Source organism: Pinus tabuliformis, chromosome 6 (genome assembly GCF_031772625.1).
Source record: "Pinus tabuliformis cultivar Carrire ecotype Pingquan chromosome 6, CPIR1, whole genome shotgun sequence".
NCBI lineage: Eukaryota > Viridiplantae > Streptophyta > Pinopsida > Pinales > Pinaceae > Pinus > Pinus tabuliformis.
Genome location: NC_142292.1, coordinates 2,045,674,407 through 2,045,746,495, shown reverse-complemented (window position 1 = coordinate 2,045,746,495; position 72,089 = coordinate 2,045,674,407).

Below are 72,089 nucleotides of genomic sequence, written 5' to 3'. Positions count from 1 at the left end.
GGTGATAGAGTGGAATCAGTTGAAAGAAAAGCATCATGGGAAGCTCCACAAAATAACCCTCCTAGAAATCCAAATTTTAGGAGGAACCCAAACACAAACAATGGCAGGGCCAATGCTGATCCGGAAATCAGACCTCCATTCCAAGAAAATTATGCTGAAACCTCCACTTCAGTCGGACCCAATGAAGATCCTGAGATTAATTTAATAGGGCTGGATGGTGAAAGTCAAGTTTTCTTAACACAAGAAGATCATGAGGATGAGGAAATCAAACTGTTCCAAACTAAATCAGGTGAATCCTTTGACTTTAAACAAGGCTATGACACTGCTGTTTATGAAGTCCATAAACAGTACAAGCTAAGAAGTAGAACTGTGAATGTCAACCAGCCTGAAAAGAAAAAGGATAATCAACAGCCTGAAAGAGTTATAGTCACACAACCTAGTGACAAACTAAATTCACTTACAGAAGAAGTAATTGTTGAGGAAATCACGGAGCCACTGTCCTCAAGACAGCAGTCCCTGGACACTTCATCATCTCATCCTAATTTAAATGTTACTCCTCAAGAAATGAGTAAAAAGGATAAATCTCAAAGTCAAGATAAAAATCTAGAAGGAGACTTAATGAACAAGGAAAAAACTGTCACCTATAACCCCAAGACCCAATCTGAGAAACCTTTTGATCTTGAAACAGAAATTGGTAAAATAAAAATAGCTATTCCTCTATTAGAATTAGCCAAGCATGACAGCTATAAATTGCAAGTCAAAAGGTCCCTTCAACTCACTAGCAACAAAGATGATGTCAATGTACTGGATGACACCCCAGAACTCCTGTTCGGCCCAGAAGTGGATGGAAAAACAGTAGTCACAGGGGTACTACCTTTTTATGTCAGTTTACATATTCATGACAAAATACTACATAATGCAATGTTTGACTCAGGTGCTTCTCACAATCTTATGCCAAAAGCAGTCATGGAGAGACTGAATTTAGACATAACAAGACCATACAAGGATCTGTTTTCCTTTGATTCCAGCCAAGTCAAGTGTCTAGGTCTCATAAAAGACTTATGTGTCTCTCTAGTTCAATACCCAAACAAGACAATCCTAATGGACGTGGTAGTTGCTGATATCCCACCTAAGTATGGAATGTTGTTATCAAGATCATGGGGAGCCAAACTCCAAGGTTCCCTACAATTAGACATGTCATATGCCACCATCTCTGTGTTCGGGCAACCAAAAAGACTGTATAGAGAAACACTAATGAAGTACATGGTCAGCAGTGAAGAAAAACCTCAAAATTTTCCTATATATGCTGTTCATTCAGACATAGACTCATACATTCTCTTCAATGATACAACCACTCCCTCAAAAAGTGAAGTTGAAACCAAGATATTAATACAGGAGGAAGATGCAAATGAGAGTAGTATCACTCATGAAACAACAGTCAATCAAACATTTGATAGTACTGCTGCCTTAATTGTCAAGAACATCCAATTAAATGATGACACTGTCCTAGAAGACAAGCTAGAGAAAAAACCACAATTGCTACTTACATTACCAGCCCATGAACAGATCATAAAACCTCCTCCCCAACAAGATATTCTATGGTTCCTTGAATTTGATGGCTCAGTCAACAAGTTAGGGGCAGGAGCTGGAGTTTGGGTACACAATAAAGAAAATAGTCATGCAGAAGGCCGAGCCTATAGATTGAATTTCAGATGTACTAATAACATGGCAGAATATGAAGCTCTTTTACTAGGACTCAAGTTGGCAAAATTCTTGCAAGCTGCCAGGGTTTCAATCATGGGTGATTCAGATTTAGTGATTCAACAAGTAAAGGGACATTTTGTCACCAATGACAAAAGACTAAGGACTTACAGGTCTGCTGTTACTGAGATACTAAATTTTTTCTCTGAATTCCAAATTACGAAAATCCCCAGAACCCAAAATCTACATGCTCATAGTTTAGCCACCTTTGCAAGTACCTGCAAGTTGCCCTTTGAGCCCCACCACTGTTTCACAGCTGAAGTAAAACACAGACCCTCTATTCCGAACAACATCAACGATTGGCAAGTATTTGAGGATGACAAGCAAATAAACCAGTTTTTAACTCTGCAGCAAGAATTTGCAGGATTAAATATTGACAATGAGACAGCAAGTCAATCACAAATACTTAAGTCAGCAAGTCAATTACAAATATATGATGGAGAAAGTCCATCACAAATACAGTTTCGACAAACTGCCCAGCCAATATCACCTAGAACTGCAAAACAAATGTTGAATCCAACTATTTTTAATACAGAAAACATCCAGCAAATTCAACAAATTGACTGGGAAGAGGGAGTATCCAATGCTGAAACTGAAGTCATTGAGCTAAAGGACAATTTTCTACCAACAGGCCTAACCCCACTAGAGGACATCTTTGACTCAAATGATATTCCCAGAAAACCAAAAATGCAGCCCCTGAACGCAGCCATTGAAGAATGTAACATAGGTACAATTGACAAACCCAAGATAATTAAATTATCTGCTTCCTTACCTCCTGACCAAAAGCCAAAGTATATTGACCTCTTCAAAGAGTTTCAGGATGTTTTTGCATGGAGCTATGAGGACCTAAAGTCCTATGACACCTCTGTAATCCAACACACCATCCCTCTCAAACCTGATCAAAAGCCCTTTAAACAAAAACTGAGGAGAATAAATCCTATGCTCCTCCCAGCGATGGAACAAGAGGTACAAAAAATGTTCAAGGCAGGCATCATAGCACCAATCAGATTCTCTGAATGGATCTCCAACTTAGTCCCTACAAGAAAAAAGACTGGTGAAATCAGGCTGTGTGTGGACCTAAGGAATTTGAACCAAGTATCCCTTAAAGACAACTACCCCTTACCCAAGATGGATCACATTCTTCAAAGGGTGGTAGGGGCCTCAAGGATCTCATTACTGGATGGATTTTCAGGTTTTAACCAGATCTTAGTTCACCCTGATGATCAAGACAAAACAGCATTTACAACCCCATGGGGAACTTTCAAATATGTAAAGATGCCTTTTGGCTTGAAAAATGCAGGGGCAACATTTCAAAGAGCAATGGACATTGCTTTCACAAAGGAGATCCATGACTTTTTAGTTATTTATCTAGATGACCTAACACCTTTTTCAAAATCAGACCAAGAACATATAAAACATCTAAGACAGATCTTCCTAAAATGCAGAAAGTATGGAATCTCCTTGAACCCTAAGAAATCCCTCTTTGGTCTAGAAGAAGGCAAGCTCTTAGGACACATCATCTCAAAAGATGGCATTAGAATTGACCCAGATAGGATACAAGCTATCCTGCAAATGCCTCACCCAAGGAATGTCAAAGAATTACAAGGATTCTTGGGAAAAATCAATTTCTTGAGAAGGTTTATCCCAAACCTAGCAGAGCTAACCCGATTATTAAATAACATGCTGAAAAAGGATTCAAAAGTGAAGTGGACTGTTGAAGCCAATCAAGCATTTGAAGGTATAAAATTGGCCCTTACCCAGACCCCAGTCTTGACCAATCCACAGTTCGACAGAGAATTTATCATTTTCTCTTTTGCTTCCCAACATACTATTGCTGCTGTTTTATTACAAAAGGATGACCAAGGAAATGAGAAGCCAATTGCTTTCTTTAGCAAAGCTCTCAGAGATGCACCTTTGAAGTATCAAATCATGGAAAAACAAGCTTATGCTTTAGTCAAAGCAATCAAAGACTTTAGGATTTATATCCTTTATTCCCATGTCAAAGCATATGTGCCAAGTCCTATTGTCAAAGACATTCTCACCCAAGAAAATTTAGAAGGCAGAAGAGGAAAATGGATTGCCAGCATTTTGGAATTTGACATTGAGATAAAACCTACAAAACTAATAAAAGGGCAAGGTCTAGCCAAATTAATGACAGAAACAAATTTTCAAGCCTTAGACATCAATCAGCTGGACAGTGAAACAGAGCTGGCGACTCCAAAGATCAATGTAGCCTTTGAACAATCCCCCTGGTACTCTGATATCTGTTATGTGTTACAAAACCTGTGTGCTCCCCCAGGACTGTCCAAAACTAAGTGTAGGTTCCTAAAAATGAAAACATCAAGATTTTGTGTGATGGATGGCAATTTACTTTGGAAAAACCATGAAGGTATATTGCTGCACTGTTTAATGGAAAATGAAACTAACCATGTCATGCAAGAGTTTCATGCAGGAGACTGTGGTGGACATTTGTACTGGAAGTCCACTGTGTACAAGATACTGAGGGCTGGTTACTACTGGCCCACCATGTTCTCTGATGTCAAGAAATTCACAACATCATGTCATAAATGCCAAATGTTTGAAGGAAAGAGACAACTGCTGCCACTTCCTTTAAGGCCTATTACAACAGAGAGACCTTTTCAGCAATGGGGTTTGGACTTCATTGGGGAAATTCATCCCTCATCTTCAGGCCAACATAGATGGATCTTAACAGCAACAGACTATTTCACCAAGTGGATTGAAGCTATTCCATGCAGGCAAGCAAATGATTCCACTATCATTCAGTTCTTGGAGAATAATATTTTGGCTAGATTTGGATGCCCGGACAAAATAATAACAGACAATGCTGCTGCATTCAAATCCAAGAAAATGGTGAACTTCTGCCACAAACTTCATATTACTTTGGGCCATTCTACAACATACTATCCCCAAGGAAATGGCCTTGCTGAATCATCAAACAAAAGCCTTGTAAACATCATAAAGAAAGTACTTGAAGAAAACAAAAAGAACTGGCACAAGAAACTAGTCAATGCCTTATGGGCAGATAGAGTAACAACCAAGAGATCAATTGGGACCAGCCCATATGAATTGGTTTATGGACTAGAGGCCAAATTCCCCTCATCACTAGGGGTACCTGTTATGAAACTTCTTCAAGAAAGCCAATCTGAACCAAATGATATGCAAAGAAGGATTAACCAAATCATATGTCTGCAGCAAACCAGAGATCAAGTTTTTAGCAGAGTTCAAGTGCTACAAGAGAAATTAAAAAAGGCCTTTGATAGAAGGACTAAGGCAGAAGATTTCAACATGGGAGACAAAGTCCTCAAGTGGGATGCAAGAAGAGAAGACAAAGGAAAGCATGGAAAATTTGATTCTTTATGGAGAGGACCATTTGCTGTCCAAGCAGTGCAAGGTAACAACACTTACTTTCTAAAAAGCCTTAATGAAACTGACTTGGATGAAGGTCCTGTCAATGGCAGGATGCTGAAGCACTATTTTGAATATCACCCATAAGTGCAGCTTGAGGTTCCCTTGTATATATGCAGATGTACATATTATTTTCTGTTTAGATTATAAAAGTGCAGTTTTTCAAGTTTATTGACTGTCAGCAAAGGTAGATAGAATCAGAGGACTACCAAGAAGAGAAGCACACAATTTAGCACTTCAAAACAGCAAACTTCAAGAATGATATGGGCAGCCAAAGAGCAAGGCAATCTGACCTGCTGTTCTTGGTCTTTCAAATGAAAGACCATCCCCATGTGGAGCCACTGTTAGCTACCTATACCAATAGGTTTCATATTTCATGATTGACTATGGAAGGTCCAAATATGCTCTGCTTTGATGATTCAAAGATCACATATTTCCTAGAAAGTCTGATCTGTGCTTATAGCTTGGTATGGACTCAAAGTTTTGATGGATGGTCCAAAAGTCTAATCTGGATCATTCCATGGTTTAAATTTGCAGTTGTAGAATAGAGAAAGGAGTCTGTCCAAACTGTTCAATCTTGGCAGACAAGTAGTTCAGGTAGAGAAGAAAAGGCTCCCAACAGCTTAATCTGGGACCTTGGAAGAGATAAGGGTAGAAGTAGATAGAAAAGACAAAGAAAAAGCCAAAGAAAAGAAAAAGGCAAGTAAGGGTTTGCAAGTCCAAGTGCACCCTCCAAGGAGAAATAAAAAATGCTAGGTAAGTAGCTGGGTAAGTAGTTGGGGTTGCAGAAAGGTTATCTTTACCATTGCACATATGTTAACTGTGTTTACCAGAGTAAAGTCAATTAATTGACAAGGTGTTCACCTCCATCAAGTTACAGCAAGGAGCATGACTAACCTCCCTCCTTCCCCCTTCCAGTTCATTACTAACATCCCCTCATCAGCTGAGATTCATGGAAGAAGATCATGGTTTCATGGCGGTTCTTGTTCATTCAAAAGCCACATTTCTTGTCTAAAAATCTTTTCATTTTGATCTACTCTCTAAACTAAGTAAGCTTCAAATAAGCTTAGTGGTTTCCCCTCCATTTACCCCTTCATCCATATTAACTCTAAAACTACTATGTAAATCCCCTACAATACCTTTTCCCCAACTAGTATCTAACACCATGGTGTATAAACCCCAAATTTTGTATAAATATCCCTCCCCTTGGTATTATAGCCAATAAGTTCTGTGTCAGGGATCAAATGGCATCTGGCCACTTCGATGAACCTAACCCTAAACCCCTCCCCTCTTCTGAAGTCATTTAGCCCCTTGGAAAGCTTCATCTGCCAAAAGAAGCCTCATAACTAACCTTGTTTTACCTATACCCCTTCATTTGCAAAGATAACCCCTAAATACCCACTTTGTTCTTATCCAAAGTATCGGGCCTGCATTGTTACGCATTGAAAACCTTTATAAATCCCCTTTACCCATAAACCCCTTTGCAAATTATCAAAGTCCAAAAACCCACCTTTGGCATTTATCCAAAGTATCAGCGCGCAATTTTGATTTGTTAAAATACATTGAAAACCTTATAAAAAACCCATATCCGAAGGTTTCCGCCCGTATGCATATCCCCCGAACACATCATTACCCCATCCACCGTCGGATCAGATCCAAGAGATCCGACGGTCCGTATCAATATCGGAGCAGCCCCCGCGGCGGACGTTTAGCGCCCGAGAACATGACGTTGCGTCACGTCAGGGCGCGGCCACGCGTCGCCCATTGAGGGCTCTCGGAGCAAACTCTGACAATTGCGGGGCCGTACCCTAACCGCCCCGAGAAACCGTGGCGGCTATCCTTAACCGTAACCGCTACGGCCCTAACCGCCAAGTTACTATCCCACGTCATGCCCACGTCACCTCCACCCTGCCATCGCATCAGTCCTTTGTCCGCCCCTCCGCCAACGTGGCTGCCACCGCACCATCCCCCATGGACCAACAGCATCTCGCCACGTCACCCGATGACGTCAGCTGACGTCATCCGACCTTGACCCCACCAATGACGTCATGCTGACGTCATCACAAAAAAGCGCCAAATTGCAAAAAGTCCATATTTAGCCAAAAAACGCAATTTTTTGTACTTTTCGCTCATTTTGCTACTGTTTCCCTTGCATGCTGTTTTTACGTTCTTAACTCCGCCAGCCTGCTAAATCGACCAAGGAGACCCCCAGAGTACCAATCCTGCACGCATACGCGACCTCTGCTCGCTGTTTACCAGGTATTTTTCATCTTCTATCCTCCGTACGCCTGAAGTTGTCTATAAAATTACTCAGAGGGCTTAAGGAACGACGAAACTCACAATTTCACCAGCAATTTCCCTCTGCAAACACCCCATTTACAATTATGAATTCCAAAATACCAGCTGAGCCTGGTTTGCCCGCATTGTCACAAATAAGCAGTATTCTGTTCGCGCATTCGCGAAAGACTCATTTACACTGAATTCACCTGCTAAGGAAGACAAAGTGAGACCAGACATTAGTCCTATTCCTAATTTAAACAGTATTTCAATTGCTGTTGCATCAATTCTCCCTTTGGTACCTGAAACTCAAACTGTCATTATAAAAATCACTTCTGTGCTGTGCTGCTCCCTTCAAGCAGTTCACTTACAGTTTACAAGCTTAAAGAAGACCATGGACACCCCCATTGCTCTGAACATCAAGCCTCTCAATGCCCCTCACCAGGAATTAGAATGGAAAGCCTTGGGAGATATGGATTATCAAATGATAGACTGGTTTCCATTGGGCTCCAAATATAATATTCAGATGCTGAATGAGTTGAAAGCCCAGCACCTTAGTGGAGCAGACATCTTGGGGATTTGGGACTCAAACTTGCCCATCTACAACCTCCCCCAGGTAAATCCTATGCCAGAGTTGGTCTACAGATGCCAGGAGTGCTATGACCCAAGCCAAAGAGCTGTCATCAGCCCTACAGGCTCAGTCCTGTTCCATATCACCCCAGAGAGTATAAATGAGATGCTGCACTTCCATACTGCAAAGCTATTGACCCCCCTCCACATGCAGAACTTGATAAAGAAGGGTAGCAAGTTGTCAAATGACCAACTCATCAAAATCAACCAGCTGTTTGTAAAACCAGGCTCTGAAGCCATCAGAACTCCTCCTATTGGATATCAGTACTTGAATGAATTGGGCAGGATGTTAGTGGATTTGATCAGCTACGTCCTAGGGTTCAAGGGACTGGAGGATGTGGATGAAATCATAATGGCAATGCTGTCTCTATTCTCTCCTGGTAAGCCCCCAGCTGTACATTATGATTATGCTACATACATTGCAGATAAGATCCATGACCAGTTTATGAATTTGAAGAGGGAAAGACTGTTCAGGTATACCTCATACATATACCACCTATTCTTGTTTTATCAACCAGCCAGCTTCTCTATTCCCTTGAAACAAGTCAATGCCCAGGGAAATCCAAGGTCAGTTGTGTTTTGGACCTCTGTCTTTCATTGTGCCTCTGTATCACCTTACACATACTCCGAGTTCATTGACTTATTCATTCATCCAGCCATGACAGTATTGCATGGTGTTCCTCCTCCAAGGCTAACTGATGAAATGAGGAGAATTCTCCACCTGAACAAAACCTACAACATTGGTAATTGGTACCTCTACCAAAACCACACAGTCATCAGAATATATGGCTGTGAGTTGAAGCCTTTTAGGTTGCCAAGGTATGTCCCCATGAGGCTTTTTGCCTTAGAATATTTCAGGCAGTTTGGGAATGCCGACTACCTCCACTTTCAAAGCAAGAACAAGAAGTCACAGTTAAAGGTAAGGAGCCAGCTGGGTCCTTTCCTATACAACAGAAAAGAGGAGGGGTGGAAAGAGGCAAACAGTATCCTAGAGGCCCTCAGACTGCAAACTAGCTTTGAATGGATACCCTATGACCCCAATCACTTTGTCTCCCTCAGGAGGATAAAATACAAATTGGGCAGCTATTCACACGTAAGGCAGCCTAAGATTGAACAGCATGCCAATGCATTAAGCTGGGAAGAAGGTACCCTAGAAGAGGAAATTACTAATGAAGAGCTGCTAGAGAGAGAGGCTAGAAATATTCAAAAGGAAGCTGACTTAGAAACTTGTGGACAGGTTCCCCTCTCATACAAAAAACAACTTGGAGCAGCTACTTCATCATCAACAACACAGCAGCAAGCTGCCGGGAACACGGCACAGACAGCCAGCAAAGACAAAGAAAAGCAGGTGGAACAGCCACCTCCTTTGACAGAAGAGCAAGTGGAAACATTGTTGCAGCAACAAGAAGAGATGGAGCAGCAGGGAGAAGGGCAGCAGCAAGAAGAGGAGCAACATAACAAACAACAGCCCTTGCAGCAAGAAAGAGTGATTGATGCTCCAAGTTCCACTGAGCAACAGGCTCAAAATATAGTGCCTCCTAGGCCAGAGACTACCTTTGATGCCTCGGTCCTCCAAACCCCACAGAAGGAGGACTTAACCAGAAAAAGGGATAGAGAGACTCCCCTGACTTCATCCATCAACCAGGGAGAGAAAAGACAAAGATTGAATGACTTTCCAGAGGATGATATAGCAATAAGACAAGCAATGGGCATGGGCCCACCCAGCAGAGAAGTTTCAGCCAGTTCCTTCCAGCATGAACAGGACAGAGCTATAGGAGGAGAGGTCAGCTCCTCCAGCCAGCAAAAAGAAGGACAAGTAAGCATCAAACAGCAATTTATAGACATCAAAAGGAGGAGTGATCCTATCAAAATACAGCTGTACAATCATCTGCTAAACTTGGCTCCTACCAATCAGCAAAGACTCATGTCTGCCTTCGATGTAAGTGAAGGCAAAATGATCATGAGTCACTTTATGCCCACAGCTCTGCATCCCCAATCTGCCTCAGATTACCTCAGGACCAACATGGAGGTCCTGGCCAAAGACATACACCCAATGGAAAAAATCGAACTGCACAAACAGACTGGTGAGATGGTGTATGCCTCCTTGGCAGATGAAACATTGGAAAATTACAAACTAAAAAGCAGCCTTGATAATACAGCCTCTCAGCTGGAATTGGAGAGAGCATCATCACAAGCTAAGGACAACAGAATCAGGTCCTTGGAAGATATAATTATAGAGATGGGACATGATCCCAAGGATGTTAAGGGTATCCAAGAAATATTGAAGTTAAGGGATGCAGACATGGCGGCCTTAAGGAAGAAAATCAAACTCCCAGCCACAATCCACCCTCAGACAGATGATATTGCCCAACAAAGACTTGAAAAAGATGCCACAGATCTAATGATATCTCTGTACAAGGAGCTGATCCGGACTCAAGACAAACTAGGAGAATCAGAAGCTGCAAAGGCAGCACTACAGACAGCATTGAAGCAAAGAGAAGAGGGTCAAACCTCCCAGCCTCCTCCTGAAATAATCAATCTTGAGGAAGCTCCTCCAACAACTGCCCCTCCTCCTCAGCAGACAGGACCTACAGCACCAACTACATCAACAACTGCACCAACAACAGAGCAGACTCATAGTCTGGATATGCAGAAGCTCCGAAATGAAATTCAAGTCCTGGAAGCTCAAATGTTGGAGCTCAATTCAGCCAAAGAATCTTTGGCTAAAGTAAATGAGAGATATGATAAGAGCAAGCAGAGTGAAGCTGTAAAGGAACGAGAAATAAAAGCTCTAAAGAAGAGGATAACTGAGCTTGAGAAGGAGCTCACACTAGAAAAGGTGACAGCAGAGCTAAAAGCAGTCCTCTGGAGCAATATTGGCCGGTCTATCACCAATCAGTGGCAGTATATTGAGACTATGGATGAACAATCAGTACTCATTGCAAAGGCAAACAGGGAAATACACAGAGCTAGAGCAAGCCTTGGCAACATGCCTGATGCTGCCACCAGAATGATCAATATTTTAAATAACAGGACAAGCTCTCAACTGGCCACCATGGGAATTGCTCACAGGACTGAGACAATCTCAATGGTTAAAAGGGTCCTGACACTACGAAACCTGGTTGGAACGCTGGAAAGGAGAACCCAGGATATGCAGACCGAAATCAACAAGTTCATGGACAGATTTCAGGCATTACAGAACAGAGGCCTCCCCAATATTTTAAGCAGTGTAGGAAGACTGCTTACCCTTGAAAACTACATCAAAAGGGTTGATGCCCATGCTGCAGGACAAATTGCAAGACAGCCCAGTACTTCAGCAGAATCAGGGCCGACATCAGGGAAAATTTTGTACAATAGGGTGGACAACCTATTTTTTATTATGAATGAGATCAATCATCTGTTTGATGTACCTCCAAATTTCTTTAAGTATACAGAAGCAGATGAAACCATAGAGGCAATTGTGAAGCACCAATTGCCCACACAGGAAGTCTGGAAGAATTTGACATAGATAATCTTATCAAGCCAGAACCTGTAATGTTAATTTTTGTCCAGTTTATAAGTAGTCATGCACAGGCAGAATTTTGGTAGATAAATATACAAAGGAAAGACAGAAGCTGAGCCAACTCAGCAGGGCTATTCGGTCACCACAGCAGCAATCGCAATCACAGGTGGCAAACCCGAAAAAATACAGCGCAGCAAGCATAAAGACGTGTTCTCCAGCATTTAATCAAAGCATTCTAACCGACTCAGTGGCCTCCAAAGGCCAGAATATCTTCTGACAAAGCATAAAGACACCTTTACTTTGTATTCAATGTTGTAATAACTTTCTGATTTTAAATATCTTAGAAGTTGGTGAGAGTATTAAATCTGAGATAACTTAGAACTCAGATATTTTTGTAAAGACCGAGAGTATATATTTGCTCCTCGCATAAGCTTGAGGGGTTGTTGTTGATTTCTCCAAAAGAAATTCTTATGCTGTAATCCTTTCAGAAGTTGAATAAAGAAAGTGATGGAATTTCTTGGATTTCTGAGCTGTTGAATGCGTTTCGGTGTCTGTTGATGACTGCTGGATTCCTGTGTATTTCACCATACAATAAGTCTCTGTACCTTCTCACTGTCAATTAGTTGTTTTGTTAAAATTCATATATGTTATCTGATTTTCTATACTAAGCAACAAGGAAAAAGAATAACTTTCAGGATTTATTCTCTGAATACCCTGAGTTCAATCTGAGTTGTTTATAAATGTTCTCTTCAGCTGTAGTCTAGATAAGTGTAATTCTTAATTGCTGCACTTTCAGAATACACCTTTCACCGTGGCCTTTGTTACAGGAATTCAAGTTTTGCTCCTGTGCAGTGTGCTCACTTTCACCTCATCAACTTAATAGAAAATTCTTAATTGCTTTCTGTTGGTTGACATACATCACCATTTAAGCCAATCTTGTTTGTCTAGAGTACACAATAGGCCCTGCAGTTTGAACACCACCAGTCCAGCATATCAAAACATTTCACAACTCCAGACTCCATTTCCCAATGGTATTTCACTATCTAAACACTATACCATAAGATTTGAAAGAAATCCTTCAACCCAAAACATAAAACAAAACCTGAGCATAATAGCTAGCCTAAAAACACCATCATAACAGAGACAAATCATCAAGAGAGAGCCCTCTCTGATCACAGTTTGGCTAGAAACAGTGATCCAAAGATTGGTTAGTGGTTACCCCGGCCGTATTCCCTTGGGAGTCATAGGGAACAACCTGGGTGTTAACAGACGGTGCCGCTGAGGAGCTGAGGAGGCGGCTGCTGATACAGAATGAACTCTACATAACGTCCAGCGACACTTGGCGAGACTGAGCTGCCGAGTACCGATGGCTGCCATAGAGAACCTTCCTGAGGATATGCAGTGTCATGTGGTTGGCATGCTACGTGACTGGGTTCGCACTTTTCGGCGTGTGGCCAATGCGATAGTTACCTACTTAGCCACTCATCCTGAGCTGGGGCATTAGATATGCTGGACATGATTATGGGCATTTGAGTCCCAATTTTATATATTTTTGGACAAACGTGTGTACACTCGAGATGCTTTGCTTTATATATATATATATACATATATATATGCAGTTCGACTTTTTGATGCTTGATTTTATTGTGATGAATGATTGATGTTCCAGTTTAATGCTTGATTAGTGATAGAATCAGCTAACCAATTACGAGATCTTGGAATGTGCAAATAATTAATATAAGTAAATGATCTTTGCAACAACCTCACCCTTAAATATTGGCGATATAAACATGGATCCCTTACCTGATAAATGTTATTTAATTGTGAAACTATCAATTGAGAATTAAGATAAACTACCAATGAGTCGATCCCATGAGAGATTGCCTCAGATAATAAATTAATAACGGCAGTATACTCAACCATATTGTTTGAAGCAGGACCGATGCATACGCCTCTTGATACCATCAATTGACCAGTTGGACAATAGAGTACCCAAGCTGCAGAAGTGAGATTCCTAGTGTGCCGACTAGCACCATCAGTGAACCCAAAATAGACCAAGTCATCCATCAACACCTGCCACAGCAGACCAAAAAGTGTTGATATCAAAAAACTCTCGATGAAATATGTACAAATATACAAAATGTACAAAGAAGCCATTGCTTGGCCTAAACTAAGCAAAGAACTTCTTGAGGTAGAGCCCGTCAGGGGGCTCTGCCAACTTTCTCTTAGGGATGTTTATAGGTACCATGATCGAACCAATCAATATACTTCCTTCGGCGAATAACTGTGTTGGAGTCAAAGGAGCCATACAAACATCGCTAGTCAGACTGAAGGACCTAGATTCGACTTCATGCACAGGGGAATGAAAGTGTGACCGACGATATAAATCTTCCAAAGGTCGATCTACAGCCATCATTGCTTCGAATATCGCTTCATCCGATGGAAAAACAATATCCGAGCAATCTGATGCAGAGGTGGAATCAAGGGTCCGAATATGAGCCACATTATCATCTAACTCGTTCTCTGAGGAAGGAGTAGGATGATCATCTGCAGAGTTATCGATAGATTCACATCTAGGTTCTACTACAGACATAAGAGATTCTATTCCACCCACCTTATTGTCATCTGATGTGGTCACAGATGAATCTAAGGTGCCAAGATCCGAAGAATAAGGAGTTTGAACAAACTCTATCCGTAAAGGATCCCTGGAGGATGAAATTGTATCTATTCTAGCCGTAGGAGGGGGAAGATCAAACGTACCCATTAATGAAGAGTACATCCCGACTCCTAGACTCTCAGTAGGCAGACGGGGGTTATCCACTAAGGGAATAGTAGAGTCTGAAGTTGCTCGAGGATTGACTGGAGAATAATCCAATTGATCAACCTTAACGATTTTCCCTTCATGAGGAAAGAAAACGACATGAAACAGAGTCGAAACAATGGCTTCCATTTCGTATACCCAGTTCCTTCGTAAGAGGAGATTGTAGTATAGGTTAGCGTCAATGACTTCTACTTCAATGTTAACGACCTTCCCTCCAACACATATAGGAAAGGCCGAGATAATCTCGTATGGCCTATGAGAATGACCATCAAACGCTGTCAAGAGGGTAGGTGAAGGGACAACCGACGGTGATCCAATGGCCTTCCAGCATGACATAGACATGACACACGTGGAAGCTCCCTCATCTATAACTGTCCGAAAAATATTCATTTTCAGGTAGGTAGACTTTATCTGGAAAGCCATGTGATGAGGAAGTCTCTTTTTGACATTATTCATATCAAAAGTGAGAGCTAAGGAATTACTTGGATCCACTGCCCCCATTGCCGATATCAAGGCACTTCTTTGAGCAGGACATGACTGGAGAACCTCTAAAGCGGACGTAGCACATGGACTCTGAGCCAGATCCTCAACAATGGAGTAGTTTTGGGCTGCCCTAATATTAGGGTTGATAGTCGTGCGTTTAGTGGAACCTTTCGGTACCCATGGTATAGTCTCGACAGAAGGTCGCTCAATATGAAGTGGGTTGTTAGTTTCGAGAACTGATTTACCCTTGGAAGTTTCACCTTCACCATAATCGCGTGACCATGTGGCCACATTAGTGTGAGAACCCGTCATGAAAACATTTGATGACTTGTCCCCTTCCTGGTTGCCCCCTGCGGAGGTACCAGGATTTTAACTCACGCCAACAAGCAGTTGCTGCCCTCGGGGAAAAGGGTTGGTTAACACAGCTTGAGAAATAGAAGTCCCTTGCTGTCCTAACAAGCACTAAGCATCTTCAATATTGTGGCAGAGGTGAGTTAAATGGTCTCCCCTGCACAACTTGCCTATAAACTTAACTTTCTTTCTAGACCCATTTCTACCACCACCAGCATTATTGCCGGATTTATTTGCGTCAGCCTTCCCATCCTGATTCTTTTTCTTACCTCGTCCTTTCTTTTTCCCATTGGAATTTTGATTTCCTTTGGGGTTATTGGATTGGATGACATTAATCGAAGAGGTTTGGGAAGCCGGAGGGTTAGACGATGTGACTTGGTTGTTAGAAGCAGTTTGTAAAGACAACTGCTGCAATTGGTTCAACAAGTTCACCGCATTTGTGTCTACCGACCCAAAAATACCATCCGCGTGGGGACCTGGCTTCGACTTAGCTATGTCAACCTTAGACCCAGGAGCATCTGGCAAGTATTTTTGTAGAATCCCAGACAGAGAGTAGATCAATTCTAATTGCTGGGCCCTAAAAATGGCTTGCTCCTTAGAATAGACTCCAGACATGGAGACATCCTTAGAGATCTCGGGTTGTAAAGATTTCAGAAACCATTCGAGACGGTACTCCAGAGGGATTTCGGCTTTAATGAGCCTCTTTCTCCATCTCCATTCCTGAATATGGTCAGAAATGTGAGTTGCATTGTCCTGTCGAAAAGTGGCCAGAAGTTCAGTTTCGGCATCATAACGGACAGGCAACTGGAAATGATTTAAGAAAATATTAGCTAAGTCAACGAAAGATGTAAAGCTTCCCCCTGGCAACTCTATATACCATTTGGTCGCATTACCAGTCAAGGTGCGTTGAAAAAGTCTCAACCTGATCGAGTCATCGATAAGGGAGTTCGATGAGCACCACAAATGGAATGTGGTTACATGGTCGTCTGGTTCTTCACAACTCTTCCCTTCAAATTTTGGAATGTCCGAAGGGAGTTTGGTTGGGACCGGAGGCCAGGCCAGATTGTACTTGATTGGATCGTTTGTTAACTTAGTGAGATCTGGCAAGTTCAACATTGCTAGAAACGGAAGCCTAGGAGGACCTTGGGGACTCCACCCAGACTGGGCGGAATTCCCAAAGTTCTGAAAAGATTGGCCTGGATTTTTGAAGGCACCAGGCTGCCCGAAGTAACCAGCAGAACCGACTGAACCAAAAGGCAGGCCTTGTGATCCAACAAAATTCAGAGATTGACCAACTCTGGCTGCAAAGCCTCCATAACCAGCAAAGTTTCCTCCTAAAGGATTATAAGGAGTTGATAACCCCTGATACGGATTCCAAGCCGAAGCTAAGGGAGGAATACTTTGAAACGAACTAACTGTGGAGTATGGCCTATTCCCTTGTTGGCCGAAAAACGGATTCCCAGTTCATACGCCACTAACCCCAGGGTTAGTCCAACCTTGGAAAGGATTGCTGCTTTGTCCTATAGAAGAAAAAGGCATGGATCCTATCGTCAGGTTGGAATGTGGTATATGACCACTTTCGAAAGGAAAACCCTGGAATGAAGCCGATCCACCCATCATGGACATGGTGGCACTAAACGGAAGTGTTGGAATACCCTGTGAATGGGTGCTAAATGGGAAGAATCCAGAACCAAAAGCATTGGTTTGGGAATTTCCACTCGTGGACGGAATGGAGGTAGACCCAACTAAAGATGTGCTAGCAAAAGATCCAAACAAAGAAGTAGAGGAGATGGAAATTGTTCCTCCCCCTTGTACCAATGTTGGAGTGTGCATAGTTGTAGCACTTGTGGTAGAAGCCATGCTTCCAGTAGTGGTCATCGATGGTAAGCACGTAGCGTAACCTGGACTTGACGGTCTATGCATCAGAGTCCCAATGTATTGTAATACCTCCGGATGACTAGATGGTAGGGGAGAATTCGGAGCCGCTAACAACTCTGATAGTTCTTCTACCTCTATATTATTCTCCGCTTGAAAGAGAACTCGAGAAAGAATTGGAGTGTTCCTCTCTTGTTCTGCGGAAGTGCCAGGCCTTGCTTGAACACTAATGCCCCCGAGAGGAGGATCAATCCCCGATGCGTCAACTGTCGTGGGACGAAACCCACCAGAAATATTACCTCTGCACCTTCTAGGAGAAGGCTCTAAACTTGGTGGTGAAAGACCATGAAGCCTTCGAGACCGTCTAGGTGATCGGTCAGCCACTTTGAATTTTTTGTTAAGATCTAACTAAAGACTCAAAAAATTGAAAGCTAGGCCAACTAAGAGCACAGAGCACACACTATAAATTCCCTAAAGATATCAGCCAGCCAAACAAATTCCAAGTATTTATGCTCCGGGTGATTAGGACCGGACGCCAAAATACAAGAAAGTGAATTAAGGGGCCTTCCGAAGATAGTCTGGGATGATTAGGGCCCAGTCCTATCAGCAAAGGTAACAGAGGAAGTTACGCTGACCTCCTAACAACAGCTTGCGCCGGTGCAAGCCCCCAAGCTTCTCAAGGGTGCCCTCTAGTAGTACCGTTGAGAGTGATGCAACATCGACCTCAGGTGCCACGGGATTCCCCTCCGCAGCCACCTGTGTGGATCCCTAGGAGTAGTAGCTATGGATACCAACTCATCGCAGAAGCCAGGTGGAACGGTCGTGAGGTAAGTTCAGACAAGTAGGAGAGGGGGTATCTCTCTTCCCTATCTTCACAGACCCTCGTGCTTAACTCCCAGATCCGGAGCTTTCCTGGTCTTCCTAATGCTATTGGATTTTCACTCACTATTCAGACTCCTATGTTTGATGTTTAAATGGCCTTGGAGAGTTAACTCTCCATTCGCCTAATCCAAGGCCCTAAAATCCTAAAACTTATTGGTGTATCTAACTTAAAAAAAAAGTTTTAGTGAATTTTAATTAGCGCTTGATTTTAAAATAGGCTGTTCTTTAAGTCACGGGATAACAGAAGTGAAACTAGTGGTGTTTTTTGACGCAAAAGAAATTAATAAAAACCTAACTACATGCACATGCACTTGTTTTCGTTTTTTGATGAAAAGCAATTTCTAAAGGGTTCAGAGGAACTTCTAATAAAACAAAATTTTCTTTTCTTTTCGTTAATTCATGCTTCACACTCACAAAAGTTAACAAAGCTATGTATGCCTAAAAAGGTATGCAAATATATCCTAATGAAACAAATATATGCTGATGCAAGATTCAAAACTACTCTGAAAACAAGAAATGAAAGTTGCTTGCTTATCAATTTTTATTTTGCCACTTAAAATGTCTTTATGGAATATGAGATGCTACCATTCATTTTGTCTAAACACTAAAAACAAGTTTCAAGACAAACATAAAGCACTTTCATTCACTAAAAGGAAACCAAATGAAAACAAAGTTCAAGAAAGAAAAACTAAGTTTTTTTCAAAAAGTTTTCTTCAGAAGCGACAACAAAAGAGTCTTTTCAAAAAATGCTCCCAACAAGACTGAAACTTTGTGATTGAAGAATGGGCAACAAACACTTTTGCAAGTTGACACCACACAATGGATGAAAACTCAACAAAAAGAAATGTGTTTAAGGATGCTCTTAACAATCAAAAGCAACAATGAAAGCTTTGGCAACAAAAACCAAAAAGATCAAAAAGACAAATTTCAAGAAAGTATCAATCAACCACTTTCATGAAACAAAGAAGTGGATGGCCACAAAAAGCGGTTTTGTCAAGCAAACAAAAAGTCACCAAAAGCAAGATTTAACACAAAGATTGAGATCAATCTTCCTGCCCTGATGAATCATAGCAGCCAATATTCCTAGCAAGAAATCTTGCGTGCTTTAGCAAAAAAACGATGACGCTTGCAACAACAAAAACAAGACCAATACTTCTTACAATCAGAGAGAATTTGGAACAAGATGCTTGCTATAAAACAAACAACTGATACTGGAAAATGATTGTTTTAGACTGAATCAAACCACCAGACAGACCTTCAGAGACAAAAATATTGAAAAATCTTGAAAATTGCAAGATATACGCCACTGTACTAATGTACAGATTGCGTGTATATGCGACTGTAACTAAAGAAACCTGCGTTACACGGGTTCACTTAAAGAAACATGCGTATATACGCCTCTTTAACTAAAAAAACAGCGTATATAAAAGGTTTCAAGAAAAATAAAAAACAAACTGAAGACACTGGCAAAACTTAAAGTTCAAAAACAAACCACACAGCAACAGCAAGCAAACAGGCAGCTGAACCTTGATTGGCTTGAAAACACCCAAACTAGGAATAACAAGAATGTTGTGCCAAGTGGAGTCGCCAATTCTGTTGAGGGAAATGTTCCCCTAGGGCTTTTTCGGTTGAAACCCTAGCAGACTGAAAGTTGTCTATACAGAGAAACACAGATTCACACAATCATTATGCTATTATAAGCAAATTCTATGATAAGGGGGCGTACCTTAGCTCCTACGTTTGAGAAGGTCCTTTAGGGTCCAAACCCTTCTTCACGTTCCTTTTGCTCCTTTGTCCTACAAAACAACCAATTCCAAAGAACACAACATTATATGGACAAAACCTTATAGAGAAACCATCTTCATGTTATATAGAAAGGTAGTTAGTTATGAAATGTAAATGACCATTCACATATGAATTCTAACATGAATATCATAAACAAAAAGAAGATTTATATCAGGAACCAAGACATGTGTTTCTTTTATTATAGACAAATAAAGTACAAAAAAGGAATAATTTCACCTAAGTCACCTTTCGCAGGCTCCAAGCAAATCTTCCTTCCGGATTCGTCCAGCCTCAAGCCTTTAACAAACTCCTTCCATGACTTACTCCATGATGTCACAAGTAGTGAATGAACATCAACACATAAGGAAACAAGGGTTTCCTGTACAAATGGGGGAAGTGCAAAAGGAAAAAGTGTCTTCAGACCTGGTCAGGGGAAAAATCTTAGCATAATAACCTTTCTCTCTCTTCTCTCCTCCCTTAGGCATTCCCATTAAGGTCTTTTTATACCTCTTCCAAAGTATTTTTTTAGTTGGGACTTGGTTGGGAATAGTTGGGCCAAAGGCACTAAGAGGTGATCAGCAGGTAAAACCCGCGATCTCCGCTCGAAATTAAGGAGTTTTATATTTTTTTAAGTGTTTTAATACATATACGTGGGTTGGGTATATGCCTACCCGCGTATACACGCGTTTAACTCAGGGCAATGTCGTGTATAAGGGATAAAACATTGTTTTTTAAATTTTGGGACCAGGTCTGGAAGGAGGGGTTGCCCTAGGCCATGAGTGTAGCATCACAAACCATAAGAGTGAGATTTGGAGCTATAACACATATTCTACTTCAGCTGTGTGCAGCAACATGTAGTAGCCCCATATTCTGCTTCAACTGTAGATAATGCAATTGAACTTTGTCTCTTGCTGAACCAAGACACTAATATGGAACCCATATAGAATGCACTACCACTAGTGCTTTTTCTGTCATCAATGCTTCCTACCCAATTTGCATTTGTATATGCATGAAGTGTAAGATCTGTATCTCTAGGATACCATAAACCAAAATTCTGTGTTCCTTGAAGATATTTGAAAATCCTTTTAATTGCTTGAAGGTGTGATTCCTTTGGATTGGCTTGAAATCTTTCAACTATTCCCATTGCATGCATGATGTCTGGTCGAGTACCTGTTAGATAAAGTAGACTGCCAATCATGGATATGTAGGTTGGTTGATGTACTGCTGCTAATTCATCATTTGAGCTGAGACTGCATCTTGTTACCATAGGGGTACATACTGGTTTAGAATCTTCCATGCCGTATTTTTTCAAGATCTGCTTGAGATATTTGGTTTGTGACAGAAAAATACCATCTTTATTTTGTTGAACTTGTAGACCAAGAAAATATGTGAGCTCACCAAGCAGGGAAATTTCAAATTCTTGCTGCATTACCAAAGCAAAGTTTTGACTCATGGCTTCTTCATTGCTACCAAAAATGATATCATCAACATACACAACAAGTATTAGCAATTTATTATTGTCAATCTTTGTATATAGATTGCTATTAGCTGATCCTTTTGAAAAACCTTGTTGATGGAGGTATTTGTCAAGATGGTAATACTAGGCACTTGGAGCTTGTTTTAGACCATAGAGAGCCTTTCTGAGTCTGCATACAAGGTTTGCATCATTTCCAAGGATAAATCCGTCTAGTTGCTCAATATGTACTTCTTCTTCTAAGTCTCCATTAAGAAAGGCAGATTTTACATCCATTTGGTATACTTTGAATTTCTGAAAACTAGAAAGAGCAAGGAACATTCTTATGGCTTCAAGTCTAGCAACAGGTGAAAAAGTTTCTTCAAAATCTATACCTTCTTGTTGAGCATATCCTTTTCAAACACGTCTGGCCTTGTTTCTAATAACTTCACCATTTTCATTCATTTTGTTTTTGAATATCCATTTCGTTCCTATGATATTCTTATCATGAGGTCTATCAACTAATTCTTAAATATTATTCTTTTCAATTTGCTCAAGTTCTTCATTCATGGCCTTGAACCAACATTCATCTTTTCATTCTTCATTTATATTTTGAGGTTCGATGGAGGAAAGAAATGCTAGATAGCTTGAAGCTTCTGTGATAGTTCTTCTTGTCTGCACACCCGCCTCTTTTTGTCCCAAAATTTGAGTCTCTGGATGATTTTTCTGAACATACCTGGATGGAGTATTTTCTTCTGCCGTTATCTGTTCTTCTGGTGTTTCATTGGTTTCTTCTTCAAAATTAGTCTGATTTGATGTGGAAGGATAATCCTCATCTTCTCCACAATCTTCGATTTTTACCTGCTTTGGATTTTTTCATGCTTCATCAACCACAACATCAATAATTTCAATAATTTTCCCTATTCTTTTATTATAGCACTTATATCCTTTACTTCGGGAAGAGTAACCAAGGAGAATGCCTTCATCTGCTCTGGGTTTGAACTTGCCAAGTTTTTTATTAGTCCTTTTGATGTAACATTTGCTTCCAAAAACTTTGAAGTATTTTACAGTAGGAGTCTTACCATACCAAAGTTGATGTGGAGTTTGAGTGCTGTTTACCCGAACATTTGCTTTGTTAAGAATAGTGATGGCAGCGAATGCAGCTTCCCCCCAGAAGGTTGCAGGAGTTCCAGACTCATCTATCATAGCCCGAGCAATTTGTTGAACAGTTCTGTTCATCCTTTATACTACTCCATTTTGTTGAGGAGTCCTTGCAGTGGAGAATTGCCTTTTTATTCCATGTTCTTCACAAAAGTCAAAAAATTCATCCGAGGTAAATTCCCCTCCTCGATCAGATTTGAGGCATTTGATTTTGCGATCTGATTCATTCTCAACCAATGCTTTGAAGGCTTTGAATTTTTCAAAAGCTTCATCTTTGTGCCTTAGAAGTCCTATCCAACACATTCTAGAAAAATCATCAATGAACAATATAAAGTATTCTTCTCGACGAGGTGACTCTTTTCTTGATGGTCCACATAAATCAGTATGAACAAGTTCAAGAGGCTTACTAGTTGATCCTTCCTTTTCAGGGAATTGCGACCTGGTTTTCTTACCAAATTGACATGATTTGCATATTGTAATTTTTGGAATGCTGATATCTGGAAGATCACGAACAGCCTGGAATTTGCTTGCTTTTCTTATTTGAGAGAAGCTTAGATGCCCCAATCTTCTGTGCCATAGCCAATGTTCATCATTTTTTCTTAGATAGCACTGTTGTTGTCCTCCCTTGAGTATGTATAAGTTTTTTGGAGTTCTTATACCTTTGATCACGGTTTCTCCTATATCAAGCTCATGAACAACACATCCATTTAATCGAAATACAACTTCATTTCCTTGATCACACATTTGATTGACACTCAACAGGTTATGCTTTAGACCATCAACATGCATAACATTCCCAACTTTAACTTTTTCTTTTAAAAGAACAGAACCTTTACCTTTTATGATAGCAGGAGTGTCATTTCCGAACGAGACCTTCTTTTCCTTTTCTAAGGCATTATATGACTAAAGTTTTTCTTTATCACCTGTCATGTGTTTCGAGCATCCACTGTCGATGTACCGCTGATTTTCTTGTCCTTCTGCATACAGGGCTATACCACATATTTCTGTTTGTGGTTATTTCTTTCTCCATATTTTGGGATTTTCCTCCTTCTGAGATGTTTGCTGAGATTTACTCCTGCATTCAAATTCTTCGTGACCAAAGTTGTTGCAGATCGAGCATTCTATTTCATTTTCAAGAAGAGAAAAGTTATTGTAGGTCCACTTCATGATCCCCATCACATTCCTTTGGTTTTGTGCTTCTACAGTCATGATGGTCTTGTAAGAAACACATTGAGCAACTTTGTGTCCAAAGTTATGACATGAAAAACATTGGCCATTGAAGAAGGTCCCGCGATTATCGAATCTACTGACCTAGTGATTGTAGTTGCTATTCATTCTTGAAACAGATTGAGTATGATTTACCTGAGGTTGGTTGTAGCTTCTCTTTATCCTTGAAGTAAATTGAGCTTGATTTACCTGGTGATCTGCTTTATGCCTTTGTTGTCGATTGTCAAATTGTTCACTGCTCTTTGCTGCATCAAGATAGCTTTTAGTGGAGGTTGACAACTTCTATGCTTGGGATGCTTCTTCAGTATATCCAAGACCTATATTTATCAGAGAAGAACATTGCACTTTGATAATTTCATTTAGGGTTTCTAATCCTTTAGCAAATCTAAGATTGAGAGCTTTTTTTTTCTCAATATCCTTTCTTAGACCCACAATTTCACATTCTAGTTTTTCATTGTGTTTTTCTCTTTCAGCAAGTTGGAATGTTAGAGCATATATAATCATATTCTTTTCTTCTAAACAAATTTTGAGTTTAGAGATTTCTTCATAAAGGTCATCTTCATCTAAAGCATCCAAGAAATCATCATCTTCAAAAGCCATCAGAAGTCTATAGTCATTACTATTTTCATCTTCATCACTATTTGATAAACCATCACTATCTTCATGCGTATAGTAGCTCTTCTTACTTACACTTTGTTTTCTATTCCATTTTTCTGATTCCTTACCTTTATCAAGCTTATATTTATGAGGACATTTGGCCGCATAATGACCGACTCTTCTACAAGCAAAACATTTGAGAGGTAGTTTACCTCTGAATCTTCCAGAACCCCGTTGAAGGTTCTTGACAAAGTTTACTTCTTCCTCTCCTTCTAAAATATGTCCTGATTCATTGAGTTCTTCTCTTCCTAAAGCTTTGAATGTGGCTTCTCTCATATCTAATGGACCTCCTTTTCTCATTTCGAAAGCAGTTAAGATTCCGTGCAGCTGTGTCATAGTAATACTCTGAAGATCCTGCTTTTCTTCTATGGCAGAAACTTTTGATTCAAACTTAGTAAACAAGAATCTTAAAACATTTTCAACTAAAGTAACTTCTTTTATCTCTTCACCCAAGTTCTTCATGCAATTAACAATCTCATCTATACATAAGAAGTAACTAGCTATACTTTCATCATTGTGCATTTTGAGAGTTTCATATTGAATTATGAGAGATTGCAGTTTTTCACGTTTTACCTGATTGTATCCTTCATAGCTTATAACGATGTTGTCCCATATTTCTTTGGCAATTTTGAGCTGCATAACTTTGACAAATTCTGATTGTGACAGACTCCCCAATAATGTATTAACAGCCTTGGCGTTGGTTTCATATTGCTTTTCACCTATCGTATATGTAGGAATTGCTGATGGAAATGTATATCCTCCTTCCACGATTTCCTAGACATCTGTTCCAAGAGATTGAAGATAGGTTGTGGTTCTTACCTTCCAATAAACAAAGTTGCTCCCATCAAAGATTGGTGGTCTGATGGATCCCTCTCTTTCGTAGTTACTCATGATGATAGATCTTCCTTTAAGAAATCAAGCTTCTTCTAAAGGACCTTCTCTGATACCAATTGTTGGAAATAATACTGAGAGGGGGGGGGGGGGGGGTGAATCGGTATTAGCAAGTCAATAATATTTGATTTCCTTAACCAGATTTATATAAGCTACTTCAGTTAATGAAACTTGCGTGTATACGCAACTGTATTTAAGGCAACTAGCATATACCATGCAAACTTATAACTTAGTTAATTCATCATATGTTGATCTTTAATCTGTGCATCAGAACCATATAAATAGTAACTAGGTGTAGTAAAAACAAAATAGACAATCGCACACAAGATATAAGGTGGAAACCTAATGTGGGTGAAAACCACCTACTGCAATCGTCTCTATCTTCTTTTAATAAGAAACTTCTCTTCTTTACAATTTTTGTACTGGTGGAGTCTTATACCAGTACGTAGGCTTCTACCTGCAGAAGGCTACAACCTTTTGGCATTCTCCAGCTTCTCCTCGAAGGGAGCTACAACCCCCTAGCTCTTGTACTAGCTGATGTGTTTACTAGTACGTAGGTGCTGGCCTACAGAAGGCTACAACCTTCTCTTTTCTTCCAGGGACCACGTTTCATAAATTTTCAGATTGGATCCATCAATAAAATCAATCAAACATCAAATATATCTGCATCAACCAATATCCTTTGCACTAACCAAAACTGAATTAATCAATCACTTCTTAGAATGCTGTAACCAGAATACAGTAACAGTAACTAGAACCCAAGCTAGAACCTAGAACACTGAAACAACAAATAGAAGTAGCTAAAGCATATTTTACGAGGTATACACTACTTCAATGTGTTGAACCTGCGTACATACAATTTTTTCTCAAGGCGAACCTGCGTATAGATCTGCAAATCAAATTTAAGATGTATACGTTGTTTTGATATGCAGAACCAGTGTGTATATGTGCCTTTGCTAAAGTGAACCTACGTACAGATCTGTAAATGATGATTTAAACTTTACAACAATTCCAGACATTAGTTATACCCAAATCATCATATTTACAGATTACAACATGCACCAGTTATTCAGATAAAAGATCACAAACCACACAAAGATACTTCTCTTCAAGCCTTAAGATCTTGACCCATCATTAGATCTTATCCTTCATCAAGCACTAAGGTTCATCCTTGATTCAGATCCAGCTATGCACCATAACCCAATAACCTATATTCTGGATCTTGCTCTTCATCAGATATTTAATGCTTGAGTGCCCTTGCCTAATGATCTTCTCCTCCTTTTATAGTCTTAGGCCTTACTCAATACCATGGACCAAAACCACTTAGAACCAATACCTTGGACCAAATACATGGGGTAAACACTTCGGATAAGATACCTTGGACCAATACCATGGTTCAAAATACCATGGACCAAATACTATAGACCAAAACTAAGTTTTCCAACATGTACACGCCTTTCCTTCCGTGAAAGTGCGTGTGTATGCTATATGTGCCTTTTGGTCTGCAAAAACATGTGTACACGTGGTTTGGTCAATGAGGAATCTACGTATACCTCTATTTCTTCATTCTGAGAGTCTGAACTATGATATTTCATCTGAGTGAGTTTCCATCAAGGACAACACCTGTGTCATAGTGCCAAAACTATGTCATAATGCCAATAGAAGGTAGGCACCGCTAAGGATTTTAGGTTGTGTTACTTGGGTTCCAGTAAGGGGGACATGAAACTGTGGCTGGAGACAAAGGCTACTGGGTTGGTGTCGTGGCCTAGATTTCTATTTTTGGTTGTACAATTGTTGCCTCAATTTGTTGCCTCAACTTGGGGTTGATCAGTGGCTGAGATTATGAACCTCACGGTCTATGATTTAGAGGAATGAGGAGAGCTTGCAGCCAATTAACTCTTCTTAATCAAATAAGTGCCTCATTTATTTGTATATATGTTCACATACGAGTTATATTTAATTAATGATTACTATGTTGAAACCCTAGCTCATGGATTCTGGTTAATACATTGTGGGAGAATATTTGTTTGTGTGGAATGCATTATTTATTTAAGTTGTGTAACTATAAAACTCTAGCCGAGTTTTGGCATGAGTATGTGTATTATAGCTATTGTTCTTGTACTTTGTTGTGCATGCTTTTATCTGGTATTAACATAGTCCTTGGTTAAATCTATGAATAAAAGATTAAATACAGCATGGTACATGGGGCCTAAGTATTGCCCATTATTATGTAAGTAGCACTACATATTATAATGATTTGATTTTCCATGTTACATTTATGGCAAGATTCAGTACATATACTTCTACAAATAAAATTAATGATATTTATGTTGTTAATTTCAAACAAATAAATGATCTTTGTAGTATTTTTGAGTGGTGTTTCCTAGCTGGGGGGGGGGGGGACATTACAGGTGGTATCACAACCCAGTGTTAACACTGGGTCTGAATTGGGCTGAAAATTAAAGGTAACACACCATATGTATGACGAAATGTTACATGGTGGAAATGTTTAGGAATCCAATCAATGTTCTAGAACTGGTGCCATCAAAGGTATATAGCAGATTTAAAGGAATTATAGGTTAAAATTTGATGAGTTATGGGCTTGATTGGAAAAATTACAAGTTTAATGCCAATTATTTGACAAAAACCCTATGTTAAGATTGGTAAAAATTTACTCAGAATCATAATACAAGTGCTAAAAAAAGCACCGTGATGTTTAATCAATTAATTACAAGAATAATTGATGGAAATTGACCAATTTGGGCCTTGGAGGGCTAAAATTCTTGTGCAGAGTATCACTTCCATTAAAGAGAGGGTTTTATTTTTGTTTTAAATGTTAATTTTTAATATGTGTGTGTGTGTTTGTGGATATATGAAGCCATTATAAATATTTTGAGTTACGATATGAGGGTGGAGGTTTATTTTCTTTCAAAAAAAATTATTATAAATCTCACTTTTGATGTATATACTAGTTTGTGTCTTGAAGGGTAAGGATTCTAGAATGGAAGCTCCCATTTTCTTACCGTGGAATTAGTTACAAGGTGGGGACTCAACTAAATCTAATGATATATGTGTGTATGTGTGTGTGCATGTGCGCACACACACTTTTATCTGGTATGAACATAGTTGCTCTCTCCCATCGCATGTAACCTTCTCCACTTGATGTGACAATTGCTCCTTTGCCCCACTATATGTCAAACAAGTATTTTGTTACCAGGGTTGACCCCCTGCGTACTATATCGACTACCAGATGTACCCATAACCTACTACCTTTATGCCAACCCATTTTTCCTACATGTGTGGGCCCTTATTGGTCAGGTCTTACAAGCTCGTAGCTGGAAATCACCTTTTTTTTCTTTTCTTTTTTTCATTAAACTTTCGCTTTTAGTTACTATGTCCTATGCCATATGGCCTTCTTAGGATGGATAAGAAAAAACTTGTATACCTTATACAATCACGATTGAACTTATCTTTGGTCATCCCTATATGAACATGGATTCCTATGTGATTCAAAGAGACTTTTTCAAAGTTTAAGCTCTAATAACTGTTGAGAAATCATGTATTCTGCATATTAGGGTAGATTTCTCTTTCATGATAATTACTTGTGAGAGTTTGTTGGATTATTACTATTATATTATGTTCTTCTTCATCAAGCTACCAATATATACATGAAGATCACAAAGAAACAAGAGAACACAAGATATAGGCTCTAAGCCAAGGCAAAAATCCCACAAGGGGGAAAACCCAAAAAATTATCATCTTATAGAATCATATCAAAGTGAGATATCAAGATCCATGACCATGGAAAGACTCCAACCCTCAATATGCCAAGTCAATCCCTCCTTCCACATAGCAAAACAATCAAAAACAAAAAGACGAACAGTAGCATGTACATAAATAAGAACATACTTTCAACAAGAGATGTATCATTAATCTAGATATCTTCAGTTACCGAAAATATCCAAGATATTTTACTTCTTCATTTTTGAAGAGGGCCGAATAATGCAAAAATCAACTACTAAAATGGACTACATCACTGAATTCGTGGCGATGAGTGGTGTAAAATCGATTGTAAACTTGTCCAATTCTGACACCGTCAAAGTTTGGACCCTCTGGAATCTTGAAGATTCCATCAAAGGTTCCTTTTTGAAGATGGCCAAAAAATTCGCTGCTCAAATGAAGGCTATGAGAACACCATTGCAATCCCTATGAAATTCTCTGAAAAATTACTATAATGTTGGCACTATTTTTCCTCGGTTAAAAATTAGCCTCCAAAGGAATATTTTAGTTTCCACAAGATTCTGCCAATATTCCTTGTTTTTGAACACTTGAAATTATGTTGCTCAGATGAGGAAATTGATTGCACCATCAAATTCTTTGCAGAAAACTGATGAGTATAAATTTGACATACGTCTATTACCTTCAAAAATTACCCCTTAGGGAATCTCCAAGATTCCTTAAAGAATCCGCATGAGAATATTCCCAAAAATATTCCCCTGGATTTTTCTTGAAATCCATGTCAATTTTCATGCCCAAGGCGGACTCCTCTAGGCTACCACACCTCCGTTCATCTCCTCCGCGTCCATGTCCCTTCCTTCCCACGCGAATGGAGCAACGTTAAATATGTTAAGGAGGGGCAAACTTTACAACTAATTAGTTAGCCAACATGGTTGGCATGACTATATTATGTCCTTTTCACATAGTGGAGGTCCGAGGGTTAAACCTGAAAACCTCTTACTTTTGTAAAATATTGAATGGCTAGATTTTAATTATAGTTTGTTCCAAACGAACTATACGTATATGGGGTTTTAATAACAAATTTGTTCATATTCCTTGGTTTATTTATAATAATAAAACCATATGGTCATAATAACCAATTTCCACACTTTATTCGTTCATGTTTTTTTGTTTTGTTTTGTTTTCTTTTCTTTTATGTCCATTTTTAATAACAATTAGATTTTATATGGTTATTAAAATAATCATATTTTTATATTTTAAAAATGGTTTTTTTTTTATATGTATTTTGTTTTATGTGGGCATTTTAATATTATTTTGTTTTGTCTTTTTTGTAGGCACATGGAGCTAATGATGGAGTTCCATGTGTCAATGGCAGATAAGCTACCATGTCAGTCCCACTTTTTGACTAGGATTCCATGTGGCACATTGTGAGCCCCTCTTTTTCTCTATCTTGTCAAATTTTAAAGAGTCATAAGTTGGTCATACGGACTCGGATTTGCATGTCGTCTGTGTTACCAAAATCGTAATGGTGAGCACTACATATTGGTATTGGTTTGGTGACATTTTGAAGACTTTGATTTTTGAGCTATTTTGAAGCCACTTATGAATCTGAGCATGTCTGGAGCCACCTGGATCATTCCTCTCCACTGAGGAGCTTTTGGTCCTCCAAAAGCATGAACATAATCTACAATTGTTGTGTACATTTTCTGCACCACAATTGTCTTGATAAGTCACCCTTCCTTCTCCTTCACCATTGTTCTTTGGAGCCATAAGTGATGAGTCGAAACCTGCATCCTCTGCAAACCTGTAGTACAATATTTGCAAACTACATGCTCAATGAGCAATCATGACCCAAGAATCTCCATACTTTCCAGGAGTTTATAAGGCATACTCCTTAGTCAAGTTTACATTAGAATAGAAACCAATACCCCAACGATCAATAAGAGGGAAAACATCATTGTTGCTTTAATAAGCGATGGAAAACACACCATCACTTTAACAATTTAAATCACAACACATGATTTACAAAATGTGTCCATGACAAGCTACCATGTCTAGTAAAACCATCTCTTACTCAACAAAGTGCATCAACATGTATGTGGCAAATTTGCTTGTTGAACACCTTCACCGACTAGTTTTTGCACAGGCATTTTGAGACGTGGATCTGGATGAAGCCTCTAGCATGTGGCTCTTTGATGACCACCTCTATTGCAATGACTAAAAAATGTCGTCTTCCTTCATACCTGCTTAAACATTTTCCTTCTCTGATGTGGAGAAGGCCTTTCATGCCTCATCCTTTTTCTTGTTGTCATTCTCTTCCAGCACTCATCAACCACATGGTTATGTAAACCACAAAAGCTACATGTTTTTCTATGCCATGACTTATGCTCATCATTGACATGCTTGTAATCAAAATGAACTTTAGAGTACTAAGACTTTTTATACCTTTCTTAGTTGTCTCTGGTGCAATTATGGTGATGAGAGCTTGCCTCAACTCTTCCTCTGCAATGTGCACTGACATGGGAGGATGGAGATGTGTTCCCATCATTTTCTTTCCTCGATGGTTTAAACAATGTCTTGGAAGCTTCTAACACCTTTGACAATTCTCCTTCGATGTATCCCAAACCTACGAATTGGGGTCTTTGCACAACCTCCAATGGTTGAGTCATGCCTTGGCCGTTAACACCAAGTCATCCTCCTTTATACCCCATCTTGGTAAGGAGTCTCATGCTAATTCTTGTAATGTGTACCTCCATGTTTCTAATAGAAACAATGTCATTTGAAAATTAAATTGAAGAACGATCAACATTGTTTACCTCAATTGTCGATTCTGAAGAAGGTGATGATGCCTTTGCCAAGCCTTCATTGTGATTCAATTCTTCCAAGGCCTCTTTTGTGGCTCGTAACTGAAGTTGTAATCTCTGCTTCTCCTCCTTTTCTTCTCGTAGAAGTCTCCTTAGTTTAACATTCTCTGCTTGAAGACTATGATTGATCTCGTCATCTGAATGCTGAGAATATGATGAAAAAGATGAATGTTCACTAGAAGATGTGGATGGAGCATTGTTCTCTACTTCTTTCTCCTATCCCTCTCTTGCCATCTTCTTCTCATAAGCTTGATACATTATGTCCACCATTTTTGACATCCTGAGGAGGTCCTTGTACATATCATCCATTTTCTTTCTTGTTGCACGTTCAATTGTTCACACTCACAATTCACATTGGAGAGAAGACCGATCTGATACAAAACTTGATCTGGATCTCTTCAACTACCGAAATTATCCAAGGTCTTTTAATTCTCCATTTTCGAAGATGGCTAAAAAATTCAAAGCTCAACTACTGAAATGTACTGCATCACTGAATTCCTGGTGATGAGTGGTGTAAAATCGATTGTAAACTTATCCAATTCTGACACCATCACATTTTGGACCCTTGGGAATCTAGAAGATTCCCTCAATTATTCCTTCCTGAAGATGGCTGAAAAATCCATTTCTTAGATGAAGATTCTGAGCACACCATTGCACTCCCTGTGAATTTATGTGACAAATGACTATAAGGTTGGCACTATTTTTCCTCGGTCAAAAATAAGCTTCCAAGGGAATCTTTTAGATTCCACAAGATTTTTCCAAGATTCCTTGTTGTTGGATGCTTGAAATTTTGCTTCTCAGATGAGGAAACTAATTGCACCATCCAATTCCTTGCAGAAAACTGATAAAAATGAGTATAAAGTTGACATACTTCTATTACCTTAAAAAATTACCCCCTAGGGAATCTCCAAGATTCCTTAAAGAATCTAAATGAGAATATTACCAAAAATATTCCCTTGAAATATTCTTGAAATCCTCCTCGATTTTCATACACAAAGAGGACCCCTCTAGGCTACCACACCTCCATTCATCTCCTCTGTATCCATGTCTGTCACGACCACTAGCTGAGTCATGCTCATATGTGCGACAAGCGACGATGGGAGACAAACTTCAGTTATGTGCGACGAGTCGAGTTTGCAACGAAGAGCGGGTGCGTTTGGTTATATGTTCCCTAGTAATTATGTGATGATGAGTTGTGTGACAGTGTGACAAGTTACGTGGAGTGTCGAAAACCCGAGATGAGGAAAATCGGCTAAGTATTAGGGTGCATGCATGACAAGTTTATATAGAGTCAAAAAACTAATGAGTTGGGTCGATGTGTGGAGTTGGACGTCCTGGGCGGGCCGACATGCGGAAGCAGACGAGTTGGTGGGTGATGATTTATTTCCATATGTGATTTTTATGGTCAGCCTGGGTAGGCCGACCCACCTTAACACCTAAAGGATGCATATATATATGGATGGCAACTTGGTGGAAGGTGGCATTGAACTCCAAGCATAAAGCATTGAGCAAGAAATTGGACGAGAAATAGTGAAGGCAATTGAAGTAAAGGCAAGGTGTAGGCAGACCAAGGGTTGTAGTACTGATCCAAGGAGAAAGAGAAGCAAGCTGCAGGTTTTTGGGCAGAAAGTTCTATGGTTGGGTGAGTCTGCACGGTGGGTGTACCAGTGAGCTGCACGATGGGCAGTCCTGCCCGACGCGACGAGCTGCACGGGAGGATGACCAGTGGAGGCTTGTGGATAATCCATAGAAGTTTGAGTGCGGGCCAAGTGAGATATGGTGAAGTGTGTGGTGGGAAAGTCTAAACTGCGGGTGCGACAAGATGTGGAGGGCAAACCAACCCATCGAGATGGGCACCTCTGCTCGGAGCGACGAGCTGCGGAGGATGATCCGAGGTGGGCGCCTCTGTGCAGTGATGAGCTTCACGACATGACATGGACAAAGGTAGCCCTGATGGAAGTTGAAGGTGGGAACTGCTGAGCGAAGGGCGACTCGACCTAGTGAGGTGGGCAACCCAACACGAGCAAGTCGAGCTGCTGAAAATTGGTAGAATTGCTAAGGTGAAATTTGGGGTTTCTTAGCAAAGGCTAGAATTGTAAATAAAGTTGTAAAGATTGAATTATTATTATTGGGTAGACTCTGATCTACGAGTTTTCCCTTCCATTAAAAGAAATTATTTCCATTGTGCATATTGATAAATGAAGATGATGTAAATGTTCTTTTCAATGTGTAAATTATGAATTCTTAGTAGAATAAAAGACAAATAACTAAGTGTTGAATGTTAGGCGTAGCCTGTACTCATAAGTATTGGTGAAAAGAAAGTGGGTAGCGGTGCTGCACCTGCCTATGTGCGGTTGAAATACCACCGCCAGGATAGGGGTGTGACAGATGGTATCAGAGGTCTGGTTTCTGCGGGCTTTGGTGATTCAGATTTGAAGAAAAGTGAAGCAGGGGTGAAGCATTGTGCTTGGGCCAAGGTGAACGCCAGGACATGGCAAGTTGGGAAGAATGCCAAAGGAGGCTCTTGCTGACCTTATATAGGTTGAGGATTCTGAAAGAAGAGAACTCATGGATTCGAGATGAACTTGAGGTCTTAGGAAGGAATGCTGAAGACAAACTTCTTTGACTTGGTTGGACAATGGAACAGGATGTAGCTACATATTGTGATGAAGAATAAGAATTTGTGATGTGTGAACATGTTGCAGATGTGACAATGATTGAGGAAGAACTTGAGGCACCTTTGATTGCTCAAGTTGGACCAGGATCATACATATTGCAGATATCGATGGATGAAGGCACTCGCATGGAGGAGCCTCATGATGAAGTAAGTATTACTTTTACTTGTGTTTCATTGGAGCATTTGGAGGATGGGACATATGTAGGGAAGGGCAAAGAGAGTTTTTTGATGCGATGGAAAACCTTACGATGGATGTCTATGATGAGACCTTGTGCCTAGAAGTAAAAAACATTGATTGTTGCAGAGCTTGTTGGGGCAGTTTGCGACCTCATGGCAAGGGGTGAAAATGCTCGTGACAAGGGAGTAACATGATGATCATTGTGGAGGATGGGTCATGCTTTATCCATATGGAGAATTGCTAAGTACCCGGCATGACTCATGGACAGATTGGAGAGAGGGCGGACCTAAGTTTTGAGGATATGATACTTGGGCGGACTTCTTCATGGCTGATACCAAGAAGAAGTCTTGGTGGAACTTTAGTGGGGGAGGCAGCGATGATGGAAGAAACATGTATTGTGACATGATATGATATGATGCGATATATGTGGTTTGAGTGACAAAGGGCACTAAACCTGATTGAGGACTAGGATGAGATGACCAATGTTGTGGGGGGTCTACTTAGTTAGACAACATGGGTAGCTAGAGGCATGGACAATGAGTTGGATAGATGGAGCATGGAAAACGTTTGTTGGCTGGATAAATCGATCTTGCGAACAAGACCAATCTCCCTAATATCAGAAGATAGTCTAGCAACAAACAAACAAACAAATGTATCTTTCTCTAGACATATGCGATTTATAAACAAATACTATAGAGATGTTAAGACCCTACCTTAGATCCAACGCTTGTTTGTAGTAGCCATCCTTCAATCCTTTGCAAAAGTTACCTTTGAGAATCTGCAATCACCAACAAGCAAACATTAAATAGCACCTACATAATAAATATCATAAATCATGTCTATTATGGTGATCAAGGAATCCATAAAATAAACCATGAATCAACAACTTATTGAGAAAAATGAACTTTAACTTTGAAGTAGAAGAACCTTACAACCTTTTCAGCCTTGATGTTGAACAAGCTCTTCCTGGGGTCTGAAACAGGAATTTCCTTTACTTTGACAAGCCTTGCACTCTTCCAAATGAGATCATAGAGGTATGTAATCTCTCCTCATAAAAACTCAACTAAGGAAGACTAAGTTCCAGCAGCATTTCACCTCAAAAATATTCAGCTTTCAACCTCCCAAGTAACCAACCCAATGCTTCATTTTATAGTGTAGAAAAGGAGGTTACAGGTCCACCTATGAAGGGATAGAATCCTCCTTCAAAGGGATAAGCTCCTCACATCAAGGGGTTAGCTCCATAAGGTATGGGATGCATGAACCTTAAGAGAGCGAACTTGCCACCTCAAGATTCCTTCCAGAAGCTTTTAGAAATGACTGAAAGTGAGTTTTTTAGAATATACTTGCACCTTTTTAACTTCTACAGGGGTCCACACCCATAACACAGAGACAGAGCGGTCAGATGCGCAGGAGCCATGACCATTAGGTGTGGGACTGCAGGTAATGCAAAGAGAAAGTGCGGAACCAGAGTTTTAGATACTTTTGAGGGCTTTCTCTTATTTTCAAGGCTTGATATGAGGAATTGAGGCTTAAGACTTGCAAAGGAGGAAAGTATGAGTGGTAATGGACTTACATAGATTGCAGAATGTCAAGGTGACAATTTTTTAGTGCAACAGATTGCCCCCTAAAGTGCGAAGTCTGTAATATATGAAGAGTGAAGTACTTTATCATTTCAAGGATCATCTTGTGGACAACCCAGTCGAAACTTGTAAAAACATTTAATGAAAAATATATATATGTGAACATATCATCACTGAGGTAGGCATTCCCATACTTAGATCAAAACTGACTAGAAAACTGACTAAACTGTTCTGATACAGGAATGATTTTGTAATACATCAAGAGTATAGACATATGTAAACACAGTGTGGGTGCAACCATTTGTTTATGAATAGTCCATTGTATAATGAATAACAAAATTCCTCGCAGCCTAGATGGTAGAAACTATATCTAGGGCCTTGATTTCTGCTTCCCAAATTAGTACGATTCTATCCATGTGAATGAATGTGTCGAAGTCGAACATGGTAGAAACCACTTGATTACCAGTCAATGATGTGAACTGTTAACAAGTGTGAGAGAAACCACTAGTAATGTCAATGGCTCTCAAAGTACTCAATACAATCCATGAAATGTGAATAAATGAGCTGATGTTGAACATGTCATAGAATCCTTTGATCGAAGGTCAATGATGCAACCTATTGTCGCAGGCGAGAAACCTGCCATTAGGGCATGCAAATTTCAAGGTATTGACGATTTCTAGATCATCTTTCTAGATAATGAGCTGAAGTCGATAGAAAGCGATCTGATGTAGGCAAGCCCACAACACGAAATCATAGATCAAGTTTTGAAGAAATATATTGGCAAGGACTGACTCAGGGATGGTCAAAATGGATGATAGATATTTTGAAAATGAATGGTTTATTTGAACTGACCTCTTGAACACATAACGACACTGCAGATGGTTTGGTGACAATTGACCCAAAGTTAATACCCAAAAACTGGCTGAAGACTTTCAATATGGTTTTATTAACTGTTAGGCAAAGGATTTCCCAACCCAGGTGAAGAAAAGTGTCGTGTTCAAGAGTGGTTAACGGTTTTTCTAAAACACAAAGTGTAACAAACAGGTTCATTTTTCTCTCTTTTCCCCCACCATTTCTGGAAAGTACCTCTTTATTTTTGACAAGCTTGAGGAGGATAACATTTGTTTGTTTATAAGCTCATCCTTCGGATGAGTCCAACTTAGTTTAAAATTTGAACCCTAAGAAGGAGTGGCTCGTTCCTATTTAAAATTAAACAGGGCCTTTACTGTTAAATTTTAACGAGTCTAGTATAGGAAAAACTCGGTGTTTTTCAATTTTATGGAGTTAGAAGAAAAACTTAAGAAAACTCCATGGGTGTCCTTTTTCGTAAATTTGTGTCCCTCAAGCCCGAAAAAGTATAAAATAATATTTGAGAGAACTGCTTGACCATTACAATCAAGGAGTACTTTTCATAATTAGTGGCTCTGATATCAAAAAGTAAAAAAGCGATCAAATACATGTCGTTTTATAACCAATATCAAACTTGAAACGACAAAATTCTGGCGATCTTTTCATGTTTATACTGTCAGAAAAGAGCTATAAGTGGACCGCCCTTTTAATTCCGTTTAACGAGTTAAAAAAGGAAAAAACTCGGCAATCTTTTCATATTTTACGAGTCAGAAAAGAGCTTAAAGAGGACTCCAATGTTTCGCTTTTTCGTAAATTTTTGAAAGAGTCCGAAAAAGTGATAAAAGTACTCTTTGTTGAAAAATGATCAATTTTCCCCGAAAAATCCAATATTCTGCACAAAAACTCAAAACATTACTCATACCTGTTTAAGATAAATAAAAATGTATTTAAAAAGTTACCTTTTTAAAGTGAAAAATAAATAAATTAAAAATTCATTTATTCAAAAAGTCTTATAAAAAGGGCTTTTCTAAGTTCATTTTTACCATTTGATTTCAGAGTTAGAAGTGAGAGCTTTTGGGTAAAAAATTTCCTGTGAAGATTCTAGAAAATCCGTTTGTTTGAATCGAAAACCATCAGCTCCAGGTAATCCAGATCCTCTTTATCTTGCATTTCCACCATTTTTAGGCTTTAATTTTGATTTTTGGAGGAGAAATTGGTTTAGGAAATCGCTCGCAGGGGTCTGCAGGTGCAACACGCAGCCCCCTGTGGACCCCGACTTTTTTCTACAAAGAAAAAAGTCGTGGGTCCGTACCTGCTTCTTACCACGCGTGCGGACCTACACACTATCTATAAGCAGCGGGTGTGGAACCCGCGAAATGGATTTGAAAAACCTAAATTTATCCAATCTCACCTAAATTTTTTTGAACTAAATTGTTCTAATATGTCTTTTTTGCATTATAGGACACTCAAAATGCTTATTTGGCAAGAACGCAAGCATGAGGATGTGGATCTTGCCACAATAAACCATCCCCCCACATTGCAGGCATTGAGAGCATGCAGGCTATTCAAGTTCTGGTCTACCAGGCATGAGGGCCCAAGTAGACTTCTTGCAATGGCTGGTAGACAGGTGGAACATACAGGACCAGTGTTTCGTGATTGGTGGCCACTGGCTTGAAATCGAGCTAGAGGACATATATTTTTTGACTGGTTTGCCCAAGAGAGGCGAACGATTATCTCTTTTCGGGACTAGGCCAGATGGCCAGTCTATCGCTAGTCTTTGATTAGAGTTTTTCAATGATCAAACAAAGGACAAACGGATTGATATTAAAACTATCAACCGTCCTGAACTTATGGTTATTGCATTCACTGTTATTAGGCTATGCGGGAGTGCAGCATTGCATTTGGCTACTAGATCGCAGATGCAGATGGCTGTAGACTGTTATCGAGGCACCATATTCAACTGGTGCAAGGCTGTGTTGGCAGATGTAAAAGGCCAACTAACCAGAGCAAAGAACAAACAACTGAAAAAATTTGGATATGGTTTTATCATTGTCAGCTTTTCTTTAGAGAGGATCCCTATGCTAGCCCCGCAACATCTTCCTGTTGATGCTGGTCTTCCTCGAGAGCCTAGGATAATGCGTTGGGTTGCTTTGGTGGCTTGTCACCTTGAGGAGAGCTTAGAGGTTGTTCGATTTCCACCTGAGTATTTTCGTTGGTTGAGAAACCAGCTATTTGTGATTTGGGATTTTCCATATGCCGGGATGGATTATCACAGTGACCCAGACATGATTCTTCCACCAGGAGAGCAGTGGGATGATTCAGGTAAAATCATTTTCAACACTTTCTAAGTTTTAACCATTTTTTTTTTGTATTTTTTTAAATCGTCCAAAACTGACAATTAAAAGTTTTTAAATGCAGATGTGGCTTTGCGACGACCAACCAATCTCCATCCTTATGAGAGAATACACCCAGCTACAGCAGTACCAGCCCCACAGGACCAATCAGTAGAGATCTTGACCGATTTGGAGAATCATGTAGAGCGCTTGACAGCAGATATTCCAAAGACTGGCATAGATGATATTCCGCTTAGGTTACAGTGATATGTGATTGGGGTCCCAGGACCTTTTAGGAGGTTCCTTTGTAGGGTGGCTCGAGCAGTGGTTTCTTATTGTGATCATCACCAGGGATAGGATGATCATTTTTGTAGACTCACACGACATTTTTTATCTTTTTTTACTATCATTTTTGTCGATCATAAGGTGTTTTTCAACCTATGATCGAGGACGATGTATATTGTGACACACTTCTTCTACACTATGATATATCATTATTAACGACTTATCTCATGTAACATGTTATTGAATGTTTTAAAATTTACTATTTTGATTATTGCAAATGTCTATTTATCATACGAGAAGAAACTGCATTTGCTAATGTATTTAAATGTCTTGGAATATGCTGATATTCAATGTAATCAAATTCACGTTCCAAGAGACGAACTCTAAAAAATAATCTTAATAACATTGGATTTCTAAGGGCATAAACCCTGTTAAGCTGTAATACAATGAGTTCAGAATCTAACCTAACAATCAAACTCCGAATCCCAAATGAGATGGATTCAGATAATAACTCAATCACTGCACTATATTATACAATGTTATTCGTTGTTTGACCGAGGCTTACCCCATGCATAGATACTAACTCATCAGAGGGTGAATAGATAACCCATGATGTGGAAGAAATGTTCTGTGTACTACAACAAGCACCATCAGCAAAACCAATGTATGTTTGAAGAGATGTCGACATCTGCAATATCAAGAGTAAAATCAATATAAGCAAGAATAATGACAAAAGCACTCTCTAAACTAGGCACACTTTTCTAATATAAAACACACCAGCTATAAAGAAACTAATCTAACAAAAATCTCCACACCAAAATTTAAGCATAATATCTCTTCAGATAAAGCCCATTTCTGGGTTTACCCAAAGAGACACCGTCAAAATCTACCAATTCATAGGCCCCTTTTGCCAGCTTTCGCTTAACAATATAAGGACCATGCCACATAGGTACAAATTTTCTAGCCCCTAGTTTATCGTTTTCTTGGTCATATAGTAAAACTAGGTCTCCTTCTAAAAAATTACGAGGTGTAACATTTCGGTCGTACTGAGCTTTTATTCATTTTGCATGAGTCTCGTTTGCTATTGCAGCAGTGCATCGATTCTCATCTAGCTGAGCTAAGTACAAAAAACGTTTCTCCTCTTCAGAAGTGGCTAGGAGTAATTCTATGGCTAATTGTAATGACGGAATTTCGCATTCAATAGGTAACACTGCTTCCAAACTGTAGACCAGTTGAAAAGGAGTGAAACCGGTTGATGTTTTTACTGAGGTCCGATATGCCCAAAGTGCTAAAAATAACATGTTATGCCAATTCGACTTATGAATACCAATGATTTGTTGGATCATAGTGACTAAAAATTTATTGATAGCTTCAACCAGACCATTAGCCTATGGGTAATATGGAGTAGAACTATCGTGACGTAGGCCAAGTTGATCTGTTAGTTCAGTCATCATGATGTTTCGAAGGTGACTTCCATGACTAGTAATAATAGCTTGAGGAACACCAAATCTAGCAATTATATGATTGAATATGAAAGTTGCAGCAGTCTTGCCATTTGCCGAAAATGTAGGCATCGCCTCGGCCCACTTAGTAAAATAATCTTCTACTAGGATAATATACGCATGCCCCCTCGGCTGAGTGAGGGTTACATGTAATAAAGTCAATACTCCAGTTTGCGAAAGGACCAAAAACAATTATAGGGTGGAGAGGAGCGGGTGGAGTACGCATCTTACGATCAAAATTTTGACAATTGTGGCATTTCCGGACTGCATAGATACAATCTTTGAATAAGGATGGCCAGAAATAACCAGTGTGCAATATCTTTTGGGCTGTGGCATACCCAGACATATGACTGCCACATGCTCCAGAGTGACAGTCATTCAGAACCTTTTCAACTTCTTCATGAGTTAGACAACATCGGAAAACAGAATCCACCCCACGATGATAGAGTGTATCACCAATAATATTGTATTGTTGGGATTGGAAACGTATTTTCTGTCGCTGAGATCATGAGATTTCAGGCCGAAAAGATTGGGTTTGGAGATAAACAATAATATCTCCATACCATGGATCAAGAGTACTGATAAGAAACAAGGATTCGTCTACAATGGGTTCTTCCGCCACAGTTTCAGTATCACTATGCGGGAATTCACACATCAGTTCCACAAAAACCAAAGATTTCTTTGCCTTGGATTTTTCAAATTCCAAGTCAAATTCCTACAAGATAACTATCCATTTGGAATACTTGCCCCTAGCAATTGTTTGGTCAAGATATACATCATAGGGTTACAGTCAGAAATTACTGTGGTTTTGTGTAATAATATGTAGTGACGAAATCTTTGGATAGCTTGGACAGCTGCCAAGGCCAATTTCTGCACATGTGAATATTTAATCTCAGTCAGATGCAGAGTTCGACTAAGATAGTAAATCACATGTTCGTTGTTGAATTCATCTTCCTGAACTAAAACCATACCAATGGTGGAATGGGAGGTAGCAAGATACAAAAAGTAATCCTAGTTGTAATTGGGAGGATTCAGTAATGGCGCATGGGTTAACACGTGTTTAAGTGCATCAAAATATTTGTCAGTGATCTCATCCCAAAAGAATGGCGTATTCTGTTTCAACAACCTGGTAAAATATTTCATTATCTCAGCGTAGTTAGGAATGAAACGACGTAAAAAGTTTGCTTTCCCTTGCAAACTTTGGAGTTGGCGAAGAGTCAAAGGAGGAGGTAGATTGACGATAGCTTCAACCTTCGAGGGATTGACAAGAATGCCAAATTTTGAAACGACAAATGCTAGTAAATGACCTGTTTCTACACAGAATACACATTTGTGTGGATTCAGCCGAATTCGATAATGCCTACATCTCATAAAGATAGCTCGTAAATGAGTGAGATGATCGACTCTACGTAATGAATGGGCAAGTAAATCATCGAGATAAGGCTACACAATGTGCTTGATGTCATGAAATGCATAAGACATAGCCCTTTGAAAAGTTGCTCCAGCATTCTTCAATCCAAAAGGTAATTTGCAATAAGCAAATGTCCCCCATGGACAAATGAATGGCGTTTTAGGTTGATCAGTAGGGAGTATGTTGATTTTATTGTAACTAGAAAAACCATCCATAAAGGAGAACATTGCACTACCGGTACAATCATCAATAATTTGATCGATATAGGGGGTTGGATAATTGTCTTTAGGACAAGCTCGATTAATATCCCTATAATCGATACATATTCTTATTGTTCCTTGCTTTTTGTTAACAGGAACAATATTCGATACCTAATCGGTTAAAGGAATTGGATAAATGAAACCTACACGAAGTAATTTCTCAACTTCAGCTTTAATAGCAGCAACTTTTCTTGGATGTATCTGACGCAAACGTTGCCGGACAAGTTTAGCATCCAGGTAAGTTTTAATTTCATGGACAAAAATTGATGGATCGATTCCTGGCATTTCTTCATATGACTAGGCAAACATGTCGCAGAATTCTTGAAATAGGGCTTTATAAGTTTGGATTTCATCGTCCGTACTGGAAACACCTATATGAATGTTTTCAATAATTCTGGGTTTAACTGAAATGTCAATAGGAACCGTTCGAGAGATATTTCCCAAATTTAACTCAAAATCAGGATGTTGCAATGGATTCTATGGTTCTTTGACATAGTCAGTAGTAAAAATAGATGAAAAATCATTTTCAAAATGATCAAGCTCAGGTAAAAATGAAGATTGATGATGAAGATCTTCCCATGGTAAATCATCAATAGACAAAAGTTCACGAATCTGCTCATCAGTATGAATAGGATCAGAAAATGTTGTTGAAGCTGAGGTTGATATCAAAAGTGATTCCCCATCGACCACATTCATTATATTAGTTTTGGTTGAACAAGAGTTAGAAAACGATTGTACAACCTGATATGCAATTTCAAAGGGACTCAAAGGCATCGCGCCAGCAAATGAATCCACCTCAGAATCAGAAGGTACGATCCAAGGATCATCAAAATAAATAGTGCTCGATGAAATCATATGAATGGTTGCACTAGAAGGCGATACGTTGGGAGGAGGGAAGGAAAAAGTTCCTAGTAAACCAGAATCTTTAATCAAACCTACTCCAACATCTTGTAAGGGATAGTTATTTTACCGACGTGCTGAATACTATCTGAAGAGGCTGGGTCGAATGAAAAATAAGTCAGCTGGTCTTTCGTAACGATCTTTCCATTATGAGGAAACTTGATAAGCCTAAAGACCGATGAAACAATAATGGTCATAGCATAAGACCAACTATGACCCAGAAGAAGGTTGTAATCTAGAGGGGCATCAACCACTTCCAAATCTAGATTTACGGTTTTTCCTTCAACCCCTATAGGTAAATCTTGAAAAATACAAAAAGGGTGGAACCCTCGGCCATCAAAAGCCTTTAGAATCATCGGAGACTGATTGAGTGTGGGAGAACCAAGTGATCTCCAACACTGGATCGACATAATACACGTAAAAGCTCCTTCATCAATCACAATCCGAAAGTAAGGTCTGTTTTTGACTAACACTGGAATCTGGAAAGCCATTTGATGAGGTAGGCGGGGTAAACTATTCTCTAAGTCAAAGATTATTAGGTTCGAATCCTGAATATCAAGAGCTCCTATAGCAGACAATAGTAATTTACGTTGTGCTGGGCACGATTGCAGCACTTCCAAAGCCGACATTGTTGTAGGGGAAATAGCTAAGCCTTAAACAATGTTATAATTCTGAGCAGCTCTCGCATGTGGATTGAAAGCTGATTTATGAAGTATACCTTTAGCAGGCAGTTTGATTACTAAGTCAGGGTTGGGTTTCTCGATCTGTAGCAGATTAGAACCAGGAGGAGTTGTAGTTGATGTGTTTGAATTAGAAGATTCTGCTTCTCTACCACCAACAGGATTTTTACTACCATAATCTTGCGATCACATCACAATCATGACATGAGACATCATCATAATGGGTTCTTCTAAGGCATTCGAGGAAGAATCGATCATATTACTATCTTGATTAGGAAAAGGATCCTTCAAGACAACAAGCATTTGAGAACCTTTGATGATTTTTGAAACCTCTGCTCGATGTGGGCAGTCTTTGGTAAAATGATCCTCATTGCAAATGAAACAAGGATAGCAAGGTTTACATTTTTCATTAGTAGATTCATTTTTATCCATTTTCTCTTTTTAGTTTTGTTTGTTTTTCTTCTTCCCTTATTTTTACCATCGGATTTTGATTTGGCCATAGATGATTCTATGACATGGATATCGGCAGGAATTTCAGCGGAAGAATCTCTTGTCGGAGAATCAGGTAAAGTTATAATAGGAGAAGAGTTCTTTGAAGATTTCTTCTTACTTTTAGTACTAACTGAACCAATCATACCACCAGCAGCATGATACCCTGAAGGAGCTGTAGTTATTTGACCGTGTTTTGGAAGATCAGGGATTTTTTCATGTAAAGTACCTGACTGTGTATAGACAAGGTCAAGGTACTGAGGTTGAGCAATGACTTGCTCTTCAGTAACAACTCCTACCTCAGCTACATATTCAGTGATTTTAGGTAACAATGATTTAACGAACCATTCCGCTAAAATTTGATCCAGAATGAAAACTTTCACCAAATGCCTTCTACGTCGCCATTCATGAATATGATAAGAAATATATGTGGATGTGGATTGTTTTAGTGAAGTTAATAGTTTCGTGCCATTGTTGTATTTGACAGGCAACTGAAAATGAGTTAAAAAAGAAGTGGCTAACTGACTGAAATTATAAAAAGAGCCTCGTGGTAACTCAATGTACCATTTGGCAGCAAGACCAATCAGAGTTCGTTGAAAAAGACGTAATCGAATTGAATCATCAATGATGGAATTAGATGCACACCAGAGGTGATAAGTCATAACATGATTTTACGGATCCTCTCCTGACTTACCCTCGAACTTCAGGATATCACTGGGCAACTTATTAGGCATTTGCGGCCAATATGGAAGATAGTAAATTGGATTGTTCGTAAGGCGCGACAAATCAGGTAAATCCAAAGTTGGGATAAATGGTAACTGATGGTTAAGGTCGCGAAAACCTTGGGTAACAAGACCAGCTCCAGGAGGAGGATATCCAGGATAACCTGGAATTGGATTTGCTTTAGGAATGTTATAACCTCTTGGGAAACCAGGATTAACAGAACCAAACTGGGGTTGTTGAGGCTGTTGATAAGTATAGCTAGGATACGGTTGATACTGATAAACTATGTTTTGAACAGTAGCACTGAATTGATACTATCCTTGGTACGATTTATAAGTGAATTGCGGTTGACTTGTGACAATCGTACTTGGACTAGCTTGTCCTGCAGGCATCTAGACCGAAGTCTGAACTGTAGGCCTTGACTGTGGTAAAGAGGCTTGAGGAGTTTTCACTGATGCAGGAACAATAGAAACCGGAGCTATAGATACTCCAGAAACAGGTGTGGTAGGTTGAATATAAGTTGCAATAGTTACAACAACAGTTTGAGGCAGAGTTCGAGGTGAGCTAGGCCCAGGCTGCTGAACTAAACTAGGTGCAGAGGTTTGAACAGTAGGTTGGACAGGTTGCTGGGTTGGACCAATAACCAAAGGTTGTCCAGGTTGACTTGATAACTTCACATTAGGTTGCATAGTCTGTTGAGTTCGATATGGATCCCACACCATATTCATTCCGGGGTATGGACCCATAAAAGGTTGTGCATATGGAGGACCATAACCTAGTTGAACGTAGGGCTGATAATTAAGCGGTACGTTTCCAGCTCCTTGTACAATCAATTGACTAGAAGGCGGTTGGAAACCTTGAGTTGGGTACTGACCTTGAGGTTGATAACCCTGAGGCATGTACTGAAACTGGGGTTGACCTTGAAGTATGTATTGAAACTGGGGTTGACCTTGAGCTATGTACTGAGTCTGGGGTTGACCTTGAGGTATGTACTGTCCTAACGGTATGTACTGTCCTTGAGATTGCCCCCCAGGCGGTAACTGACTACCTTGAAGTTGAGGATTTGGAATACTACCATACATCATAAGAATTTCTTCTGCACTCAACATTTGAGTTCCATTATTACCAGTTGATAACTCATGTTTGATGGGTGGAGGAGATGCTCCTGAAAAAGTACCAGTGAGTGATTGGTACCCCAAAGGAACAAAAGGACCGCCATATAAAAATGTTTTCGGTGTTTGGGAAAACATAGATGACTGTCTTGACATGTTCAATGGAGGATAATAACCTCTTGGTGTAGGATGAAAAGGAATTCGAGGTGGTGAAAAAATAAGACCCGGGTTTTCTAAAAAAATTGTCAATGATACATACCAAGCGTCACTCCTAAAAGGACTTTATAATATTGATTCATGCTCCCTAAGATTTAAAGTTGGTTGGTTTTCAGAAAGAATTACGTCTTCATCTGGACTAACAAGTTATTTAGTAGAAATGAGGCCAGAAGGAAGATTTTGGGTAATGATATTTCCTACCCTAGGTGAACCAGGACCACTAGAAGTTGGAGAAGCAAATCCTGAAGTTGGAGTAGCAGCAGGTTCAGTTTCAGGCTCAAAAATTTTAGGTTCTTCAGCTAAATCACTGGTAGGAGAAATACTACCAGTAACTTCAGAAAATGAAATTGGATTAGAAATATACTCTGTTGTTTGTACTTGATAATCAAGATGAACAATTAAAGATGACTCTCCAGCTTCTGGTGATCCAATTCTACTGGCACTAGGTGATACAAGAGCTCGTAGCCCTTCAAGCTGACTTGGTGTGTACTCAGGAGGTTTCCCCTAAAGTCTACGAGATTGTCTCGGTAATTCAGCCATGATTAAATATTTAATCAGTCACATGCAAACAAAGGAAATTTCAATAAAACCATCTAAAGTCTCTAAAGAAACAAACAACTGAATCATACGCCTAAAAAATCTAAGAATTCAAAACACACACGAATAGTAACTTCTCGTACTAAAAACACTAGTTGGTGATGAAATCCAATGTCGTAGAATTTTAATACAGAAAGGACGGTTGGAACAGTTACCCCGACAACCTACTTAATGAAACAGACTGGCACAAGTTTCTTCAAAAAACCATCTCAAGTGAAGAGAACCCCCCAGAGAGTCCAAGTGAGTCTAGTTGATGTCTGCTCTAGGTACAGTGAGACCCATCCTTCACCGTCATCTTAGGAAATAATCTTAAGTTTATGGACACTAAGGTTAACAACAACAACAAATACAACTGGGGGAATAGTCTATGATCCGACCTACGTGCAAGGGTAAAGTAACAAATCTCAATCCCCTTGAAGGCTCCTCAACATGATCAATTCGAGGTTTACCAACAAGTGACCCCAGGTTCCTCAAAAATGGTTAATCTGAGGTTTGTCGTTTATAATATGCGCAAATCTTCTATCCTTCCCAATGAAACAGACTTGATTGTCCCAAATGTTCAGACATGATCTCGTGATTGACACCTTTAAGAGAAGCTTCCAAGAATGTATCAATTACAATTGGATTTATTTCCTACCACAAGATGCAGCTACTTGTTTGTTTTAACTATCTTGGAGAGTTAATTACTCCCTACTCCAAGATACTAGCCTAAGCTATATTGGTGATAAGAGCCCTAGAAATAAAAAGATTACTAGATCAATTTTAATTAAGCGTTGTTTTTATGGGTTGTTATTTAAGTCAATAGGTATGGAAATGAAACTTTGATGGTGTGAAGACTCGACTCCAAAACACTAAAAAAAAATGCACCTAAAATGATAAGCAATTCATTTTTTCTTTTAATGAATTTCTAGCTAAAAGAAAGAGTTCAAGAATGAAATTCTTTAAGAAACAAATCCTTATTTCAACATGTAAATGGAAAGAAAATCTTTTTGTCTTTTTCAATAAGAACTCAAAATGAGACTACTAATTAATGCTCACAATAAATCCCTTTCCTTTTTCAAAACTCGAAACTACAAAAAACAATTTGCTTCAAAAGAGATCTACAAGTTCTAGAAAACACTCAAAACTACAAAAACTAATCTTGAGATCTAAAAACTTCTAAAAATCTAATTGAATAAAAGCTTCAATTCTTTTTGAGGACATTTTACTTAGTTGTTCAGTAAACTAAGGATTCATTCGTTCAGAATAAAAAATCAATCAAAAAACATCCAGATATGTTTTCTTTTATAAAAATGAAATTCAAAACTTATGACAAAGCTCGTTCAAAGATTTGCAAGGAGAAAACTGAATCTATTTCTCACAAAGGACAGATTTCACAACCAAGTCAGACTCATCAAGAAGATGAAAAGACACCAGGGTAATCTAAGGTTTCTCAAGCTTCTGATCTTTGAGTCACTACAGAGACCAAGTGAAAACCACTCCAGGCATGCAAAACTTCTAGAAAATCATCTAAAACAAAAATACCATCGGAACTCACTCACAAGAGACTTTTGACAAGACAAATGAAGATCTGGGTAGACACTAAAAACCTTACATGAAACCTAAACTTAACTGGAAGAAAACATTTTAGGTTTTTCAAAAAAATTTATAGGGTCTGCAGGCTTCCAGAAGAACCAGGTGCGGTACCGCTCTATTTACTAAGGGAAAAGTGCGGATATGCCCGCACTGTCTGTAAATAGAAAGTGCGGTCCCTTGATGAAAACTTAAAAAAAAAAAAAACAATCCAGATTCTAAAAAAAAAACTACCCAAGCCAGCATACATCAATCAAAAACCAGAAGCGAAAACAAGTTTCTCAAGTCAAAACAAAACCAAAAACCAAATTCATTCCCCAGCGGAGTCACCAATTTGTTGGCTGGATAAATCGATCTTGCAGACAAGACCGATCTCCCTAGTATCGGAAGATAGACTAGCAACAAACAAACAAACAAATGTATCTTTCTCTAGACATATGCGATTTATAAACAAATACTATAGAGGTGTTATGACCCTACCTTAGATCCAACGCTTGTTCGTAGTAGCCATCCTTCAATCCTTTGCAAACGTTACCTTTGAGAACTTGCAATCACCAACAAGCAAGCATTAAATAGCACCTGCATAGCAAATATCATAAATCATGTCTATTATGGTGATCAAGGAATCCATAAAATAAACCATGAATCAATAGCTTATTGAGAAAAATGAACTTATTTGTATTAACTTTGAATTAGAAGAACCTTACAACCTTTTCAGCCTTGATGTTGAACAAGCTCTTCTTGGGGTCTGAAACAGGACTTTCTTTTACTTTGACAAGCCTTGCACTCTTCAAAATGAGATCATAGAGGTATGTAATCTCTCCTCATAAAAACTCAACTAAAGATGACTAAGTTCTAGCAACATTTCACCTCAAAAATACTCAGCTTTCAACCTCCCAAGTAACCAGCCCAATGCTTCATTTTATAGTGCAAAAGAGGAGGTTACAGGTCCACCTATGAATGGATAGAATCCTCCTTCAAAGGGATAAGCTCCTCACATCAAGGGGTTAGCTCCTTAAGGTATGGGATGCATGAACCTTAAGAGAGCGAACTTGCCACCTCAAGATTCATTCCAGAAGCTTCTAGAAATGACTGAAATTGAGTTTTTTAGAATATACTCATGCCTTTTTAACTTTTACAGGGGTTTGCACCCATAACACAGAGACATAGTGGTTAGATGCATAGGAGCCATGACCATTAGGTGCGGGATCGTAGGTAATGCAAAGAGAAAGTGTGGAACTAGAGTTTTAGAGACTTTTGAGGGCTTTCTCTTATTTTCAAGGCTTGATATGAGGAACTGAGGCTTAAGACTTGCAAAGGAGGAAAGTATGAGTGGTAATGGACTCACACAGATTGCAGAATGTCAAGGTGACAATTTTTTAGTGCAACAACATTATCTAGGGACATTATGCAGATGCACTTATATAGAAATGTCACTTATGGGCATCCAATTAGGAGTGCTAAGGCAAGGATGTTGTGCGGATGGATTTGCTGATGCAAAATGGAGACATTTTACAAATGAGCCGATGGAGATGTTGTGCACATTTGTACAAGAAGGCCATGGAATGGTTAGATTTGTGAGAATATTGTGAGAGTATCCATACTACATGGAGTGCAGAGGCATCTTACAGTGGAATTTGAGACCGAGACATGTATTCTTTCCGAGATGTTGGCTGACAATGATTCATAGGAGTTCATGATGACTTTAGAGAGTTGCACCTGTTGAAGACTTCATGTTATGGTGGTCTTGGAGTATCTGATTCATTGAGGATTTAGGGTCAGTGGTGTACCTGACTTTGATGCAGTATGGGATGCATACTTTTGGGCACATTTATTGGGTGTGTTCAGGAGAGTGACCTGATGGGGATGATCAAGACAAGACACTTTGGAGTTGATGGAGTTGCAGCAATGGTGATGCCTTGGTGGAAACACTTGGGCATAGTTTGAGTTGATACTTGACCACTTTGATATACATGGTGGCTGATTGGTTCATGACCATGAGCACCACATGGATGATGAGACAGGTGTATACTTGTCCTTTTGACAGACTTGAGGGATGAAATATTACATATGTGGTGAAGGTTTCTTCATGGACCTGGATGTGGCACATTGAGATTCGGTTGATGGGAGGAGCTCTTCATTAGTTTGAGAAGATGGACCTCACACACATATATGGATGATGATGTTTAGATAGATGTGATTGATTGATATGCAGCACATCGATACCAACATCATGGACATAATGTTACAGATGATATGGAGGTTACTTCATGGACCTAGGCATGGCTTAGTTACATTTTGATGGAGATAGGATGGATTCTCGATTGATTTGGTGTTGTAGCAGGATGTTGAGAGAAACGAACGATGATTGCATGAGGAGGTGCATTCAAATGGTTTGAGCATGACAATTGGATTAGCTACCCAACTAGTTTGAGTCATGGGTTCTAGTGGTATACTAAGAGATGTTTAAGTTATGTTGGAGTATCATGGCATCAATTCACATGATGACGATACACGATGGTTTCAACATGATATATGTTGCAGTGATAGCATGTAGCTTGAGTTAGAGGGACCAGCCTTCCACGGTAGGGTCACATGTGGAGATTACGATGGATGTGGTTGATGATCATGGATTCAAGGGACTTTCCTATTCATGGAGTCATGAGCCTTAGTGGTTTGTGTGATGATGGAGTAGAGATGGGCAACATGGACATTTTGCAGATGTTGGAGCTATCGACACTTTGTGATGTTGTATGATGGAGTTTTCGAGGAAGACAACCATTTAAAGTGGGGGAGTATGTCATGATCACGAGTTGAGGCGCGTTCATATGTGCGACAAGCAATGGTGGGAGACAAACTTCAGTTATGTGCAACGAGTCGAGTTTGCGACGACGAGCAGGTGCATTCATTTAAACGCGCCCTGTAAGTGTGCGGTGACGAGTTACTTGGAGAGTTGATAAAACGAGATGAGTAAAATTGGCTAAGTATGAGGACACACGCATAAAGAGTTTATATGGAGTCGAAAAACCAACGAGTTGGGCCGACATGTGGAATTGGATGCCCTGGGCGGGTCGACGTGTAGAAGTAGACGAGTTGGTGGGCGACGAGTTATTTCCATATGCGATTTGTATGGTTGGCCTGGGTAGGCCAACCCACCTTAACACCTAGAGGATGCATATATATATATGGATGGTGACTTGGTGGAAGGTGGCATCGAACTCCAAGCATAAAGTGTTGAGCAACAACCTGGACAAGAAATAGAGAAGGAAATTGATGTAAAGACAAGGTGCAGGTGTACCGAGGGTTGTAGTACTGTGCCGGGGAGAAAGAGAAGCAAGTTGTAGGTATTCGGGAGGACAGTTCTGCGGTTGGGCAGGTTTGCACAGTGGGTAGACTGGCGAGCTACACGGTAGTGCTCCTATGTAGCATGACAAGATACGAAGGGCGGCCTAGCAGAGTGGGCGCTCCTGCCCGATGCGATGAGTTTCAGGAGAGTACAACCAACAGATGTTTTTGGATGATTCGTAGAAGTTTGAATGTGGGCTAACAGAGCTGTGGTGAAGTGTGTGGTAGGGAGGTTTGAACCATTGGTGCGACTAGCTACAAAGGGTGACCCGACCTAGGGGGGTGGGATCCTTTACCCAAAGCAACAAGCTACATAGGGTGAACCGAGGTGGGCACCTCTATCCAGTGACAAGATGCATGACACGACATGGGTGTAGGCAACCCTGAACGAAGGCTAAAGGTGGGCACTGCTGAACGAAGGGCAACCTGACCCAGTGAGGTGGGAAACCTAACACGAGGAGGCTGAGCTGCTGAAACTTGGCAGAATTGCTAAGGTCAAATTTGGGGTTTCTTGGCAAAGGTTGTACTTGTAAATAAAGTTGTAAAGATTGAATTATTATTATTGGGCAAACTCTAATTTGGTATTTTCCCCTCCCATTAAAAGAAAGTATTTCCATTGTGCATATTGATAAATGAAGATGAGGTAAATGTTATTTCCATTGTGTAAATGAAAAATGCTTAGTATAATAAAAGAAAAAGAACTAAGTTTTGAATGTTAGGTGTAACACATACTCATAAGTATTGGTGAAAAGAAAGTGGGTAGTGGTGTCGCACCTGCCTATGTGTGGTTGAAAGACCGTCGCCAGGATAGGGGCGCGAGAACATCCTTCCTTCCCATGCGAATGGAGTAGCTTTAAATATGTTGAGGGGATAACTTTACATCTAATTAGTTACCCAACATGGTTGTCAGGACTATATTAAGTCTTTGAATGGTTGGATTTAATTATAGTTTGTTCCCAATGAACTATATGTATATAGGGTTTAATAACAAATTTGTTCACATTCCTTGGTTTATTTATAATAATAAAACCATATGGTCATAATAACCACTTTCCACACCTTATTCGTTCATGTTTTTTTTTTTATTTGTTTGTTTTATGCCCATTTTTAATAACCATTAGATTTTTTATGGTTATTAAAATAACCATATTTTTATATTTTAAAAATTGTTTTGTTTTTATATGGATTTTGTTTTATGTGGCCATTTTAATATTATTTTGTTTTTTCTTTTCTACAAGGGCAAGGAGCTAGTGATGGAGTGACAAGTGTCAATGGTTGATGGGATGTCATATGGTTCCCACTTGTTGACTGGGATGCCATGTGGCACACTATGGGCCATTTTTTCCCTGTCATGTCAAACTTTAAAGAGTCATAAGTTGTTCATATGAACTCAGATTTGAGTGTCATCTGTGCCACCATAATCATAATGATCAGCACTACATCTTGGTGTTGGTTTGGCGACATTTTTAAGACTTTAATATTTGATCTATTTTGAAGCCACTTCTGAATTTGAGAATGTTTGGAGCCACCTGGATCAGTCATGGAAAAACCAATATGTATCCAAGCTCAATAAAAACCTTACTTTACATGTTCAAACTTTAGACTTCAACCTCACTTAACTTCACTACCTTTCTTCACTTTATTTCAAAACAGATTGTGTGAATGCCATATCCATAAATGAGCTTAACTCATCTTTTATTTACATTGTCTAAAGGATTTCAAATAGATGTTCCTTCTTGAGCAAGGTCGACTTGACATCTTGAGGTGACTTTTGACTCAAATTACATCTTTGAAAAAATCTTTTTTGTAGGCTACAAATAAGCCTTTGAATTTGACTAATAAAAATAATAATGAGCATGAAGAAAATGCTTGAATAAAATAATAATTTTACTTGAGCATGAAATCCATGCTTGAAAAATAATAATTTTTTTGTTTTTGTTTTACATGAAATATACAATGATAAAAGTACAGAGATAATTATGAAGAACAAACCTAGTTACATTTTCCAACATTCCCATCTTAATTTTCTATTAATCCTAGCACCTAATATATTATTAACCTAACATATTGCAGATCTATTGAATAAATGCACAACTAAGTTCTTAACACAATTAGCAGAAGTAAAATTACACCAATCTCAATCACAAGTGGCACAAAAAAATTCTATCCAATCAACAATTCTTCATTAATAACTCAAAACCTACTTGGGATCCCATACTGGGATAATGACCCAAATGAAGAATATAGAATTACAACATACTTTGGATCTAACCTAGGATATTAGGCCATAGACCTGTCCTTGGTCTCTTTTCCTGATCTAGATCTCCTATGCTACAATTTTGCACTTTCCTTAGACCCGAAAAACTTGAGTATCACACTCCTCACTTGAAATTCCCTCTCTCAATGGTTTTTGTTGTTGTATAGTGTGTCTTTCTCCTCTCCTTAACCTTGTTTTTATAACTTTACATTGAAATAAATCCCTTGCCCTAATCTCCAAAGTGGTCAAGGGCCGAGTTTAGATCTCACCTCACACGAGATCAATAATTGAGATTAATACATATTCACTAAAGTAATTTATCTCACTTTTCCTAAGTTTTTTTAGCTCAATAGCCAACATAGTTAATTATTTGTTTTTCTAAGTTAGTCTTAGCGTAAGTTACACTAGCAACTTTCTCACACTTGAGAAAGTGTGCTAAGGATACTTTGGGTGACTTCTTGCAAGCCTAGACACTTAGGCCTGTGCAGAAGTACCTTCCTGAGCTACATACACCAACAATAAATAAATGCAATTATGTGCTCATATCTCCACCTAAAATCAATGTTTAGGATTGGAGTGTAACATCCTCCTTAATGACGTTAGACCTGTAGTCTAATGATGGTGTAAAAACAACCTTTAAGGCAGCCAAGAGCTATCACATTTGAATTTTTTATGACTTCTATAAGGCTGCCAGGAAGTGTGCCTTTATGTTGCCCATTATCTCCAAGATAGCACACCCTCTTCCCAAGCTCATTTATCCCTTAGATTGGGGTATATTTCCCTTGGAAAAATGAAATTTTGTGGTACATTCACATTGCATTCACATCAAAAGATTGTAGAAGGAATAAGGAAAATCACAACCATGGTGGCTAGAGCAAAGCTTGAAACTTGCTCAAATCATTGCACTACTATACCAACCCTTTCATTAGTTTCTACAAATCATTACAAACATTCATTTTCATCTGTAGCAAAAGAAAACACATGATTAAACTACATTATTGTTTTCATCATTATGTTGTTTCTTATATAATCACTGATTCAAAATGGACCATTGACAAAAGTGAAATGGCTTGACAGACAAGATGCTCTTCCAACAAGGGTCAGATGATAGGGCAAGAAATCCATGAAGTCATAGATAACTCATTGAGTTTTGATAGGGGAATAAAGAGATGAAAGGGAAATCGGCCACCCCATCTCAATCATGGCTCAAGTAGGCATTCAACCACAAGCATAAACATTACTACACTCCTATGGACCATAAAGTGTCAAGGATTTAGATCTAAAGACAATTAAAAGATAGGAAGAGTGCATGGAGAAAGCATTAGTTCATCCCATGCATACTATTGGATCATTCCATTATTTGATAACCTACGCACCATGACTTTAATAGAATGGATATTGACTTCCACTCTAAAGTATACTAGTCAACTCAAGTCACAGTGGACCTAGAAAACTAACTAGGCATGTCATGGAAACTCAACAAAATGGGAAGATGGGTTGCATTGAGGATGTGTTGCATCTTAGTCATGTGGATCAAAGTGAAGCTGAGGTATTCACTCTTGTAGTATTTGTATTTGGACAAGGGAGTAAAAGCTCTAGCCAAGCACTTTGTAAATTATAATTTTCCCGAAAATAATCAAAAGTCAAGCAAGCCATTTAGAGTTAGACTTTTCCCAAGTCAAGTTTCTCCGAGATAAATATTTATGCCTAAACCATGTGTGTTTCTATATTTATTACATTTAATTATGTTTTAAGTACACAATTATGCTTAAATTCATTCACAAAATTAAACACAAAGAGCAAGAATTAAGTAATTAATGCAAGACACATCTTGGTGAGTCAAATTGGCCTACGTTGTTTGATTTGGAGCATATTGGTATTGATCCAGTTATTTCTAAAGTTGGAAAAGGAAACTCCATAGTAAATGTTGACAAAACTAAGAAGAAAAATAGAAGGTGGAGCATTAGTTACAAAGAAACCTGAGGTTGGAGTAAGAAGAAAGAAACAATTCAAGAATTTGACATGGAAGACAGATGATAAGGTAATTAATTGAGGACTAGACCTCTCAATATGGAGACTTAGATGGTCCAAATGTATGTAAACATGTCTTAATGAACCCCAAGAACATCATAGCTGAACAACAGTGTCACTTCCTTCACCGCAACAATTTTATTGAAGACTAAAAGGAGTTACTACCTCATAAGTTATGTTTGACTTTTGAAGAAGAAGTATCTAAAAGAGAGAAGAAATATAATTTGGAGAGTGGAAGCCCCCACAAAGTCGAACACCCTTTAGAGTTGAAGAAAAAATAAACATAAATCCTTATGAAAGTCATAACAATTCCTTTGGATTAAATCAATGGTACAACTACTAGAACTCTATTTTATTGTGCATGAAATTGTTGAAAATTAGAGGGTCTCTTTCACTTCATTGAAATAAGAAGGGGATGCATTGAATTAGTGGTAAAGTTATGTCACTAATGGGATTCTCAAGCCACACAATAAAATGAATCCAAGGGAAACATTCAAGAGTCTCATTATGTCATACTTCTCCCCCATTTAATATGAGGGAGAAAAAATGATGAAGTGGCACTCCCTTCAATAGAGATAAGAAAACCATCAATAATCGTTATCCACTACCAAAAACTGATTAATTGTTGGAACAATTACAACAATCCAATTTCTTCACCATTATGGACTTCAAATTAGGCTATCAACAAGTATAAGAGAAGAATACGCTTGGGAGTAGTGTTTTAAAACTGACCAAAATGGAACCAAATCAACTAGTTTGACCAATCTAACCATCAAACCCTCTAGACCAGTGATTGAATTGGTTTGGTACAGAACCACCTTGAAATTTCCTACTTGGCTAGTTTTATCCCAAACTAGCTTGCACATGTCCCTATGGGGTTTCAACCCCTATGAGCACAAATTAAAATGAAATAAAAAACTAATTCTACCGTCCCACCCGTAACCCTAAAATATGGTTGATAAAGGATATTTGTAGGCTATAGCTTGTAGTATGTTGGTTTTTAGACTATAGAGACCATTCAGAGCCTTGTTGTTTAAGTATGTTATTTTGGAAATGCATTGCACCTTGTGCCATTTTTCTATATTTACCCTTACATGGTATATATGAGTGGCATTTGCATATTTAGTCTCTAATGATTTGGAGTCTTGGATTTACATTGATGTACAACTATGTGTGTTTGTGTGTTAAATTTTCATATTTTATGTATTTTTTAGTAAACCAATTCATAAACTAAGTCATCAGACAATCCTGATATGATTATGATCCTAGTCTAGAATGACCCTCATTCAATTCTTAATCCCATTCCAATCTCAAAAAAGTGCTTGAAAAACATCGTTAAAACATGATAAGGGTTGTCTGCATGGTTAGTTATTCCTTCCAGATTATGTAATGCAATGCACCTATAACTTTTATGCAGTTGATGAAAGATGTGTTACAAACATTATATATTATTTCATACTAGTTTATTTGACAAAATTTTGATATTTAGCACTACTAGAGAACACAACCCACATCTTAAAAAAGTATTGGACACATAAGAGACATCAATGGTTGTTAATCTAAAGAAATGAGAGTCTGGTAATAAGTACTCGATTTACATCCAACATATGATTGGTAGATGAGAATTGAAGATAGATCTAACAAAGATCAAAGCCATCAACAAGTAGCTAACTCATACCGGTGTAACATATGTAAGAAGTTTCATGCAAGAAACACAATATTTTGTTCATTTTTAGTAATCGGTACACCAATTCATGTTGTGAAAATAAAACAGGAGTTTCATTAGGTAAAGATGCATCAAAGGTCTCTGAATGATGTTAAGAGAAGAATCATTCAAGCACTAGTTTTTTCCATGCCTAATAAACAACAGTGATTCTATATTGAGGTCGATATAAGTGGGTATGCCTTGGGATAAATGGTTATGAAAGGAGGAAAAAATGTGTGTTATCACTCTAATGTATGATAAAGAAACCTAAACCCTTGTACAAATAGTAAAGAAATGGAAGATAGAATGTTAGCTAAGGCAAAAAGGAGAAGAGATTTAAGGGATGTTGTTGTAGTCAATGACATTTACATGACTCATCTATTATTAGTGGACGATATCTTATTATTTATGATGGTTCGAGATATGATCTTGCTATTATGAAAGAGCATTTATCACTATTCGAGAAAGCTATTGGAGTGCAGGTATATCATCAAAAATATATTCTCTCCCCTGTTAGATTATCTAGGGATGAGTCTACAAATGTTCATAATATTTTCCCCTTTCAATCTCACATTTTTTATGAAGGTCTAAAGTACCTACAATTCCACTTGAAACATAATGACTATAGAAAGGTTGACTAGCTCTAGATAGTTGCTAAGATTTAAAAAATATTAAAAGGATGAAGTTTCATATGATTGTCTAGTATTTCCCTATTTGTGTTTCCATTGATGTCACCTATTTGTTTGTCAAGTCAAGTCATGAGTCCGTTGTATACTTGTTCAAGGTTGTGATGTTGATGTAACTTGTTGTAATAAGTCTCAGAAGGTCTGTAGGAGAGGTGTCATGAGGTAACAAGGCCTCATCTGAAGCTGAGCTACACTTGTACTAGAGTTCTAGTTGATGATGTGTGTGATGTCTTGTTGAAGTTATGAAGTTGGGTTCCTGATGTCAAGATGAGTTTGGAAGGATGGTTTACAGGTCACTTCACTCTTGTTGTCACTCCCAAAGACAACCTTGGATTGCCTACAAGACCAGTGCTTGGGTACATCTAAATCGGTGTGCCTTAAATGATTCTTAAGCAAGAGGAGACACCACCCATATTATATATATATATATATATATATATATATATATATATATATATATATATATATATATATATATATATATATATATATATATATATATATATATATATATATATATATATATATATATATATATGTATGTATATATACATACATATACATACATATATATGTATATGTATGTATATGTATGTATACATACATACATACATACATACATATATATATATGTATGTATATATATATATATATATATAATATATATATATATATATATATATATATATATACATATATATATATATATATATATATATATATATATATATATATATATATATATATATATATATATATATATATATATATATATATAGTAGAGTGTTGATTCTTTCATCTAAAAATACAAGCCATATGTTTCAGCATTTCTACACACACATAGTTCCCAGAAATATAACAGAAATAGTGGAGGCCAAGCACTGCAAATATTTACAGTTTTAATCAGCTTTATAAGATAAATGAGAGAAGTCGAAGAAAAAGGACAACTTAGGATATAGAGCTCAAAGCACCAAGAATTCTATATATCAAACATATTGCCTGAAACCATGAGATTTACTTTAACTATTGAGTTAGAGGAAGATGTAATGGACATAAAAGAAGTGGGAGTGATATGCTTGATGCAATACAGCTTGAAAATATGATTTCAACCCCTCACATAGGCATATGCATTAACACTTTAACACAGATCAATCTGCAGACAAGACTGAAATATCAGAGTATATATTATTGCATGAATTCAAAAGAGGAAAACATACAAGATGAATGAAACAGGGAAATAACACACTGTAAAACTTCAGAGGAGGAATCACCACCAATCCTGTAATATTTTGCAAGATCTATGTTACTAAGTGATACAGTTTACAAAAATCGCAAACCTTCTTTTCAGATTTCGAAACCTTTTTTCAATGCTATGACCCCCTATTTATAAGAGAGGGGTGCTTTCAATCATGGTTTCATACATAAAATCATGGGCTGAGTTTTCAGCTGTAAAGACAGCTTTCTCTCTCGGCCAGGGGAGGTTCTGTATCTAAAAAACATTAAGAACAATAATAATAGCCTCATAGAGGAAGGCACGTCATAGAATCATGGAACAGGTGAGAATTTAATGTGAAATCCCCAGCACCCCATCCCTATAATCACTTATGTTTCATTGTTGCATTTAGTTCATGGTATATGGTCCTACGCTACCCAACTAATTCTTGTCATTCCGTTTTAAAAACGTTCGGTGCCGACCTTGAGAACGAGTTATGAAGAGCCATTTCTGGGGAGTGCCCATATTTGGTTTTGAATGCTCCCTCTCCTGATTCACTGCTACAGCCGCCTTTGGGACCAACTCTGTCATTTCCACCATAAAACCCTTCTAAGCATGATCGGCACCCTTATCTAGCCTGGGGGTGAGTTCTTAGTTTAATGATGGAAGTCTCAAGTGGCACAGGAATTTAGCTTTTCAATCATGCGAAAAGGCATAGGTGTTTTACCTCTGAATCAGGGGAAAGGGCACCTTTGGATTTCTTCCTTAGCCTCTCTATATTATAAACCCTTTAGTGAAATTACTTATACAACCGAAGCTGGAACCAAAGGCCCATGTGTTTTGGTACTAAGGCTCTCAATAGTTGTGCAGGGGGTCTTTTTCTTTATATTCTAGAAGTCACTCATTAGCCAATTTCCTGGACCTGAACTCTTTCTAAACCATAGCTCATAACTTATTGCATCAGGGGGAGGAGTCCCACATATCGCAATCACAAGGTGCCACTTTCTTAAGCTTTTTATTTCTCATTAGTGTGGGCCGATAGTCCGGAAGCGAGATCCTTATAGACCATGACGTAATAATTTATCGTGTCCGGGAGTTTCCCGCATGTCGTAGATACTAGCTCCATCGGCTTTAGCTTTTCCCCTTAACTGTTGCGATTGTCGATCTACGTGGTGATGTCATTACTTCCATGTGTCACCCTGTGAGTGGTGACATGTGGCACCCGGAAATGGGCCCATGTCACCCCCGAAAACACTGAAACTGGGTGACATGTGTCCTATTCCACGTACTTAACCATACTGCCATGTCACTTTTGTCGTCATCTGCCACATTAGTTCAGAGGACCAATTAGAAGCCGCTACGTGGTCTCCAAGAGGAGAGAGAAAGAGGTCGATTGAGCCCTGTTTTTTCATGCTTTCCTTTGTATTTCTGAAATCGGCTCTCCATCATGATTTTGGTCCATATCGAAATATTGTCAATTTCTTATAGTTTCATACCTGTGACGCCGCTGATCACTGGTAAGAGTTGTGCTTGGGCTCAGAAATTTAATACTTCATCGCAATAACAACCCCCACAAAGTTTTGGAGTGTTGTGACTGATGGGATGCTAGACTTGCAGGATGTGATATGTGATATCAGCGTTTGGGACTTTCTATGAGGCGGGATTGTGCCATATGGAGGAGAGAGAAGGGGGGTGGCCTACTCCTATTTGTTAACCATTTTCTTTGTTAAGGAATTTCTCGGCCCCCTCGACGATATTACATCATATCGCAATTGGTCCCCACAAGGTTTTGGAGTGTCGACTCATTGTTTTGTTGGTGTACCGATAATATGGGATTGCAGATTCACTGTGCCCAGGGCCCCCCGGTTGCCGATATGCAATATGCTCTATACCTAGACCCTCTGACTGCCAATATGTGATATTCTTTGTGCCCGGACCCGCCGACTGTCGATATGTGATATCGGCATTTGACAAATCATTGTTTCTCGTTCTGTCAGTGCTGCATACCCATCTAACCGCCGATATGCGATATGCGATGAGCCTCCTAGGTCCCGATTGCGATTTTTTCTCCATACTTAGACATTTTCCTCGATCGGCTAGACTTTTGAAGGGAAATCTTCTACAGGCTCTAATGTTTGACCTGGAAACCCTTTTTAGACTTCTATATACCACTGGAAATATTTTTCTGAGCATTATAAAATAGAGAGGGTCTCATCAAGCTTTGATAACTTCTGTAGCTCAAGAAATGGCTTCAAATTCACTGTTCTCATGCATTCTGGACCACTGATCATTTACAAAGCAGTGAGTGAGCAGTAAATGACAACATTGGCTCCATCTAGGGACAGTGCCTTGCCAGCAAGGTGCTGAGAACTTGCACACTGTGAACTACTCCTTTGGGCATGGAGTCACTTCTCAATCAAATGATAACTTTCACAAAAGTAGAAATTTTTACAATAAAAGAAAATTCAAATGAAAATTACAGTAAACACACCGGATATTTACAATGAGTGTAAGACAGCTAATTCCTAATTTTTAAAATAGAACTTGAGGAACTGAGCATTCGCTAGTTGTTCCAACAGTTCACCATCTAATTTTTCAAGAAGAAATGTATTGTTTCCTCTCTCTTATGAATCATGAAGGGGCGAAACCACAGTGGATCAAATTTTCCATGTTTTCCTTTGTCCTCCTGTCAAACATCCCACCTGAGAACTAAATCTCCTAGCTAAAGAGGTATGTCCTTGGCCTTCTTGTCAAACATATATTTCATTTTTTTTTTATAATTGGACAGTTTGGCCTCCACCTGTTCTCTATTCTCTTGAAGCTCAACCAACTGATTAATCCTCCTTGTCAAGGGACTTGGCTCCTCTTCAGCTTCTTGTAACAACCTTGCTATTGGAATTGCTAGTTGAATTGGGAATAAAACATATTTTCCATATAATAACTCAAAAGGTGATTTCACAGTGGATCGTTTAGGTGTTACTCGGTTGGCCCATAGAGAAAACTTCAATTGGGAATACCAGTTCCTTTGGTTTTCAGCGATAGTCTTCTTCAGCACCTTCACCACAGCTTTCTTTGAGGACTCAGCCAAACCATTTCCTTGAGGGTAGTATGTAGTGGAGTTCCCAATAGTGATATTATATTTGTGGTAAAAGCTGATGAAGTTGGCATATTTAAATACTTGGGCGTTATCAGTGATGATTTTGAAAGGAAAACCAAAGCAGGATAGTATATTCTCCTCCATGAACTTTATTATCACCGAGTCTGTAGCATTTCTAGCTAGGATGGCCTCTACCCACTTGGTGAAATAGTTAGTGGATGTTAATATCCATTTGTGTTGGCCACTGGATGGTGGGTTGATATCCCCTATGAAGTCCAGTCCCCACTGGATAAAAGATCCTCCATATGCACATGAATCAGGTGGAGAGGAGAAAACTTCTATCTTTCAGCAAACAGCTGGCATTTCTGGCACCTCTTGACTTTGTTATAGACATCTTGGAACAATGTAGGCTAGTAAAATCTAGGCTTAAGGATTTTGTGTGTTGTGGTCTTCCAGTTGTAATTCCCTCCACAGACTCCTTCATGAAACTCCCCAATCACCTTATGGGTCTCTCCTTCCACAAAACATAGCAACAATACCCCCACAGGGTCCTTCCAGTAGAGTAGGCCTTTGGATATGATATATTTCTAGGCTTGCAACCTCAGGCTTTGATATTTGGAGGCATCCAGCCCCAACGAGCACCTCAAGAATAAGAGGTAATGGACAATATTCTTGTACCACATGATCCCTCATACTTGGCATAGATTTTCTACTTAGATGTTTTTATACTACTTTGGTGATCCTCTGGTCTGTCTTCCTCGGTGGTCAGGTTTATCCCTAGTGCTTTGGATTTGGATTCAGATAAAACATTGGCCATCCCCTAGCCTTTAATGAGCTTCATGGGCTTTATTTCCATCTCACATTCCTATATTTTCGCTATCCACCTGCCCCTCTTTCCCTTGTTGTCTTCTTGCACCAGGATGTCCTTCACTGTTGTTGTTGCGACAAACGCTGTGAATTTTTACTGTAGCACATACGCACAAAACTCCTTCAGAGTCTTGACAAGTATGTAAGCTTGTTTCTCCAATATATTATATATTAGTTGAACGTCCCTTAGTACTTGGTTGAAGAAGGTGATGTGCTGCTCATAGCCCACTTTATTTTTCTATAACAATGCTGCGGCAATGGTATGTGGAGAGGCAAAAGAAAAGATGTAGAAAGGCACAAAATAATCAAGACTAGCTAACATTTGGGCTTCAATCAAAGCTTCTTTGATCCTACTAAAAGAATCACGGGGGACAAGGCTCCACTTGAATTCATTTCTCTTCTTGAGCATGTTTGTAATACCTTTGACAATATCTGTGTAGTTGAGTATAAATCGCCTCAAGAAATTTATTCTCCCCAAGAAGGCTTGGACTTATTTCTTATTCTTGGGCAGAGGAATGTGGCTAATTTCTTCAACCCGTTTGGGATCAATCTTTACACCCTCCTGCGATACTACGTGTCCCAGCAGCGTCCCCTCACTTAGGGCGAATTGGGATTTCTTAGGATTCAGGGAGAGACGATATTTCCTGCACTTCTAAAAGGTGTGTTCAAAGTGGAGGATGTGTTCCTCCTCAGTCTTGGAAAGATTGTGATGTCATCCAAGTAGACCACCACAAATTTGTCTCTCTCTCCCACGAAATCTATGTCCATGGCTCTTTGAAATGTGGCCCTTGCATTTATCAGCCAAAAGGCATGCGAGCATACATAAATGTTCCCCACAGGGTGGTGAAAGCGGTCATTTCCTGATCCTCGTGATGAGCAGCCACTTGATTATATCCGGAGAACCCATCCACCATAGACATTCTAGCGGAACCAACCACCTTATACAATATATTATCCATCTTGGGCACAGGTATTTGTCTTTCAAAGATGCCCTGTTTAGGTTTCGAAAGTCTACACATAACCTTATCTCTCCGTTCTTCTTACAAACTAGGACCATATTTGCTACCCACTCAGAGTATCTTAAAGGCACTATAATCTTTGCATGTAGCAACTTCCTTATCTTCCTTTCAATGGAGGGGAGCAAGAGTGGATTTATTTGTTTGAGTTTCTCCGTGTAGGGTTTCACTTCGCTTTTCAAAGGAATCTTATGTTGTATGATGTTAGTATCAAATGTTTTCAAATCATCATAAGACCAAGCAAAAACATCTTTGTAAGCTTTGAAAATATCTAAATACCTCTGTTTATAGTGCAAGGGTATTCCTTTTGACAACTTGATCATTTGAGGCTCCTCCTCTAATCCCATGTTGCAATCTTGTACTTAATCATCCATCTCAAGAGCTATTTGTTTGGAGGCTATGTCGTCTTTATTAAAAAGCCTTTCTAGTGGGACTAATCCGCGAGGGATAGTGTTCCCTTTTAGTTGAAAAATTTTGTGCCCAGCCATTGCATCTTTCCATGAAGTAGCTTCTTGATCGATGGTGGAGTTAGAAAACTCCCCAACGACCTCTATGAATCGTTTCACTTGCTCGTCATCTTCGAACACCTACCAGTGCTTGATGTTGTCAGGTACGGAGGGTCTGCACCTAACTTCCACCTCATATATAAGGAGAGGATTTTGGGGGGGGGGAGGCTGAAAGTACTTGCAGCTATAGCAAGAGAATCTACCATCCTATTTTCTTCCCTAGGCAGAAACTAGATGTTAAAATCCAGGAAGAAATTATCAATAAAGTCGCATACTTCATTTTGGTACATCCTCAGTCTGGGGTGTTTGGCCTGGCATTGATTCCTGATTTTCCCTACGACCAACTTGGAGTCTCCATAAACTGTTAGACACTCAATATTAAAATTTTTTGCAGTATGTAAGCCAAGGAGCAACACTTCATATTCTGCCACGTTGTTGGTTGCTTCGAACTCAAGTTTGAAAGAGAGGGGTATCAGGAGGCCTTCAAGAGATACCAACAATACTCCTGCCCCATTCCCATCTTTTGAATTATCTCCATCAAAATATAGTTTCCATACTTTACTTTGACTTGCATGTTGATGTTCTAACTGCCATGTTAGATGGACTGATGTTTCTTCTGTGATAGCCTCATCTTCTTCTATTAGTAGGTAGGAGAGGTCACTTTCTTTCCATAGACTGGGGAGATCTTTGAGCCTTTAGCTGAGGTCACAGTTTTTACAAACCTAGATTCTCTATATAGCCTCCTTTGCTCTCCTCCAAAAGTGGGAATGGTGGCATAAGTTAGATCCAACTTGATAGAGACTCCTACCTTGGAACCCCAAGACCTAGATAGTAGCATGCCAAAAAGAGGGGTGTATCTGCCACTACTATGTCCATTACCATGCTTTTCACTGGGATCTGAGCTAGCTTCACCACCATATCCTTTATCATTCCCAAACATTTGACTCTCTTGGAGTCAAAGAAGTATAGGTCTTTGTAGGGCCTTGTGATTTGCAAGCCAAGTTGTTCCATTACTTCCAAAGGCATGAGGTGTGGGAGGCTCTAGAGTCCAACATGCAATTATGTAGAATAAGATCATCAATTCCCAGAGTTACATAGAAAGGTGTAGTAGAAGGGTCAAGATCTTCCAAATGTCGCCCAATGACCACCATTGGCCTCTCTTCTTGGAGATTTAGAGAATCCTGGTTGGGTGATGACACTGATGGAAGCATAAACTGAGGTACCTAAGCTTTATAGATAGGCTGCTTCAGAAGCTTAGTCAATGGAATATAAATTTTTACCTTTTCAAGCTCCCTTTGAAGGTTAAATGTAGGTTGGGTCTTCTCTATATTTCCTGGTTCAGCTTCTCCTTCATTACCACCGATGTTTTTCTGCAATACAGGTGCTTCTTTTGTTGTGTGCTCCCCTAAGCCATTTCTTTCCTTATTCAAAGGGACTTTTATCTTGGAAGGGTCAGAATTCAATTTTCCTTTCCCTTTGTCTGTAGTGGACGAGTAACTTGGGGAGCAGTTTATTCCTATTTCTTTGGTTCTTTATACCTCTTCTTTGAAGATCTTAGGTTATATTTATGTTTTGTTTGTGCCAACATGAAATTTTCAAACTGTTTGAATAATAATCCATATCTTGCTTATCTTCTACTTCTCCATCATGATTGACCTTCTGGTGAACCATATTCTCTTGTTCTTCTTCAAAGAAAGCACAATATAAGTCTCCCTGCATCTCCTATGTATCTGAATATTGCTCGTTGGGATCACCTTCTAAATATAGAGGATGAGGGATCTGATCCGGTTGTTCCTTTCTTTCCCTTGGCAATATCCATAATGGAGGACTTCTATATTGTGGGTTATATCCCCAATTGTTGCCTTGAGCATTTTGTTTGGAGGGACTATTGATCTGAATTTCAAGCTTTCCAACCTTCTATGACAAATTCCTGATGAGTTTATCCATCTCCTCCAACTTTTGGTTTGGTGATTCTCTGGTTTGACTAGAGGAGGAAACTTCTTCTTTACATCTTCTATTCCCGATGGTTTCTTGTTTTACACTGGATTTACCCGTGGCAGCAAAATTTGATTCTACTTCCAAAGCATCGACCTGGAGTTTATCTAAGGTAGGGGATTTCCTTTCTCTTAAGGTGAAACCAAAGTCAGATTCAAAGGCTCCCAAGTTAACTACCTGAGCAGTAGCTGGAGGAGGTTTTATTTTAGCAAGAAAGTTGTTATATTGCTTATTGAATCTCTTATTAAAATCTGAGATATTCTCCTTTGGCTTCTTCCTGATGGCATTGAACTCTGAGAGGGGTTACTCATGATCTCTCTTCTCACCTCATTTTTGTGTGAAGAAGGTTTCCAGTTCCTCCCAGGTAGTGATGGAAGTATAAACGAGGGTTTTCAACCATTTTCTAGCTTATCCATCAAGGGATTGTACGAAAAGTCTCAGGACCACATCCAACTATTCTACATTCAGGTTCTCATCAAAATCATAGAAGGCCTGAATGTGTTTCTGAGAAGAATTATCATCTTCCCCATTAAACCTAAGAAAAAGCTTCAAGTAGTCCCATGGCATAATGCTTAAGGGGTGAGGTAAGTTGAGAGGCACATATTTGTTTTGTAGAAATCTTCGAAGAGCCATATGGATTGGTGGAGGAAGATTAAAATTTGCTTGAAGAACCAAGGTCAAGACTGCAGGGGTTGAGGGGGAAGGAGGGTATATCAAGGTCTTAGGAGAAATTCTTGAATTATGAGCAACAGTGGGCTGAGAAATGGAAGAGGAAGTCACAAAGGCCAGTGAAATGCTAGAAGAGGCAAGGGGAGTTCTCTCTCTCTAGACTTTTCTGAAAATTAATTTTTCAGGGTTAGGAACAAATGGGGCTTTCTGTCGTGAGGTATTTGAGTGAGTATGAGGCCTTCTAAAATCCAGGGTGATGAATGATAATGAAGGGGTTGTGGAGTCACCAAGGTGATGTCAATGCAATCAGAAAAAACTTCACTCACCTACACGAAGAGTGCACAATTTGTCATATCCCGGGGGGAAATCCTTCAATACGTACCCCAACAAAGGCGCCAGAAGATGTTGTTGCTCCCAGAGATAGCCTTGGATTGCTTACAAGACCATTTCCTGGGTACATCTAAATCAGTGTGCCTTAAATGATTCCCAAGTAGGAGGAGACACGACCCGTATTCTACACACACACACACACACACACCCACCCACCCATATATCCATATATATATATATATATATATATATATATATATATATATATATATATATATATATATATATATATATATATATATATATATATATATATATATATATATATATATATATATATATATATAGATATATATATATATATATATATATATATATATATATATATATACATATACATATACATATACATATATGTATATGTATATATATATGTAGATATATATATCTACATATATATACATAAACATATACATATACATATACATACACATACACATACACATACACATACACATACACATACACATATCTATATCTATATCTATATCTATATCTATATCTATATCTATATCTATATATATATATATATATATATATATATATATATATATATATATATATATATATATATATATATATTAGAGAGTTGGTTCTTTCATCAAAAGGTACAAGCCATACGTTTCAGCATTTCTACACACATATAGTTCCCAGAAATATAACAGAAATGGTGGAGGCCGAGCACTTCAAAGATTTACAGTTTTAATCAACTTTATAAGATAAATGAGAGAATTCAAAGAAAAAGGTCAACTCAATATATAGAGCTCAAAGCACCAAGAATTCTATATATCAAACATGGAGCCTAAAACCATGAAATTTACTATAACTACTGAGTTAGAGGAAGATGTAATGGACAAAAAAGAAGTGGGAGTGATATGCTTCACACAATATAGCTTGAAAATATGATTTCAACCCCTCACACAGGGATATGCATTAACACTTTAACGCAGATGAATCTGTAGACAAGTCTAAAATATTAGAGTATATATTATTGCATGGATTCAAAAGGAGAAAAACATACAAGATGAATGAAATAACACACTGTAAAACTTTAGAGGAGGAATCACCACCAATCCTGTAATATTTTGTAAGAGCTATGTTACTAAGCGATTCAATTTACAAAAATCACAGACCTTCGTTTTAGATTTCAGAACCTTTTTTCAGTGCTGAGACCCCCTATTTAGAAGAAGAGTGGGTGATTTCAATCATGGTTTCATACATAAAATCTTAGTCCGATTTTTAAGCTTTCAAGTCAACTTTCTCTCTCGGCCAGGGGAGGTTTTGTATCCAAAAAACATTAAGAACAATAATAATGGCCTCACAGAGGAAGGCACATCACAAAATCCCAGAACAGGTGAGACACTAATGTGAAATCCCCATCGCTCCATTCCTGTAATCACTTATGTTTCATTGTTGCATTTAGTTCATGATGTATGGTCCTGTGTTTCCCAACTAACTCTTGTCATTCCATCTTAAAAACCTTTGGTGCCAACCTTGAGAATGGGTAATGAAGAGCCATTTTTGGGGGGTTCCCATACTTGGTTTTGAATGCTCCCTCTCCAGATTCACTGCTACAGCCGCCTCTGGGACCAACTCTTTCATTTCCACCATAAAACCCTTATGAGAACGATCGGCACCCTGATTTGGCCTTGGGGTGAGTTCTCAATTTAATGATGGAAGTCTCAAGGGGCACATATATTTTACCTCTGAAGCAGGGGAAAGGGCACCTTTGGATTTCCCCCTTAGCCTCTCTATATTATAGCCCCTTTATTGAAATTCCTTATACGACCGAAGCTGGAACCAAAGGCTCATGTGTTTCGGTGCTAAGGCTCTCAGCAGTTGTGCAGGGGGTCTTTTTCTTTATATTGTAGAAGTCCCTCATCACCCAATTTCTTGGACCCGAACTCTTTCTAAATCATAGCAATTAACTTATTGCATCAGGGGGAGGAGTCCCGCATATCGCAATCGCATTGTGCCACTGTCTTAAGCTTTTTCTTTCTCATTAGTGTGGGCTGATAATACAAACGTGCAATCCTTATAGACCATGATGTAATACTTTATCGTGTCCGAGAGTTTTTTCACATGTCACAGATACTGGCTCCATCGGCTTTAGGTTTTCCCCTTAACTGTTGTGATTGCCGATCTATGCGGTGATGTCATTACTGCCACATGTAAACCTATGAGTGAGGACATGTGGCACCTAGAAATGGGCCCATGTCACCCCCAAAAACACTGAAACTGGGTGACATGTGTCCTCTACCACGTACTTAACCATTTTGTCATGTCACTTCTGACATCATCCACCACATTAGTTCAGAGGACTAATCAAAAGCCACCATGTTGTATCCTGGAGGAAAGAGAAAGAGGTCAACTGAGCCGTGTTTTTTCAGGCTTTCCATTGTATTTCAGAAATCAGCTCTCCCCAATGATTTTGGTCCATATCGCAATATCGGCAATTCTTATAGTTTCAGACCTGTGACCCTGCTGATCACTGATAAGAGCTATGCTCGGGCTTGGAACTTTAATACTTCGTCACAATAACGGCCCCCGTAAATTTTTGGAGTGTCATAACTGATGGGTTGCTAGATTTTTGAGAGGCGATATGCGATATTGGTGTTTGGGAATTGTTGTGATGCGGGATGTGGGATGTGGGGTGAGGGATTGTGCCATGTGGAGGAGATAGAAGGGGGGCTGACCCGCTCCTGTTTTGTTAACCATTTTCTTTGTTAAGGAATTTCTCGGCCCCTGGGCGATATTACATTAGATCGCAATCGACAGCCAAAAGGTTTTTGAGTGTCGACTCATTGTTCTGTCGGTGTGTCGATAATGCGAGATTGCGGGATTCATTGTGTCGAGGGCCCCCCGGCTGCCAATATGAGATATGCTCTCAACCAAGACCCACCGACTGCCAATATGCAATATCGATGATCGACGGATCATTTTTTCTCATTTCATTAGTGCTCCATAGCCGTTTGGCTACCGAGATGCAATATGCGAAGAGCCTCCTGGGTCCCGATTGCGAATTTTTCTCCATAGCCATTTTCCTCAATCGGTTGGAATTTTTAGGGGCAATCTTCTATAGGCTCTAACTTGTGATCTAAGAACCCTTTTTTGGACTTCTCTATACCACCAGAAATATTTTTCCAATCGTTATACAATAGAGA